The sequence below is a fragment of the Bidens hawaiensis genome, unplaced genomic scaffold (genome assembly GCF_021521415.1).
Source record: "Bidens hawaiensis isolate Kalapana, Puna unplaced genomic scaffold, B.hawaiensis_p1.1 tig00008542_1, whole genome shotgun sequence".
NCBI lineage: Eukaryota > Viridiplantae > Streptophyta > Magnoliopsida > Asterales > Asteraceae > Bidens > Bidens hawaiensis.
Window position 1 is genome coordinate 261,977 of NW_027491613.1, and position 72,089 is coordinate 334,065.

General features: G+C 36.1%; 4 protein-coding genes across 4 annotated transcripts; 2 read left to right on the forward strand and 2 right to left on the reverse strand.

The window, feature by feature from the left end:
• Positions 1 to 11,695: 11,695 nt before the first annotated feature.
• LOC143529421 (putative beta-glucosidase 41) lies at positions 11,696 to 16,193 on the forward strand. Its single transcript, XM_077025225.1, has 13 exons — positions 11,696 to 12,037; positions 12,093 to 12,159; positions 12,252 to 12,310; positions 12,997 to 13,072; positions 13,168 to 13,239; positions 13,363 to 13,450; positions 13,527 to 13,782; positions 14,443 to 14,558; positions 14,654 to 14,877; positions 14,986 to 15,017; positions 15,102 to 15,204; positions 15,820 to 15,928; positions 15,998 to 16,193. Exons 1-13 carry the CDS (start codon positions 11,876 to 11,878, stop codon positions 16,191 to 16,193), a joined length of 1,560 nt encoding a protein of 519 aa, XP_076881340.1. The 5' UTR covers positions 11,696 to 11,875.
• A 207-nt stretch (positions 16,194 to 16,400) lies between these two features.
• Positions 16,401 to 32,586, reverse strand: LOC143529445 (uncharacterized). The gene is made up of 4 exons (XM_077025235.1): positions 32,109 to 32,586; positions 19,441 to 19,582; positions 16,932 to 17,025; positions 16,401 to 16,850 (listed from the first exon to the last, which is right to left on the reverse strand). Exons 1-4 carry the CDS (start codon positions 32,453 to 32,455, stop codon positions 16,522 to 16,524), a joined length of 912 nt encoding a protein of 303 aa, XP_076881350.1. The 5' UTR covers positions 32,456 to 32,586; the 3' UTR covers positions 16,401 to 16,521.
• A 23,530-nt stretch (positions 32,587 to 56,116) lies between these two features.
• Positions 56,117 to 57,418, reverse strand: LOC143529422 (uncharacterized). The gene is made up of 2 exons (XM_077025226.1): positions 56,713 to 57,418; positions 56,117 to 56,266 (listed from the first exon to the last, which is right to left on the reverse strand). The coding sequence occupies exons 1-2, from the start codon at positions 57,206 to 57,208 to the stop codon at positions 56,208 to 56,210; spliced, it is 555 nt and encodes a 184-aa protein (XP_076881341.1). The 5' UTR covers positions 57,209 to 57,418; the 3' UTR covers positions 56,117 to 56,207.
• A 4,787-nt stretch (positions 57,419 to 62,205) lies between these two features.
• On the forward strand, positions 62,206 to 63,474 carry LOC143529431 (uncharacterized). Its single transcript, XM_077025229.1, has one exon. It carries the CDS (start codon positions 62,206 to 62,208, stop codon positions 63,472 to 63,474), a length of 1,269 nt encoding a protein of 422 aa, XP_076881344.1.
• Positions 63,475 to 72,089: the final 8,615 nt, after the last annotated feature.

The following is a 72,089-nucleotide window of genomic DNA, read 5'->3' on the forward strand; positions in this document are numbered from 1 at the left end:
AAAGGGTCTTCCGAGGTAAGCTGATGGAGATGCGACTCTAAGTCAGTAGTGGGCTTCCGCTTCTTTGATTTTTTCGAAGGGGTAACCTTAGCAGGTTGAGCCTTGCATTTGCCAGCTGCCTTGGAAGCATCTGCATCAGCAGCTTGATGCCCACCCTCAGCGATGACATCATCCGGCGCAGGACGCTTACCCTCCGCAGTAGTATCAACATTGTCCTGATCCGCCGCCTGGCTGGACGAGGTTCTCTGGCGTGTCAAACCTGCATTTGAGTCCACAACATTAGTAGCATCAACTGGAAATCTTCCTTCGCAAAGTGACAACTCTTCGCTGGACGAAAAGAGTACGATCACTCCGCTGGAAGTAATAGCAGTCATAGGTTGGAGTCGTAGAATGCCCTCACCTTTCTGAATGGACTCTTAAACATAATCCTTACCTTTGGCATACATCGCCTTGGAAACTACTGGTTCCGGGCGGAATGCGGTGGGAAATAAGAAGTTGGCACTAGTGAGTTCCAAAAAGGGCACATCCCTCGGATCAATTGGGCGACGCACCATCATTCCCCCTCATGATCCAACAGAGTATCGAAGGTGAAACCCTCACCTGTACATATAATGATAAAAGTCAGAGATCAGACATTTAATTAAAGGAAGAGTAGGAGTACAATCAGACTTACTCTTGTTGGTCCTCTCGTAATAAGGCTCCAACGAAGGAAATGGCCACAGGCGGCTCATCTTCTCACTTACCATCGCCCCCTCATGAATAGGGCGTATGGGAGTTGGCGTGGTGGTCAAAATCATAAAGCACGACAGACCCTCATGAGCAGCAGCCGGAACCACTGGCATGGTCTCTTACGCCTTGCGATAAGTCATGGCGAATGGTATTACATCTTCCCTGATCCAGAAAAACTTTGGCTTCCAGCCATGAAGGCTACGGATCCACTCCATACCTATACCATTCCTCACAACGGAAGCAAAACTGTACCACCCGTCGCGGAAGGTCATCTTATAGAACACGGAAAACATGCCGACAGATGGCTCGAAGTCGCGAGCTTGACAACACAATTCGAAATGTCGAATTCCCAACATCCCAAAAGGATGGATCTGAGATGTGTGAATCCCGTAGGTTGTCAAGATCGATTGAACGAACTTTGTCACCGGAATCCGGAAGTTCCCAGTCGTAAAATGGTACACGTACACAGCCATCTTTTTCGGAGGTGGACTAGCGGCAACGGAACCACTCGCCGGACGCCAGACCGTAGACATTAACGAAGTCTTCATAATCTTTCTTCTTGAGGTTCACAACAACGTCGTGAATAGCAGGAGTACCTTTCTTATCTCCGGCCATCAGATTAATACGTTTGATCAAAAAGAATAAGGAAAGAAATCTCAGAAATTCAAGACTTGAATGTTTGAGAGATGGAAAATTCAAGAGTGATAAAAGTACAATGGAAATCACAAGTGATCTATTTATACTGATCGCAATTAATGCGACTGATGGAGTGCCAGAGGAGAGAGAAACCGTGGATCGCCAAATGACTGACACGTCAGGCGGGAGATTAGAAATTGCGAACAGGCTGTCAAGGGCATCATACACGTCTTGTCAGTTGCTCCTAAGAAGTTTCTCTCTCCACCAGGTCACCATGATTATCCAACTTTCAAAAATTTTCAATTTTCAAAAATATCTTCAAAAGACATTATCACACTCACAAGTATAAAGTTCACAAAAGAATTTCTCAAAAGATTTCTTTCCATTATATCAAAAGACGATTACAATATGAGGAAAGAATACTTACAAAGGTTTAAAAACATAGCCTATTCTATCCTACGGATTTGGGGCTACAACATCTTCCGGAGGAGTTGGCGGAGTGTCCTCAGAGGAGGCGTCCTCAAGTTCATCATTCAGATACTCCTTTAGTTGTTGCACAACATTGCTGGCCGCAGCAAATTCCAGAAGCTTATTTTGTAACATAAACACAAGGTTATCATGGACCTTAATCCGCATACTATACTCCTGCTTGATGTCAAGGCCATGAGCGGATGACTTTCCAGAGAAACATTCGTCTGAGCATAAGTCATCCCTTCATTAAAACCCTTCATTCATCCAAGCTGAGTTGAAGCAGTCATCAAGTCAGCAAAGCTGTCAATAAGCTCCAGACTACTCTTAATATGGCGGATGACCTGGTAACACATAAACATAAATTAATTAGAATCAAGACACATATGATGGACAACAAACGAGGAAAAGCTTACAGAATCAAGTCCTCGAGTGAGGAACCATTGACAGTCCTGCTCCGCGTGCTCGACTAGCATCCGGAGTTCCTGAGCTTCCGCAATCGCCCGTTGTCTTTCATTTAAGGCCGAGGTGACACGGGCATCCACTTCCTCACGAGCTTGCAGGAGGGAGTCATAAGCAGTTTGAATCTCAGCAGCGCTCTTGTCTTTAAGCTCAATCTGCTTCCTTTGCAACTTCAGCTCCACCTCAAGCTCTTGGATTCGAGTGCTTTGAAGGGTCACTTGATTTTCCAAAGCCGAGTTTGCCTCTTGAGCCCGTGCCAAATCATCCTTCTCCTTTTGCACTTTAGCATGGGCAGCCTCAAGAAGGGAGTTCTTCTTTTCACAGGCCTCCTTCCATTGGCGAGCAGCAGTAGCATTTCGGTCCAGCTCACTCTTGAGGGAGGCCTCCGCGTACGCTTGCTTCCACCTGGCTGTTTTAGCTACCAAGTGGTGATCTTCAGCTTCTTTCCTCGCAACTTCAAGAGCTCGGGAGGCTTCACCCAGTTTCCCACCCATGGTACGCTATTCACGTAAAATTTCCTGGCTACAGGCTAAACTGTTAGCCAAGGAAAAAAGATAGGTCCGCATGAAGGTCGTGGCGGGAACGGTCACGCTGGTGCGCCATTTCAACAGGCAGCACGCAATGCTTGACAAAACTCATACAGGTCCCGGGATCAGAAAATCGGGACCCATTAATAATATCCCATGGCGGGACAAATAGGTCAAAACTGTCCCCCAGATTAGCATCTCCATAATAACGTGAACCTGAAGTCTCAAGACGAACAGGATTGGAGGATGATTGCTGAGGAGGAAGACGAGGCGGAGACTCGTCGATCCGGAAACCCTCCGCGTTAGCGGCAGGGCCACTCCCCTGAGAACCAGTAGCAGTCCCAGTCTCAAAAAGGTAGTCAAAAGGACTTTCAGTCCCAGACTGGACGACTGGTTCATCCGCAGTAACCTCAGTTGGAGGGGTAGGTGGCCTATCTTCCGTTGTTTTCTCCGGAGGAGGAGACGACAGTTTATCAGATTTGGGAGTCGGTGTGGGTAGTCTCTCAGATATATCATCCCCAAAGATCGATGGATCTACAAAAAAGAAAAAGCTATACATAGTTAACACTTCAAAATAATAAGACACAGAAAGAAAAATGCATACCTTCTACTGTATACATACGTTCCGCAAGACTATATTGAGGCTTCTTAGGACGTTGGGTTTTCTTTCTTTTCTTCGATGACCCCTCTCCAGCGTCCGCAGTTTTTGCACCCGCGTCACCCGCTTGAAAGGACGAAAAGGCTCTCTTCTTCTCCAACTCTATCAATAAAAGAGACAGAGGAAAATTAAGGGGCATTGTCATCAGAATTCCTCTCCTCTTGAGAGGCAGAAAACTCAGAGGCATCGTCATCATCATCGCTTGATGATAGAATGGCGATATCCCATCAGAAGTAATGGCATTAAGCGGAGGAGGGTTTAGAACATACGCACCTGTTTGAAAGGTGGCGTCCGAAATAACAGGTTCAGCCCGCACCTTCGTTGGAAAAAGAAATCGAGATTTGGTCTTCTCAAGGATGGGTCGGTCCCCCGCATCACGAATGCTCTTACGGACACAACCCCTATCCTCAAAGAGGGCGTTAAGCATAGAACTCCGACCTGAAAAGATAGAAAATCAATCATAAAAAGATTCAAGGAAGAGAAAAGGCAATAAAGACAACTTACGTTCATTCGGATCAACGAAAATAGGCTCCATAAATTCCGATGGCCACAAGTGGCTCATGCCTGCCCACACTAGGGCCTCCTCAGGCAACGCCCGCATTGGTGTTGGCTCCACAATTAGAGCGCAATACCAATCACGGCCCTCGTGAGCGTCCGTGACAACGTCCGGAAGAGCGCTATTAACCGGATGACGGACCATGGCAACATGTACCACGTCTTCGGAGATCCAGAAAAACTTATTACGCCAGTTGGCGTGCCCCTTCTCGACTTTGTAGCCAAGACTCCTATTGGAAAAGCCTTGGCATGTAAACCAACCGTCACGGTTGGCAAGACGATAGAAAACCGGGAATCGGTCAATATATGGTACCAGGTCACGTGCTATACATACGAATTCATAGTGACGAATTCGCATTACAGCACGCGGATGCAATTGGGATAAATGGATTCCATAAGCAGTTAACACCTTCATGAAAAATCTCGTTATGGGAAAACGAAAATTCCCATAAACGAAATAATCAGAATAGACAGCCATTTTGCCAGGCGGTGGCAGGCTGGCTATAGAACCCGGAGAAGGAAATTCCGGTTCTCATTCCGGTGGAATGCCGTAAGTCTCCAACAACTTCTCGTATTCAGAACGGTCCCATGAAATTTCTATCTTATCAACTTCGGTTTGAACGTTCGACATTATAATAAGCTTTGATCGGTATTGTATCAAAGAGAAAAAAAAAAAGAAGATAATCAAGAATCAAAGGCGATAAAAATTTCGATTAGAAGATATCTCTCACTATTTATACCCATCGCAATTAATGCGATGGGATATGAACAGTGGAGAGAGAAAGTCATCGCCTAATCAACAATCGCCACGTCACGCGGGAAATTCGAAAAAGAGGAAAAGTTGCACAGTCGGGTACAGTGACAACCGTTAAAAACGTTCCATCACCTGTTCACGCGCCTGCGAGTGGTCAACTTGTCCCTTTTTTCATGATTATCTACACCAACAGAGGATATTTTCTACCAAACCTTAAAATTCAAAAACCCCCAAAAATACATTAAGTCCAAATTTCACCTGCATAAGGACTTCACGCGAAAGAAACACTGGACTGGGGGGACTTATAGAGGTAGGGTACCAAAAAGACCCAAATACCCTTAAGGATCACCCGCAGGTCATAGAGAAACCTCTCATACACCACCCGCGGGACATATGGATCATCCGCATAACTCGATAGAAGAGGAACGTCCTCACACCACACGCGGAAGCATCCAGTCATCCGCGAGATAGGACATCTGTCCACTAAAATGACCAGAAGGCAATGCCAACTGGACAGCTGTCACAAACTAACTATCCTCTAGAAGAGTATCCACGATTGTTACTTCACGAATACGTGACTCACCAGCCAATGAGCAAAGGACACTTGGCCAGGTTGTTATAACCGTGCACATGGCCAGGATATGATTTGTCCTATCATCAGACGACGCGTGTCCAAGTTGTTATACCCATGCACATGGGACGTATAGCTCAACCTATCACAAAGGGACACGTGTCCAAGCGGTTACCAAGATCTTCTAGAAGAGGACAGCTGGCCCAATCACCTTCCTACATCCTTCAGCTATAAATACCTTGTCAACCTGCATGAGGTATTCATTTCATTCACAGTCACTCGAACTTACATATACTCTGACTACACTTAGTCTGTGGAGTTTTCAGTACTTTCACCTTTACGAACGTTACTAATTCTCACGCCGGAGGGTGATTACAGGAAGACACCCCTCCTTGTCCTTCCTGTAACGAGACTCACGGTGTCTGTTTTCCAGGTTCCGGTCATTGGACTTCGGGAAGTTGTGCTCATACTGTGTTAATAGTTATCGTATTTTACCCTGTGGACTCATTGGATCCAGGACCCATACCCGGGGATTGGATCCGTGTTTCTTCAGTATTCTTTAAAAATTTCAGTGCAATAAAGAATAGATAGAGATTAGCTTAGTTGTCTTAGCCGGCTAATCCTATTTAGTACCCCTTTGACCAAGCTAGAAATAAAGAATCTAGAAACTTATAGGCGAAAAATAGACTTGGTGAAATAGGCGAGACGGTGGCATGTCAGGATAGAACGGGTACTTGCCAGCATTGTATGCCAACTTAAGAAAAAGGTCATTCTGTCTCAGGTTAGTCTGGGTACGGGTCAGGAAGGATTGGAATGAGTTTAAATCCCACTAATCGGCTATTAACGTTTATTCTTTTATTAACACGCGCAACACCATGTTAGTATTTGTGTAACCTGACATCGACACATAAACAGTGCCCGTATGCGGTAACCCGACATCGAAGCCGTAAAAATAACGTTGGTACACACACAATCCGGCGTCGGTACGCGCAATCAGTACTGGATGGTGCTTTCGATGCCCCGTTACATGCATACTAAACGGGCTTACCATATGGTCCGGAGGTTCGCCCTAATGTAACGTTACACGGACTGGCACCGGTTATGCATACAGTTTCAAGTTGCTTGGTTCTCTTTTGTCTCACAACAAAAAAAATTAAGAGGATTGATGAAGAAAAGACAACTCGTATGTTTCCAATCGCTTGCCCATTCTCTTTTATCTTTTCAATTATCCTGACCCGCTCTCTTTTATCTGTTGGCTCATGCGGGCCCGCACATAGTTTTTTTTCACATATGCCCATTTTAACCCTTTGACAATATTAAATGACTCATAACAACCCGTAACAATTTACAAAATAGTCCAAACTAGTATTTAGTACCTCGCACGTTGCGTCAGGTAGGTGACAAAGAATTAAAACCGTAAATGTATCCCGAAATATTCGACAATCGTATAAGAAAAACTAATCGACACTAATCAAAACAAAGACGAAGAGGAAAATATGTAACAAACCTATAACAACATCGTAAGTCCCAAGACGAATCTTTAACAATATGATATCAATACGAACACGATGTTTAGGCAGAATCTAAACACCGTAATAATTCAAGAATAACAAAAATATGAATAATACGAAGAGCACTAGGTAACTTCAATGCACACAATTATATTGATTAACCTTCTATTACATAAGTTGATAATAAGATTGCTCTCTAAAATCGAGTCCCTTCCCTTTTAACAGGTCATTTACTATGACTGCTAACCCTAACAATGAACTACACATTACAATTAAGGGTGTTCAAAGTCGGATATCCGGAGTTTCGGATATCAAAACTTCGAAAATTCGGAGCTTTCGGATAGTGGATTTCACTATCCGAAACCGAATCCAAAATTTCAGATATCCAAAGTTTGGATACCCGAAATTTAGGAAATTCGATCGTATAGTGAATCAGATATTCGAAATATTTGAAAAAATAACAATTATAAAAAAATTTAAAGAACTGCTTTTAAAAATATATCGGTTATTCTAAATATCCAAAAGGTATCCGAAAAACTATCTGAAAATTATCCCAAATATCCGAAAAATTATCCGAAATATCTAAAAAATATCCGAAATATAAGGAAATTATCCAAAATATCCGAAAAGTTATCCGAAATATCTAAAGATTATCCGAAATTTATAGAGAATATTTAGTATTTAATAGTTAAAAATAATAATTTTGATAGTTCGGATATTCGAACTATCCAAAAATTTTCAAAATCACTATCCGAATCCGAATCCGAATCCGAATCCAAATCCAAATCCGAATCCAAAAATTCGGATATCCGAATCTTGGATATCGAAATTTTCGGATAATTCGGATTCGGATGTTCAGATATTGCAGATACGGATTTGGATGCCGATTTTTTGAACACCACTTATTACAATAGAACTCGCTCGTCAATCGAACTCGCTCGCCGCTCGCTCGGAAACTGCTTGCCCGCTTTTTCGCTCGATTATAAACAAGACGCTCTGCTCGCTTAAGTTTGTAAACGAGCCAAGCAACGAGCAAGGGTTCGCTCGGTTTGGTTCGACTCGAATATTTTTAGTTTTTTTTATTATATGTATAGGGTGGGGTTATAATAAGAAGTGGAGTGTGTCTAAGAAGCGTAAAAAGTAATCTGATGCGTTAGATATGTTGATATGACGGTGGATATGGAAAGTGTGTTTATTGTACGGTGTGTTTTATTTTAGTTGTGGTGTGTTTATTGTGAGGTGTGTTTTATTTTAGTTGTGGTGTGTATATTGTGCGATGTGTGAAAACACACTTTCTACACTTTTTAGAAAAATTTACTTCTTATTATAACCCCCCCTCTCTCTCTCTCTCTCTCTATATATATATATATATATATATATATATATATATATATATATTGGATGAGTATCATTACAGAACTGTTAAATTATTTAAGTACTTGAAGGAACCCTTAAAAACTAACATTTTTTATAAAAAAAATTTATATGTTAATGTTATTTGATTGTAGCTTTATCATTTTATATATATATATATATATATATATATATATATATATAATTACAATTTTGAAAATTAATTTTTATACACATCTATGTTTTGTTTTACACCTATGTAAATTTGTTAGTACATAAATTTTACACATATGTAAACTTATGATTGATATATGTAATCAAAATTTTTTATATAAAATATGATAAAACTACTCTTACATAATGTTAATATATAAAAAGAATTACAAAAATGTTTGATTGTTTAGAGTTCCTAAGAGTTCTTAACTTTTTTAGAGTTCTTAAATGATACTAACCCTATATATATATATATAGGGTAGGGTTAATGTAAAAAATAATATTTTTGTGAGAATAATAAGAATAGATCTAGACCCTTGGATCTATGATCTGGTAGTTGAGATTGGTAGTTTCTAAATAATTGTATTGTTTCATATTTAAATTGTATAGTGTCATATTTAGATGGTTTGTTTTATTTTAAAGTTCTTCTCACACTTTTCACAAGACACTTGTTTTTTATTTGAACTCTTTTCTATATATATATATATATATATATATATATATAACACTTAGAATTATATATGTACACAGAAAATTAATTTTATAAGTAATATTAAAATATTGAATTATATGTAACTTAATTATATTTACTTGAAATATCAAAAAATAAAATAATAAATAGCAGTGAGCAATGTCGTAGCTTACAAACCCTAAAGACTAACTTTCACAATATGACATATGTGCCACGAATCCACAGCTACGCCGTCACAACGCTAACCTGTATCAATTCAAACCAGCACCATCATCATACCGTCAACCTCTCTATCTGTATCGTCACAATCCATGCCACGGCTCCACTCCTCTCTATCCACGCCATACGCTGCTGAATTGGAGAATCATAATCGCTTGCTAATGGCTAATCACATGCTTCTCTGCATCCTAAAGTTTAGTTGTCTCGTATACTTCATTCCAATCTGAGCGAAACGAGCCGAGCCGAGCCGCTCGATCGGTTTAAATTCGAGCCGAGTTCGAGCAACGTTTTCCCGCTCGTTTACTTAAATTCAAACCGATCCGAGCCGCTCAATTTCAATTCCAGCCGAGTTCGAGCATACACTTGCTCGGTTCGGCTTGGTTCGTTAACAGCCCTATATATATGGTCCAAGTTTACTAGTTTTTTCCCCAACCCAATAAGAAAATTTTTTTTAGGAAACATGTATTAAAAAAATTGTATATTGAGAAATAAGATTGATCTCCAATTTAAATTAAAAAAAAATTAATCAATTTATAATATATATAAACGAAAACATAAAAATCCTACGTGTCGCGATGTGGTCGCTCCCTTTTTTTTGAGTCATTAGATTTGCTTGATTTTTAAATGGATGTTTCTCATGCATTTGAACCGAATTCACGGGTATGAGTCTCAAAAAACCCAGATATTTGTTAAACGGGTTATAACATCTCATTAAATTAAAAATTATTCTCACCAAATTATTGATGTGAAAATCCTATAAAATAGAATATACTAAAAATTTTTATATGTTTTTTGAAAAAAAAGTATTATTTATAATTAAGAAACAATTTTATATTAAAAATAATAAGCGGGTCTTGGGTCTTACTAAACCTAGATAACTTTCAAACCAGGTTATAAAATCTTATTTATTTGTGAAACCTTTTTATCATCAAACTCTAAGTATATTATAAATTTCATTACAATAAATAAAATTAAACGTAAAAAAGTATATAAATATTAAAAACGAGTAATGTAAAGCAACTTTCGTAATACAGGAATAAAAACTAGTTATGTGTATTTTTGGTACTTTTTTCTCTAAAGTACATTATTTTCATTTAAGTTCTCAATTTAAATATGAAAGTACAACAGTATCTTCATGATAAGGCCATGTGTAATGGGCGCCGGATTGGGGCGAAAAGGGGCAAGAACACACCACCCCCCCCCCCCCCCCGGCGATATTTGGGCGAAAAGGGGTGGGGGGCGGGGTTTATTTTTCACCGAGATGTGAAGAAAATAATAATATTTTATATCACACATGGTTTTAAACATGTTGGGGGAAAGGGACGGGGTGTTATTCTCGCCAGAAAATCGTGGCAGTCACCGGAAAAACATGTGAGATTCGCCGGAAAAACATGCTGGGGAAGGGGAAGGGGACGGGTTGGGTTGGGAGATTATATATTATATATTATTATTATTATTATTTACATTTTATACCCTAGACTTTTTAAATATTTATAACTTTTTATATGCATTTTGTTGTGGTGTGTTTTTTTTAGTTTTATGTATTTTATTTATTTATTTTTTAATTTTAATACATTTATTTATAATTATTTAAATAAATTGGTTTTTATTTGGTTAGTTTAATTATAAAAAGAAAATAATAAAAAAACACACTGTGGGCCAACTTGTAGCCCCTACACCATTACACTCCAAAAACAAATTTTCACTTTATGCTGACTGCAGTGGCGGACCCAGGATTTTTTGTCAATGGGGTCCCAATTTTTCCGGTTTACAAAATTTTTGGGCCGGTCGTTAATCGGGTCGGGTCGAGAGGAGGAACATAATAAAACACGAAAATATGGTGTCATCGGAAACGAGTAAGTAGAAAGAATATAGATTAGAAACTAGATAGAACATACACTTTTAATTCATTTTTATTCATACCCGAAAAACATAAGCGTAAGCTATATATATATGGTCTTACATGAATAACCAAGACATGAAAAACTAACTCTTACACAAATAAATGATTAATTATAATATACATACACAAGATAAATAATTGAAGTATATGTAAAACTCATGTTGTCATTATATATGTTGCATGGTGATAATGGTTATATGGGATAAACTAAAGTGATAATGGTTATATGGGATAAACTAAAGAAAAAACACAAATACCCTAACTAAATAACTAATATTGACTAGAATATTAAAAACAACAAAAACTGGGTATGGTGAGGCTTGAACCTGCAACCTCTCAAAGAAAAAACAAGGGACTTTCCACTAGACTAGTTCAACCTTTATAGTATGGGTTCCAAGTATTAATTTTTATGGGGTCCTTACAAAATTTAATATATCGTCTCTAAGTAATTTAAAAAAAAAATTGGTGTCCCGGGACCCCGATGGGAACTATGTGGGTCCGCCCCTGACTGACTAAGCGTCACGTGTCACAATTCGCCTCTAATTATAGCCCCTCCACTACACATAGCCTAAGGTTAGAACTTGGAAGTCTCCTTGTTTTTTAAGATTAATAATAGTACACTTTCAGTTATTTATCATCATTCCTTATCGTACGCGTCACCTCCACGCACCATCACATCCTCCTTTTATACTCTCGCATTATTTTAACATTTTAATATTTTATTTATTTTATTATTTCAATATTTAATCTCATTTATTCTACATGACCTTGATAAATAAATTTCCGTCCAACCAACTAATACTACCCATTCACCGCCAAAACATTCTTCAAACTATACACACCCATGAAACCCATTATTATTATTATTATTATTATTATTATTATTATTATTATTATTATTCTCACTTTGTTCATCACAATATCTTTGTTCATAACATCAGAATCCACTAGCCGAACCGACTTCCCGGACGGGTTCACATTCGGAACTGCTTCATCTGCTTACCAGGTTTTTTTTTAAGGCATTTGATCATTAGTTTATTAGTTTTGTTTGTTAATGATAGTTTGAAGGAGCAGTTGATGAAGGGAATAAGGGAAATAGTATTTGGGATACTTTTTCAAGGTTACCTGGTAATTAATAATTAATGATTAATCTAAGTTTGTTTTTTGACTAATTCTAATGTTTATTGAGATAGGATTGTAATTGATGATTGTTTGAATAGGGAGGATATTGGACTTTAGCAATGCGGATCAGGCTGTCGATCAATATCATCGCTTCAAGGTTCGGTTTTGCTTGAATTGTGTGAAAAGTGGAAACTTAATGTTCAAGATTGAGATTAGATTCCTTACTTTGTTATGTATGCAAGCAACCAAATTTGATGGGAAATTGAAATAGTTGTGATAATGGTAAACTACAAAAAGTGTATGTATGACATTTTTTCCGCCCTATCATACGGTTCGTATGATAGTCTGAAAAAGGTTATACGAACTGGAAGACTTTTGTCAGTGTCACATTAGTCAAATTTTTAAATAAAAAAAGTGATACTAACGTAGGACTTTTTTTTTCGTCCTATCATACGGTTCGTACGTCTATAAAAGCGGGGCCTATCACCCTTTTTGCCCTAAAGTATGAGTTGCATGATAGGGTGAAAAAGGTCATGACTTTTATCGGTCAAAAAAGTCATACGGGCTGTGTGATTTTGGTCCTCATACACTTGTAGGACCTACGTCTAACAAAACACCATTTGATCGCTTTTCGCCCTAAAATATGGTCATATTATAGGGAGAAAAAAAATATGGCTTTTTTCGGTAGTCACATCAGTCATTTCTATGGCAGTCAAGAAATCGCATGTATGTCTATCAATGCAGCGTGTATGGCCATAATGGCCATATGACACGTCGCCGATATCTGCTATCATTGGTATATGAATAGCGACCGCCATTAAAAGTTATATTTATTATGATCAGACGGATATCGAATTGATGAAGGATCTGGGAATGGATGCTTACAGATTCTCAATATCTTGGTCAAGAATATTTCCAAGTAAAGTGATTATTAATCACCTTAAAACTTATGGTATAATGTCCATATCTTTGAAACTTGCATATGAACTAAAATGTGATATTTGATTCTAACAGACGGAACAGGCGAACCAAATCCACAAGGGATCGAATACTACAACAACCTCATTGATTCCTTACTGGAAAAAGGTCAAATCTTGCTTAAATATTAACCATATGACATACAAATACGTACGCGAATACAGCTTCTAATGCAGGTTAATGTATGTATGTATGTATGTATGTATGTATGTATGTATGTATGTATATCAGGAATTGAGCCTTACGCAACTTTGTATCATTGGGATCTTCCACAAACACTTGAAGATGAATATGATGGATGGTTGGACACTCAAGTAATGTAAGTAAATCAAATATTTTATTTACAACCGGTTCTGTAATGATCGTGTTTACAAGATATGTTTATATTTTTGTAGTGAGGATTTTATGCATTACGCTTTTACATGTTTTGAGGCGTTTGGAGATAGAGTGAAAAACTGGATCACATTCAATGAGCCTCACGGATTTGCAATTCAAGGATATGATTATGGAATTCAAGCACCGGGACGATGCTCTTTTCTCTTCCATTTGTTATGTAAAAAGGGTAAATCGTCTGATGAACCGTATATTGTGGCTCACAATATTCTCTTGTCTCATGCTGCTGTTTATCATGGATACCAAAAACATTTCAAGGTATTTCTTCAGCTCTTCCGGTTCTAACAATCTTGAAAAAATTCAATATTGGTGCCAGCTTTGGCCCGTTTACTTAAGAAAACAAAGTAATTTTGGGTTAATCTTTGTGTAAAATATAAGTTAACTAAAAATGAGACAGGTTAAAAAACAAATTTCAACCCAGCCCGACCCATTTTAGTCAACTCGCTAAAAAGTGATCTTTTGATTTGAACTCATTTGACCCTTTACCTGGTCGACCTGACTAGTGACCCCGCCCATTTTTATTCAACTCGCTAAAAAGTGATATTTTGTCTTGAGTTTTGACCCCCCTCATACGGCCCATTTTAGTCAACTCACTAAAAAATTATCTTTTGACTTGACTCGTTTGACCCTTTGTCCAGCCTGACTCGACCCATTTTAGTCAACTCATAAAAGCGCCCATTTGACTAGAACTCGTTTGACCCTTTACCTGGACCGACCCGTTTTAGCCAACTCTCTAAAAAAGTGATCTTTTGACTTGAACTCGTTTGACCCTTTAGCCGACTTGACCCGACCCATTTAAGTTATTCATAAAAGGTACCCACATTTTTCCATATTTGTTAACGGTATGTCGATATTTTATGAAGCCCAAAATCTTTTTGAGCATTTATGAAATTCCTAATTAATTTATACATTCTTTAGGAACATCAAGGAGGTATAATTGGGATATCATTAGACATAAAATGGTATGAACCGTTCTCCGACTCTGATGAAGATCAAGAAGCTGCAACTCGCGCAATGGATTTCGAGCTCGGCTGGTAATATTATTAATAATATTTCAAACACAGTAGAAATGTTACTTTCAGGGTAAAAATACCAATTTGACCGTGTAACGCAGATTAAAGTGAATCAGGTTTCTTGATCCACTTTTACTTGGAAACTATCCTCTTTCTATGCAAACAAACGTAGGCGAACGCCTACCCGAAATCACTCCTGAGGTTTCAAAGTTCATCATGGGCACCTTGGACTTTGTTGGTGTCAATCGTTACACCTCATTATACGCTAAAAATGACAAAACGCGTATCAGAAAGTTTATACTGCGAGACGCGTCCACAGATGCTGCTGTCATTACATCAAGTAAAATTTCATAACCAACTCATAAAAAGTAAAAATTAATAATAATAATAATAATAATAATAATGGTATTTTTGGTACTAATTTAATTGTTTTCTTTGTGTAATGTAGCTTCTAGAAATGGAGAATCCATTGGTGAAACTGTAAGTCAGCAGACTTAAGTAAATTATAGAATCTTGATGAAGAATTTATGCAGAAAACTGATTAAAATTTAATATTATTTGCAGTCGGCTTCGAGTTGGTTACACATAGTGCCATGGGGATTAAGAAAGTTGGTTGTGTACATCAAAGAAAAATATGGGAACCCGCCTGTGATCATCACTGAAAATGGTAACTTTGACTTCATTGACTTGTAAAAAGGTCAAAGTCAGGTCATATTTTATCTCTAACGGGTCAAATGAGTAAACCAAAAAGAAAGCTGGTCACATTAGATTATATATGATCTTTAACCGGTCAAATGCATACACTAAAATGAAAGCGGGTCAAATCAGATTATATTTTAACTTTAACGGGTCAAATGTGTTAACTAAAAGGAAAATGGGTCAAACGTGTAAACGAAAAAGAAAACAGGTCATATGTGTAAACTAAAAGGAAAACGGGTCAAATCGTATTATATTTTATCCTTAACCTGTCAAATGTGTAGACTAAAAAGAAAACGGGTCAAATGTGTAAACTAAAAGAAAACGGGTCAAAGTGTATACTAAAAAGAAAACAGGTCAAATGTGTAAACTAAAGGAAAACGGGTCAAAAGTGCATTCTTTTTAGTTTACACATTTGACCCGTTTTAAAAAGAAAACGGGTCAAATGTGTAAACTAAAATAAAATGGGTCGAATCATATTATAATTTATTTTAACGTGTCAAATGTGTAAACTAAAAAGAATGCAAGGAACTAAAAGAAAAACGGATCAAATGTGTAAACTAAAAGGAAAACTGGTCAAATGCAGGTATGGATGACCCGAACAAAGCCCGTATAGAATTAGAGGAAGCACTTCAAGATGAAAAGAGGATAAACTTCCACAGGGACTATTTATCAAACCTATCAGCTGCCATTAGGTAGTCAAAGCATTAAATTTCATTTAATTAAAATAAATAAGTTATGTAACATGTGAATTATTATTGCAGGGAAGACGGGTGTGACGTGCGAGGCTATTTCGTGTGGTCGTTACTTGATAACTGGGAATGGAACTACGGGTATACAGTTCAGTTTGGACTTTATTACGTCGACTACAAGAATAACTTGACAAGGATCCCAAAGTCTTCGGTCAACTGGTTTAAAGATGTTCTGAAAACTGAGGGTTATTTAAATATAGCTGTATAGATAATCTCACAATTTGCAATGTATATGTTGTATGATATCTTTATAGAACATGCTTAAAGAAAAAACTATGTTTGCAGAGGAGCAACATAGAAATGTACATGAAGAACATAACTGTACTTTGTTTTATTTTATTTATTTGTAAATTTGAAAAGAATTGGCATATTTATGTATAGATGTTAAAATGATAGCAAACAGAAAAACTGGAAAAGAAACAAACATAAAACATACCAACATAAAACCAAAAGTTATTCAACTGTCATTACAAGATTCAACCAAATTGAACACAAACAGTCATACGTTTATTCGCTCCATTAGCATAATCGACAAATTAAGAGCGTTTAAGAACCACCACACTGATAACCATGATCGCAAGGCCCATAAGGCTGGCCCCGATCACGGTTTGTTCCATGTTTATCCCAGCCGTCCCATCCGGATTCACAGAAACCCCGTCTTTCGGTGACCCCCCAAAAAACGACTGAAACGTGTCAGCCAAACTGTTCATCATATCAACAACCGTAACACTTATCTTCTGCATAATCTCCTCCACATACTCCATAAACCCTTTTCCAGATTCAGCTTTAGATTCACCCGTTGCTTCTGTCTTCTCATCATCCGTCGCATCAGATTCATCTGAATCCATTTCTGCGAATGCAACATCTGCAACCACATGATTACTGTAATCGCTCGTTTTGATGAAACGTAACAAATAAAAGGTTAAAAGCTTGGACAGTGGCTAACCATTTTTGTGGGTCTGCAGAAAGTTAACGAGGTCCGCGTTTTGAAGAACGGCATTCCACACGTTTGGATCAGAAGCAATCGATGCAACAACAGTCTTGTAAAACCAAAACATTAGATGTTAAGTAGAAAAAACAACAAAAAGCGGGTTGATTTTTTATTCGTAGCAAAATGTGTATTTTCTTGCATGGATCGGTTTAGGTCGATTTTGAGCTCAAAGTGAACCAAAAACTGAAAATTCAGTTTCCGGGTTTTTAAAAACAATTCGCTTTCGTTTTTTCAGTTTTCAGTTCTTATAATGATTCTGTTTTCATTTTTTCGGTTTCGTCATCTAGGCTTGAAAATTTTATGCGTAAATAAAAAGGCCCATAATAATGTATTTAGCCCTAAAAGCTTTGTGCCTTAATTTTTTTGTTAATTAAAAATTAATCAAATATTTACACGACTGGAACTAAAATGTTTGAGCTACACCATTTATTAAAATCTTATAAACTACTAAGACCATGTGTACTGGCCGCGTTATGGCCGAGTTATGGCTCCAAAACGCGGGGGGAACACCGCCCCCCCCCCCCCCACCCCTGCGTTATGTTGAAGTGAATTTTGGGCGCGTTGTATCTAAAACGCGAGAATGGCACGCGAATCAAAAAATGTTACCGTTGGGGTTAATGGAGCCGTTGGATTTTAAAAAAAAAGTTAATTATATTTATACTATATAAACAAACCAAACTCATATTTTTTAACACATTCCTTCCAATCTACCAATTTACACAAATATTTATATCTTTTACACTAATATTTCTACCATCATGTTTCCAAACAACAACCAAAATATTCTCGGTTTCGGTCAATATGCCCGTCAAGCCAACCAAAATCCACAACCGAACCAATCTACCGCGCCGACGCCAACCGTACCCGTCCCGCAAATGTATGACACGCAAATGGCCGCGTACTTTGCACTTCTACAAAACTCTATGCCAAATGCGGTGCCCGGTTTCCAAAACCCATCGACAAACATTTTTGCGGGTTCGGGTTCCCAACCCGCCCCGGAGACCCAACCCGAGGTCGAGTTCGTGCCGGAGACACAACTCGAGGGCAGTTCGAGCCAACGCGGACGTTCGAAAAAACACGCAAAGAAGCCCGCCGGCGAACCTCGGGTTAAAAAGACGGTGATATCGTGGAGTATCGACAAGTGCGTACTATGTGCTCGTGCTTGGTGCCAAATATCGGAAGATGCCAAATGCGGTAGGTTTTTAAAATGTATATATATATTTTTTTAAATTTCTTATAACAAACATTAAACTTGTAATGTTTTTATTTTTTTAGCGAACTATCAAAAAACGGGGGTATTTTGGCACAAAATTATAGAGAGGTTTCACAACCTTGGCGGGAACTCGCGTCGAGAAAAAGATTCGTTACTGTCGAAATGGGGCGACATAAACACCAAATGCATGGCTTTCCATACGGTTTTCTCTCGGATGAATCGAACTAGGAGTAGCGGTGTCTCGGACGCGGAAGTCATGGATAACGCGTTGGTTGAGTTTCAACATAAGGTCGGCGGGACCTTCAACTACTTTGGCATTTGGAAAGACCTCTTGAGGTTTCACCCAAAATGGGGCTTGGTGATGGATGCCGAAGCCGAAGCCGAAGGCGAAGGTGGTCCGCGTAAAAGTCTAAAACATCATCTTCGGTTGATCCAGACACGCCCCGTTCCGACGCTCGAAACTTCAACTTAAGCGATAATGACCCCGTGAATACTACCGACATGCCTCGGCCGGGGGGTAGAAGAACCAAAGGCAAAGGGAAGGGGAAAGGGGCCGGCTCGTCGTTGGCAACGGGTTCGAATCCCGAATTGGAAAGCCAATTCCAATTAATGAACTCTCGACTCCAAGATTTACACCAAGTTGGAACCCAACGACTTCAAGTAAATTTGGACGCCGTCGACCTACTTCGAATGAATGAGATGGACAAAGACATCGAGATTTTATCAAACGAGCTATCCGAAGACGACCCGATAGTCCAATCTTTAAAAGCCACTCGACGAGCGAAAATTTTAGAAAAATATAAATGAGTTTTAGTTTTATTGTGTTAATTTATTTGGAAGTTTAATGTAATTTTTAATTTTATGTTAATTTATTTAAATGAATTATTATTTAAAAAAAACAAATAAAATTATAATGACTGGGCGCCACGTGGCGCATAACCCCTGAATGTGAAGAGTTATGACTACAGCCTGTTTTTGTACAAAACCATAACTCTGACTGGGCGCCACGTGGCGCATAACCCCTGGATGTGGAGCTTTACGACTACACATGGTCTAAAATTCAATTTCTTGTTTTTGTGTTTGGTTAATAGCAAAACTAAAACCAAACAAAAAATTGTTTTTTTTTAATCTCGGTTTTCTAAAAACTAAAAACAAAATCCGAAGATTAGTTATCCAAAAGATTTCGGTTTTTTCAGTTTAGGTACGGTTATTCCACTTAGGTTCGAACCTTTAGTTATTAAGCAAGCATACCTGAGCTTTAGGGTTTTCGTTAAGAAGCCTAAAAGCTTGAATTGCATTCTTTGATGGCAATGGAGCCACCAATGTTTCACTAACAAGACAAGGTTTAGTCACATATTCCGATTCTGACGTGGCACTTGGATGCAGATAAGTTCTGAACAAAAAACAGAACAAAAAAACATGATATTATACCACATGAATCAAGTTATAGAACATTAGTTAACTTATAAAACATAACACTCAGATATGTTAAAAGACTTCAGTTAACTGAAGAGAGCTCATTCCAATCCTTGGGCGTATGTGAAGACTTTTGGGCTCACTCTATTACTCCAGCTGAAAGGAGGTTTCAAGAGGACCGCGCTCGCGTGGATTTGCTTAATGACCACCTTTTTGCTGGGTCTGCGTTTTTTGCTGCCTCCCAAGAGCTTCGCAATGATTATATAAAGGTACGTGATGCCCTTGCGGAGGCCAAGCAAGAGGCTAAGATTTCTGCTTGGAATCTTTCTGATGCCCGAGAGAAAGCTGAGAAACTCCAAGCAGAACTTAGCGAGAACCGGGCAAGTTCCAACGCTGCTTTTGTGAAGCGCGGGCTTGAGCTGCAAGCTGCGCGGAAGAAACTGCAAGTGGCAGAGGCAGATGCAGCCAAGTACGCGCGTCGAGCGCGTGACCTGGAGTTGGCAGTGGAGGCGCATGACCAAACTATTGCGCAGGTTAATACTGAAAAATCTTTATTGGAGAGTGAGGTTGCGCACCTGAAGAAAGAGCTCGATGCTGAGCGAGCGGAAAAGAATGAAGCCTTGGCGGCAGCAGCGTCTGACAAAGAAGAGCTAAAACAAGCCAAGGAAACTGTTAAGCTGTTAAACTCTCAAATCCCTGCTCTTGAGACGTCTGTTTCTTCCCTCGCGCAGGACCGTCAATGGCTGATTTCACAGGGTGTGACTCGTTGCGCTTATGCCATGAAATACTCAGACGAGTTTCAGACCCTTGTGATGGACTGTAATGCGGCGTCGCGCTTGGTGGGTCGGGCTGAGGGGTTTAAGGATGGTTATGAATATGGCATGCTAAAGAAGAATCCATCCGACTACCCTTATCAGCTCGACACTGTCTGTGCTGACATGGCTGAGGTGGGGGAGAAGTACTTGAATACTCCAATTCCCATCCTTGAGCAGGTATTTTAACCTTAATGAGTTTACTTGACTTATTTTCATAATCTTTTGTACTTATACTGTTCCTTGTGACTTGCAGATAGCCGCGCTTGCTGACCAGCCCGATCTTGGCGCTTTAAAGAAATTACTTGATGAATGTGAAGGGACTGGTGGCAATGATGATGGCGCGGGCAACGCTACCTCTGCCAGCGGCTCTGGCGTGGCCAAAGGACCTACTCCTGACGCTATCATGACAGAAGACGACTATATTCAAGACGAACAGCTTGATTATGGTAAGTTTGGAGATGACGAGGAGCGGGCTGCGCCAGATGCTGAGGGAGGAAATAATGATGAGGAAGATGAAGAGGCTGATATTAACATAGAGACTTGAAAAGCCCTTCTTGTTTTTTTTTTTTTTTTTTTTTTTTGTGTTTGTAGTTTTTACCTCATCATTTGTAAATTTGTAAACTTCTATGTTTCGGAATGAAATTTTGTTTTTTCCCTTATTCGCATCTTGCGCATTCCCAATTCATCTCTTTATATTGCATGTGTGTGCTTGTTGAATATAAGGTATGCTTACACATTGAAACTTGAACAAGGTTGTAAGGAAATTATTTTTACTTAATCCTTAACAGTTGTCATATTTCAAGTTATTTTGCGATATTCTGAATATGCTGACACGTGCCTTGGCATTTCATTATTCCTCTTTTGCGCGACGTTATCGTGCATTTATTATAGGGAATTATGAATGAGTTTTTTAGCCTTTACGTGTCAGTATGTGTTACTCTGCCTATATCCATTATAATCCCATGCGCGGCCCCGACCTAAGACCTTAACAACTATGCTTTGGCATGTGCTTTGCCTTAGTTGTGCTTAGGTATTTTTATGGTCCAGCTGCGCAATACGTAGGATGGATGCTATGAGTAATTTGAGCTAAAGCTCATATTATTGGGCTAAGGCCCTGACGTTTTAGAGTTAAAACTCGTTAACGCGTCTGAGCTTGAAGCTCGCGCATGTATGTTTTACTTCATTTTATTTTTAGTTTGATGTCAATACAATGTTGTCATATTGCTCAAAATTAATAAAGGGAAGTGTGAAACATGTATGCAAAAGGTAATAAAACGCATATAGAGCGTATCATTATTCATAATGGCTTAAAAAGCCTTGATTACAAACTTGACAACTTTTACATGAAACATTTTCTAAGTTGTGCTGCGTTCCATGTGCGCGGGATCTTCTTTCCATTTAAATCTTTTAAAGCGTATGCGCCTTTTCCCAATTCTTCCGAGACTTGATAAGGTCCCTCCCAGTTGGGAGACATCTTTCCCGGGGGTATTGCGCGACTAGCTTCATTGTTCCGAAGGACAAAATCATTCTTCTTGAAGTGGCATTCTTTCACGCGCTGATTGTAGTATTTTTCTAGCTTTTTCTTATATTTGGCTTCACTGATGATAGCCGCCTCTCTGCGTCCCTCAAGTAAATTGAGATCCAACCTCCTTTCTTGCTCGTTATCCGTCTTACTCATCATGAGCACTCTATAGGATGGGAATCCAATCTCTGCTGGAATCATAGCCTCTGTTCCATAGGTTAGGCTGAACGGGGACTCGCCATTGCTGGTTTTGCTTAATGTCATGTGCGCCCACAGGACATTAGGTAACTCCTCGACCCATGCATGGGACTCTCCCTCCAACCTTTTCTTCAGCCCATTCAGCAAGCTTTGGTTCGCGCGTTCCACTTGGCCATTCCCTTGAGGATGGTATACTGAAGTGAAGACCTGATTGATGTGCAATTCCTTGAACCAACTGGATATCTTCCTGTCAGTGAATTGTTTGCCGTTGTCGCTCACGATTTCCATGGGCAGGCCAAAACGGCATACGATGTGGCTCCAAATAAATTGCTTCATTGCCTCGGCTGTGATTTTTGCCAGTGGCTTGGCTTCAACCCATTTTGTGAAATAGTCTACTGCCACTACCAAAAACTTTACTCGCCCTGGCGCTTGTGGTAAGGGACCCACAATATCGATTGCCCACTTGTGGAAAGGCCATGCAGAGGTCACCGGAATCAATTTGTTCTTTGGCCGCATGGTATTTGGCGCATAGATCTGACACGCTTTGCATTTTTGGATCTCTTTTAACGCGTCCAAGTACATGCCTGGCCAATAGTAACCTGCGTTCATTGCCTTGGTGATCACCATGCGCGGGCCAGCATGTATTCCACAGATTCCTTCGTGTATCTCTCTGATCACGTAGCTTGCTTCCTCAGCGTCTAGGCATTTCATGAGTGGTCCAATATAAGAGCGTCGATATAACGTACCATCGATCATTTCGTAGTTCTGCGACTTGTGTCTTATCTTCCTCGCCTGTGCGCGATCGTCTGGTACCTTTCCCTCCTTCAAGAATTCCATTATTGGAGTTATCCATGATGAAGGTGTTGTATGAATTACAAGAACAGACTTCGCTCCCCCTGACGGGCTGCTCATTACTTCCACCCTGACATCTTTGCCAAAATGATCGAAGCTGGTTGATGCCATCTTGCTTAGCGCGTCGGCAGACTTATTTTCACTGCGCGGAATGTGTATGATTCTGAAAAAGTCAAATTGTTCGGTGAGTTTCTTCGCCTTCTCTAGATACAGAGGCATGGTGTTCTCCTTGGCATCATAAAGGCCATTGACTTGTGCTGCTACCAGGTATGAATCTACATGAGCCTCTATCTTTTTAACTCCGAACTTGTGCGCGATGCGCAAACCAGCCAGCAGGGCTTCATACTCAGCTTCATTGTTGGTGCTCTTGAAATCCAACCTGATTGCGTAAGTATACTCATGATTTTCTGGATCCACCAGTTTGAGGCCTGCGCCGGACCCTTCGTTGTTTGAAGCTCCATCAGTGAATAATCTCCAAACGTTTTCTTCATTATTGGCTTGCGGAGGGTCTACTTCGCGCTGAGCCTCTTCGACTTTTCCTTCAGGGATTTCTGCGATGAAATCGGCTAAGACTTGTCCCTTGATTGCTGGACGAGGCTTATAGGTGATCGTGTGCTCCCCTAATTCCAGCGCCCATTTTGTCAGCCTTCCTGAGAGCGCGGGACGTCGCAAGACTTGCTGGATGTTGTAATCAGTCAGGACTTCAATAGGATGACCATTGAAATATCTGTGAAGCTTGCGCGACGCATGCGTTAGTGATAAAACTAACTTCTCTATGATGGTGTAGCGCGTCTCAGGATCTGTCAGCACCCGACTTACATAATAAATTGGTGTTTGGATTCCCTTGCGATCCACCAATAATACTGCGCCAATGGCGCGCTCTCCTGCTGACAGGTACAACGTTAAAGTTTCACCAGGTAGTGGAGCTGTGAGCGCAGGCAGATTTATCAGACATTCTTTTATCTCACTGAAAGCTTGCTCGGCCTCAGGCGTCCACTTGAATTGGCTTTTCTTTAAGCAATTTCACAATGTGTTAATGAATGGGGTAGATTTGCTTGCATGGTTTGCTAGGAACCTGTTAATTGATACCAATCTACCATTCAACTTTTGAACTTCCTTCATGGTGGATGGTGAGGGCATGCCGAGGATAGCCTCCACCTTCTCTGGGTTCACCTTGAAACCATCCTTGGTGACCATTACGCCGAGAAATTTCCCTTCTTCCACGCCGAATGTTCATTTGCTCGGGTTGAGCTTCATGTTTACTTCCTTTAGGCGCCAAGAGGTTTCTTCGATGTCTTTGAGCATTTGTTTTTCCTCCCTGCTTTTAATCACCAAATCATCCACGTAGACTTCTAAGTTTTTTCCAATCTGCTCGTTGAAAATTGCATCCATGAGTCTTTGGTAAGTGGCTCCTGCATTCTTCAAACCAAAGGGCATTTTTGTGTAACAGAAAACACCCTTGTCAGTTCTGAAAGCAGTCTTGTCTTCATCCTGTGGTGCCATTTGAATTTGGTGATAGCCCTTATAGGCATCCAGGAAACATTTGAGCTTAAATGGCACCACAGAGTCCACCTTCATGTCAATGTTTGGGAGGGGATAACAATCTTTTGGACACGCCTTGTTGAGGTCCTTGAAATCAATGCACATTCTCCATGACCCATTGCTCTTCTTTACCATCACAGGATTGGCTACCCATGTTTGATATCGTATTGGGCGAATGATATTCGCGCGCAGTAGATCTTCTACTTGCTCATTCATGGCCTTTGTCTTCTCGTCTCCCATGACTCTTTTCTTTTGAGCAATTGGCTCCACGGACTTGAATGTGTTGAGAGAGTGCTGCGCCAGGTCTCGCGGAACCCCAGTCATATCAGAATGTTGCCACGCGAAGACTGACATATACGTTGTGAGCAATCTTTTCATTCTCACTCTTGTGTCATCTGATATCGTAGCTCCGATTGTGATTGTTTGTTCTGGGAATTTTGGGTTGAGAATCCATTCCTCTGGCGCGTTGTTTGCCACTGGAAGTTTCATTCTCCCCTCTCGAGGTATACTTATTACTGCGCATAAGTGATCTCGGTACACAAATGTTACTCCTGTTGGTGTTGGGAACCCCAACGCGCCATGCGCTGGGGACGGTATGGCGTTGAATTGGGCAATCGTTCCTCTACCCAAGATCATACTATGGCATGAAGTGGTGGGCAAAACCAGGAAGTTGACAATTTCAGCTCGCTTGTGCTTCTCATCCCCCATAGTTTGTTCGAATTGTATCTGACCTAGGGGGTGAATAATTTCGTTTGAGACACCCGAGATTGGTGTACTCACGAATTCAAGCCTTGCTTGGTCTGCTGGATCCAACTTCCTGAAACATTGCTCATACATGATGTCTGACTCACTACCGGTGTCCACCAGGACTCTTGACACCTCATAATGAGCGATGTGTGCAGTGATGACTAGAGGGCTGCTGATAGACGGGCCTCCTCTGATTCTTGGAAAGATTACTTGTTGCTCGCGCCAATCCCCTTGGATTTGCGCGCTTCTCTTCCTCGATCCTTGCCCTTGCCTTCTTCCTTCAGCTACACAGATTCTTTTGAATTTTTTATAGGCTGAGGCTCTGTCTGGTTGTTCATTCTCTGGTCTTGGATTTTTTACCAGGTGAGCCAACTTGCCTGATTTCACATCTTTTTCGATCGCATCCTTCAAATGATGGCATGCATCAGTGTTGTGCCCTGTGGATTTGTGAAACTCACAATATTTGCCACTGTTCGGTGGTCCCTTATGGAGTAATGGCCTGGGGTTTTTAAACTGGACATTCTCTGTGCTTAACACTTGCGAAGGCGTTTTGGTGATGGGAGTCCATATTCTTGGTAGAGGTCTGTTAGGCTCTCTGTCGCCTTCCTTCTTGTCACCTTCTCCGCGATTAAGAATGTCTTTTTGGGGTTGGGGTGAACTTTGTTGCGCTTGCTTTTCTGCAGGAGAATAATTGGTTTGTTGCAACCTGGACCATACGGAGTTTTGTTTGCGCCTCTTTTCATTGTTGCGTGGTGCTTCTGTTTGATGCCCTTTATCTCTTGCTCTGTCTTGAGCAATTTGTTTTTCATTTCGCGCGAAGACTCGCGATGCTTCCATAAGCTTAGCCTAAGTGGTTGGCATGCCTTCTCTGCTCACGAGAGCTCTGCGGAGTTGATCACTGCGTGCACCTTGTATAAAGGCCACGCGCAAGAGTCGTTCAGTGATGCCTCCAATTGCAAGAGATTCCTGATTGAAACGAGTTATGTAGTCTTCAATGGTTTCATCATTCCTGCGTACGCAGTGCATGATGTCATCAGGGTCGCGCGTGTGTCTGCGCTGCTGTACATAGTGAGCCTGGAACTTTTCCAATAGCTCTTCGAACCCATCGATTTGTCCTGTCGGCAAGCTTTCGAACCAGACACGCGCTGCACCCGTGAGGCAGCGAGCAAACATGTGACACCATGTTGGCATTGTCCAGCTTTCTAAGTTTCAAGTGTTATAAAAACCTTGTAAGAAATCATCTGGATCTGTTGTACCATCGTACTTGCCTAAACCACTTGGCATCTTGGTTTTGTGTTGAATGGAAGCCTTCGCAATGCGCTCAGCGAATTTTGAATGTTTTACCAAGATGGCTGGCCTATATGGTGTGGTTACGTCCACTTGCCCTTTCGCTTGTGGGTTGTATGGTGTGTATAAATCCATATCAGCTTTGGCTCCAGGTGCTATGTGCATGTGTGCGCGAAGCTGTGATCCTCCTGCATGAGTATCTCGCGTCTTCTTCATGCTGTGCACCTCTTCCTCATCACTAATATCAGCTTGTTCGGTGTGAACAGAATGACCGTCTTCCAGCGCGCGCGTCTTTTTTGTTGTTCCCTGAATGGTTTGTTTATCAAATGCGAGCCTTTGTGTTAAATCGGCTAACTTTTTGTGTTTTACCAACTCATTGTATTTGTCCATTAAACACCGTTGTTCGTTTATGAGCCATTCTTTAGGGTTATTGGTTTCAACTTCCGGGCCCATTGGTCCTTTTTGTTTTGTACCAGTCAGATTTTGGAACGTGAGATCGTCTGGGGGAGTTTCAGTTTGAGTATGAGGTGTTGTGTTGAAGGTATGGTTACTGGTGGTGCGCGCAGTGTCACGCGGCGCCCTCAGAACCTGATGTCCCTCATTAACATCCTCAAGCTCATTATCCTCCAGAACTTGATCGTTGTTTCGAACACCGGAAACCATGGTGAAGATTTTCAGATAGAAAATTGATGAAATACTGGTTTTGTTGCCGTTGTAACAGGTGATAGCGCCAATGAAGAAGCGTGTATCGACTTACTTGTATACGATCAACGTTCCTCGGGTACGAGTGTGCTATATCACCGATGGTTTTCCGAGATACGAGTTCTTCCACCTACAAAACGAATAGCACCGTGAGCTTACCCCTCAGAAAGGGACAGAGGGGTCCTCTTTGGGGTAACCCTCCGGTGTGAGAATCATATATTGTAGGAGAGGATAATCAGGATGTGAAAATGAGTAAAGGACTTAGAATATATTTTCTTCTGCTTTCCACTGTTGAAGTGGTGTGGTATTTATAGTATTAGGGTTTCCAATGATTGGGCTCAGACCCAATTAGGGCCTTTTTGGCCTCCTCCTATTGCTTCGCGCCACGTGTAATTAGGACACCTGGTGCTTTTTCATTGATTATTCTCTGACCAAGGTATTTCACCTGACCCATGTGCCATCACGTGGTGGCACATGGACTTTGCTGAGTTGTCCACCCTTCATTGGCAGCTGTCAACATCAGCACATTCTTTATTTCTTAAAAGATACATTCTGGAAGGTTGCCTGATGAGTACAATCATGGTTGTCCTTATCCTGATTTGGATTAGACTATTGTCTCATTTGTTGTGTGTCGCTTACGCGCGGCCTTTATGCGCCTATCCCGGGGATGCGCAATGTCTTCTCTTTATTCTCACACTAAATGTGTGTTTTGTGTGCATATGTGATATGCGCCACGCGCAGATGTTTCATGCGCTTGCGCATAGGTTTTGGCTTTGTGGGTTGACCCGCCCCGCTTGCGCTTGCGCTTGCGCATATGTGATATGCGCCACGCGCAGATGTTTCCTGATTTCAAGCCTCTTGTCTATATCTTGTGGGTTGACCCGCCCCGCTCGATGTTAAGGCGGGTGCATACCCCTTCAATACACATGAATCAAGAACTATTATTATAAAAAAACAAGTTTTTCATCAACAAAGATTCAAGATCAACATAATCAAATTCCATATATTTAACAGAACATTATTCAAAATTCACACACAAATCAACCAAGATATAACTATTGTTCCAAAAATGAAGTCTTTCTTTTAATCAACCAAGATTCAAGATTAGCTTAATCACATTCCATATAACTAATAGAATTTTTTTTCAAAATATGCATATAAACCAAGAACTATTATTATAAAAATCAAGAAGTTAATCAACCAAGATTCAAAATATTCCATACAATTGACCAAAAAAATTTCAAAATATACACATGAATCAAGAACTAATGTTAAAAAAATCAAGTCTTTTTAAGAACCCAACAACCAAAATCAACTTAATCAAATTCCATGCAACTAACACTGTATGAACAAATCATTAAAAGTCAATAAAAAATCATATAAACAATTTGTGGTCCATTTAAAAACCCACAAAATCTAATAATCATGTTAAGACTTCAGTTAACTAACATATATCCAAAATACACACATGAATCAAGAACTATTATTATAAAAATCAAGACTTTTTTTTAATCAAACCAGTAACCAAAATCACCTTAATCAAATTCCATATAATCAACACTCATCATATGAACAAATCACTTAAAAGTCAAAAAAAATTATAAAAACAATTTGTGGGCCATTAAAAATCACAAAATCTAAATTAAACAAACCAATAACAGAAAAAACAGAACATAAAAACATGTTATTATACACATGAAACAAGTTAAAGAATATTAGTTAACTTATAAAACAGAACATTCAGATTATGATCATGTTAAACACTTTAGTTAACTCACATATATTCAAAATATACACATATATATCAATAACTATTATCATAAAAATCAAGTCTTTTTTGTAACCCAAGAACCAAAATCAACTTAATCAAATACCATATATTCAATTAACTCATCATATGAACAAACCACTTAAAAGCCAAAAAAAATTATAAAAACAATTTGTGGGCAATTAAAAATCCAAAAAACTAAATTAAACAAAACAAAAACAGAAAAAACAGAACATAAAAACATGTTATTATACATGAAATAACTTATAAAACAGATTATAAAACAGAACATTCGGATTATGAACATGTTAAACACTTTAGCTAACTCAAAAATATACACATATATCAATATCTATGATCATAAAAATCAAGTTTTTTTATTAACCCATGAACCAAATTCAACTTAATCATAACACTCATATGAACAAATCACTCAAAAGTCAATAAAAAAATTATAAAAACAATTTGTGGGCCATTAAAAACCCCAAATTCTAAATTAAACAAAATGAAAACAGGAAAAAAAAAACAGAACATAAAAACATGATAATACACATGAAACAAGTTAAAAACATTAGTTAACTTATAAAACAGAACATTCAGATTATGAACATGACACTTTAGCTAACTCACAAACTATATATCAATAACTATTATCATAAAAATCAAGTCTTTTTATTAACCCATGAACCAAAATCAACTTAATCAAATTCCATACAACTAACAGTGTATGAACAAATCATTAAAAGTCAATAAAAAATCATATAAACAATTTGTGGTCCATTAAAAAAACCACAGCATCTAATAATCATGTTAAGACTTCAGTTAACAAACATATATCCAAAATTCACACATGAATCAAGAACTATTATTATAAAAATCAAGACTTTTTTTAATCAAACCAATAACCAAAATCAACTTAATCAAATTCCATATAATCAACACACTCATCATATGAACAAATCACTTAAAAAAAATTATAAAAACAATTTGTGGGCCATTAAAAATCACAAAATCTAAATTAAACAAACCGAAAACAGAACATTCAGATTATGATCATGCTAAACACTTAACTCACAAATATATATTCAAAATATACACATATCAGTAACTATTATCATAAAAATCAAGTCTTTTTTGTAACCCAAGAACCGAAATCAACTTAATCAAATACCATATATTCAACACTCATCATATGAACAAATCACTTAAAAGTCAAAAAAAATATATAAAAACAATTTGTCGGCCATTAAAAAACCCAAAAACTAAATTAAACAAACCGAAAACAGAAAAAAATGATCATAAAAACATGTTATTATACACATGAAACAAGTTAAAAACATTAGTTAACTTATAAAACAGATTATAAAACAGAACATTCGGATTATAAACATGTTAAACACTTTAGCCAACTCAAAAAATATATATCAATAACTATTATCATAAAAATTAAGTCTTTTTATTAACCCATGAACCAAAATCCACTTAATCATGCAACTAACACTCTATGAACAAATCATTAAAAGTCAACAAAAAATCATATAAACAATTTGTGGTCCATTTAAAAAATCTAATAATCATACTAAGACTTCAGTTAACTAACATATATCCAAAATACACACATGAATCAAGTACTATTATTATAAAAATCAAGACTTTTTTTAATCAAACCAATAACCAAAATCACCTTAATCAAATTCCATAGTATCAACACTCATCATATGAACAAATCACTTTAAAAAAATTTATAAAAACAATTTGTGGGCCATTAAAAATCACAAAATCTAAATTAAACAAACCAAAAACAGAAAAAACAGAACATTTGTAACCCAAGAACCAAAATCAACTTAATCAAATACCATATATTCAACACTCATCATATGAACAAATCACTTAAAAGTAAAAAAAAAAATTATAAAAACAATTTGTGGGCCATTAAAAATCCCAAAATCTAAATTAAACAAAATGAAAACAGAACATAAAAACATGATTATACACATGAAACAAGTGAAAAACATTAGTTAACTTAAAAAACAGATTATAAAACAGAACATTCAGATTATGAACATGTTAAAACACTTTAGCAAACTCAAAAAATATATATCAATAACTATGATCATAATAATCAAGTCTTTTAATTAACCCATAAACCAAAATCAACTTAATCATAACACTCGTAAGAACAAATCACTCGGTCAATAAAAAAATATATAAAAACAATTTGTGGGCCATTAAAAATCCCAAAATCTAAATTAAACAAAATGAAAACAAAACATAAAAACATGATTATACACATGAAACAAGTTAAAAACATTAGTTAACTTATAAAACAGAACATTCAGATTATGAACATGTTAAACACTTTAGCTAACTCAAAAAATATATATCAATAACTATTATCATAAAAATCAAGTCTTTTTACTAACCCATGAACCAAAATCAACTTAATCATAACACTCATATAACAAATCACTCAAAAGTCAATAAAAAAATTTATAAAACATGAAACAAGTTAAAAACATTAGTTAACTTATAAAACAGTTTATAAAAACAGAACATTTTGGATTATGAACATGTTAAAACACTTTAGCCAACTCACAAATATATTCAAAATATACACATATATCAATAACTATAATCATAAAAATCAAATCTTTTTATTAACCCATAAACCAAAATCAACTTAATCATCACACTCATATGAACAAATCACTCAAAAGTCAAAAAAAAAATTATAAAAACAATTTGTGAGCCATTAAAAATCCCAAAATCTAAATTAAACAAAATGAAAACAGGAAAAAAAACAGAACATAAAACATGCTATACATATATTTTTTTTTTAAACATGAAACAACTTAAAAACATTAGTTAACTTATAAAACAGAACATTCAGATTATGAACATGTTAAAACACTTTAGCTAATTCAAAAAATATATATCAATAACTATCATCATAAAAATCAAGTCTTTTTATTAACCCATGAACCAAAATCAATTTAATCATAACACTCATATGAACAAATCACTCAAAAGTCAATAAAAAAAATTAAAAAAACACAGTAACACAGCTCACTTCTCAAGAGCATAATTAAGATCAGAAGTAGCCTGTCTAGCTTCCTGAACACTGGGCACACCACCGAAGACAAGGCGAGGCATGGGCTCACCGCCTTCCATAAACAACTCATCTTCCTCCACACTCGCAAACTCCCACTCATCCTCACACACCTTCTCCACCACCGGACTCGTATTCCCACCATTCACACTCAGTTTCAAATCATCAGAATTATTCGATGATACAACCGACGCCACCGATCGCCTGGCCGCCGACACAACCGGGTTTTCACCGCCGCGGACGGTCGTGTTAAACACGTTTATTCCGGCCACCTTTGCCGCGGCTCTCATCGCAACTCCACCACCCATAATAATAATAATAATATTATTATTATTATTACGACGTTTGTGATGGGGTGATTGTGATGGATTATTTCTTGGTTATGAAGGTAAGGATGGATAATAAATAAAATGAATTGAATGGAATGAATAACTTATAACCGACTTGTGATCCGATTGCCCGATTTAAATTGATTCATTTCCCAAAAATATCTGTTACTTGAAGATTTGAAAAATATAGATAAGTTTTGAGGTGATCGGAAGGTTGTTATAGAATATAGAGTTGGTTATTTTCATTTTCTTTTTATGTTTAGGGTAAAGTTTAAATATAAAAAAAATTCTTAAAAATGAATTAAAAAAAATCGTAATCCTAAATATAAATAAAAAACGAAAAAAATTAAAAAACTAAAATGTTTCCGATATCATTCCCGTTTAAAAAAATTGACGAAAAGAAACAAAAAAACAATAGATTGCAAAATATAACTTCATTTCGAATAAAATATAGCACAATGTTGAGTAATATAACACATATAAAGAAAAAAAGACACAATGTAAAAGAAAAAAGACAAAATCAATTACGAAAATAAACAAACACAATGATAAACAAAAAATGCACGGCGACTTGTTCACTTATCATTGTGTTTTTTTTATGAGAACGAAAAAGACGGTGGAAAAATTTTGTGTTTTTGTTTTTTCGTTTTTTTATTCACTTTTTTGTATGACTACAAATCATCCTCATCTTTTTCATTTTTATTCTCTATTTTAGAATAATTTAACCCTTATGTTTATCCTAGATATATATTAATAATTAATAAATTAATGTATTATTTTCATAAATATTAATAAGGGTGAAAATATGTTCCGTGATTTTCATTTCCTAATTCTCATTTCTCAACAATAGATATACAAATATGTTAACATAAATTATACCTATCATTTTAGCATGGCAAAGATCCTATACAATATTTTATATATTCTAATAGGATGGCATAATTGCATAAACCAGATAGTGCTCGAAATGGAAAATATATGAGAAAATATGGAACGTAATCTAGGTCTAATATATAATATATAGTGAAAAATATTTTTAAGGTTCAAATCCTAGTATACTATTAAAACAAATTAGTTTGACTCCACATTCCTTTTTTTTATTGGAAGATTATATTTCCTTCCAAAATTATCTTGCACTTCTCTATTTTTCTTACCATTAAAATAAATCAAAATTAAATTATATTTCTAATAATTAAAATAGTTAATGTATTCATTTAAGTCAATAATAATACCGGTTTCCAAGTTTCAATTCTTTCATCTTCATTACACCCTTTCCTTCATACTCAACCATACCTAATCAACAAAATCCTCCATACAATCAGCTATTATTTTATGTCAATCGGACAATGATGATTAGATCCGACATATTCAATTGACACCGTCGTTCGTCTAAATAAGGGCAATCGACGATAAACGGAATACTCAATTACATCCCGGAAACGATTTTCGTCAATCGATGAGTAGATCCATGTCGATTGTTAATCAGATCTTCACTTCGATGGTTGTTTTACCGTCAATCGATTTTTTTCTGGTTAGTATTTTATATTGTTAGGATAGTATGTTTAATTATCCTAGGTTAGTATTTTATATTGTTAGGATAGCATGTTTAATTCTTAATCTTAATTGTTAATGTTAATTGATATTTTTAATTGATAATTCCTATGTTTCCTATGGTTAATAGTTAATGTATAATTCATTCCAGATTTCAATTACATTATATGTTAAATGTTAAATTTTTAATTTTTAATGTGTCATTGATTCCAATTTTCAATTATGGTATTTGTTAAATTTTTAATGTGTAATTGATTACAAATTACAATTATAGTATTTTGATTTTTATTGATTCATATCATTAATAATACGTAACAACTTTTCAAAATCGGAATTTGAATTCGTAGTCAACTTAATATCTAATTTTGTAAACATTAATTATAATATAATTGAATTTATATCAATTTGAATTCGCAGTCAACTTAATGTCTAATTTTGTAAACATTAATTATAATATAATTGAATTTATATCATTTATGACTTATGAGTTATTATGATTTTGTTAAAAATAAATCCCTAATTACATTATGCAAATTTACTATATTTATTAATCGGTTATTATACAAATCCCTAATATATTCTTTAATTTTACTATATTTATGTGTAGCAAAATAAGTTTATATCAATATCAATTACGTTTTTTGAAATCCCTGATTGTATTCCCTAAATTAACTGTATTTAGACATTTCCTTTTTTTTAACAATTCAAACTTTCTAACAAATACTGTTTATCTATATATACTATAACTAGAATAAAGAGATTCACACACTTCTCACTTACTTACTCTTCTATTCATATTTGTATCATTGTCAACGTTTTTCATTTTCTTTCATACGGATAAATATTTTTTTTAACTCATCTAAAAGTTAATTAATGAATCTTGAATCTTTGCTTGAATTTTTTATTTGTTACACAGCAACATGGAAGCATCAAACATTACCATGTTCAACGGTTTGGATGTTTCGAACAACGATTGTGTACTGAAGGTTCGTATACTCAGACTATGGCGTTTGAAGGACAACAATGAACCAGGAGAGGACTGGTCCATATAAATGATTTTATATCTTTCTCCCTCTATATATATATATATATATATATATATATATATATATATCTTTCTTTCTCTCTCTCTCTCTTGCGGTTTAGCCATTTTTGCCGACTTTCTTTTCCATATTTTCCGGTAATGTATTTATTCTATGCTAATGGTCGATTCTTATGTATTATTCGCTATTGTCATTGTCATTTCATTTTCTCTGCACTTTGTTGTTTGTATTGTTTTTAATTCTAATATGATTTTCCTATAATCTGTTTAGATTCTACATCAAACTCCAAGATTCAAATTACATGTTGAAGTTTCTATAACTACTCTATCTTTCATAAAATGAATGGTTTATTTAGGTTGTGATTAAAATTTCTCTAATTGCATCTATCCACCATTGGTAATTCTAACTAGACCAAAATGTATGTATTTATTTTTAATTTAGCCGGAATAGTATATTATGTAACATTAATTTAATTTTAATCATTTCAGGTTATAGCGACCTAACTTATAAAATAGCTAATTGTCTGGAAGGAGTATTTGATGGAAAACTGGTTTTCTTTTTGCACAACAATGGATATTAAGTTACGATTATTTATGTATTTATGTAGGTTACACAGTTAATGTAAATTAAATCATTTTTATATTATCAATTTTTATTTTGGCTGTTAACACGTGTGAATCTTATCTTGAAACTTCTATCAATTGTTATAAATTTTTGGGAGTATTTCTAAATAACCTATTTGATTATAAATTTTGTAATTATATCTACATTATTTAGTCAAGATTTCTCAAGCTGTATAGGTAACAGATTTGTGAGTTAATATGTGGAGTTGGTGACTGGATTACTATCGCGTTATTATTCATATTTTGTTTTTAGGTATTAAAGATTTTTATTATATTGTAGTTATTTTTTTGAATGAGCAACAAGTTATATTGCAGCTTTTAAACTTTCAGTCAATTATTCAAAGTATTACCATAATTATATAGTTATTTATGGGTATAGAGATGTATAATTAATATAATTATGATAACATTTAATATTTGATTTGACTTACAATAATGATTTCCTTTATTATATCAATATCAATATTTGAATACTTATCTTTTAATACGTTCATAAATGTCTTATATAATATTATTGTTACAGGATTTTAATACTTTCAAAAAAATTAAAATTAATTAAATCATTAAGTGATTTTAAGATTTCTCAAATTTTGACATATATATATATATATATATTTTATTTTTTACTTTAAAGTTGAATTTTTCTTTTTATGGTAATGATGTCACCAAGTGGATTCTTAAACATTCAATTGACTTTCTTTATATTATTTTTGTGATTGTATTTAAATGTGATAGGCTAAAATAAAAAGAGTTTAAGGATCATAACAATGCTTGCATTCTTATTTGATCATTTTCAAAGAAAGTTTAGTGAGGTTCAGTAAATGAAATATTATAATTATTAGCAATGACTTACTACACATTCCATTTTTGGATATATTTCAAAAACATAACATTTATATAAAATTATTTAGTTCATATAAGTAAAAAATTCACAATATATTTCAATATATTAGCATATATTTATAATTGACATTTTTTATATAATTTTCTCCCGTGTAGTACACGGGTCACTAACCCATAACCTACTAAACATAAATTTTTGAATGTTGTTTTTAATGTTACAAAGTTTTTGGTGATGTAACATATGAATTAAATAGATTTTACATGTTATTCTTAATGTATTTTTTTGGTTCATGGTTTAAGTTATAAAGATGATTGAATTTGTAATTTTATTCTTATAAATACCTTATAATTCATATATAATTATATTTTTTTTAGAAATACAACTTTTTACAATTCATTATAGTGTATAACATAATATATATTTTCCACCTGTGTGGTAAACGGTTCTTTGATTTACTAACCCGTGTTGAACATTTCTCTTTTTATTTTAAGATAATTTTTTTACAACAAAATCTTAGTCTTTGTAAAATTATATTTTAAATCCGTGACAATATTTTTTTCGAAAATATCATTTTTATGCACACAAAATGTAATATAATAATATCGGTATGAATTTTTATTTCTATAATAAATCACACCAAATTTTGGTTTGACACTTTGAATTAATAGTGGATAAATATATCAAAAACTTATTAAAAAATCATAAATAAAAATTATTGTATAAAATAACTGAATTTACGTATTGTATATCATAATTGTCACGACTCAAGGTGGATATTTAAAACATCATTTATTATTTTCAATATTTTTTATGAACAATCTATTATTTTTAACACATAATCATTTTCTTACGTAACGACCTAGAATCAAGTTCGGAAATGTTAGATAAAGAAATAAAGAATTACTTGAAGATAATGTTGGATTCTCGAAATCTTTTGGTTCAAGGATACCGCATGATAATCGATTGTTTTAAAAACGATCTCGGTATGGATTTAAAGTTGTGCATTATTGGAACAAGGCAAAAAGATGCACGGACTTACAACCTGCCAAAAATTTCTAAAGTTGCAGCGTTAATCGTTGGTGATATTGATGACACAATAGATTAGCGCGATATAATTGTAACGACTTAAAGCAGATCTCTAGCAAGAGTTGGAATATATATGAGAGACACCTTTTCTACTTACGGTCAACAATATGTTGTTTTATCAATAGTGAAAAGTAGATATTGTATTAAAATACATATTTTGGAAAAGTAATGTAAAGTTACAAACAAGACAACAAATATGGTTTATAAGGAAATATTTAGCAGTTTATGAATTTGTAATTTTTAAAGTTTTATATTATGTTTCCAAACAATGTTTTATGAATATTCTTTTTTAGTAAGTTTTTGTTTTAAGTACTTTGTTTACCTAGGAATATGAATTGCAATTATATCAAATAATTCTCCCAATAAACATATGAAACAAGCTTTTATCATCTTAAATTTGTCTTTAGTTGACAATTTCTATATTCCACCCGTGTCGTACACGGGTCAATAACCTAGTATAGATATGATATTAAGGTCATAAAAATGAGAATGATTTGTAGTCACATAAAAAAACCCTTAAAAATATTTAAAAATAAATAAATAAATCATAACTCAAAATATAATAAAAAAACAAAAAATACCAAAACACAAAAATGTTTCCACCGTCTTTCATTCTCATTTAAAAACAAAAAAAAACACAATTGTTAGTGAAAAAAGTTTTTATGTATTTTTGTTTATCATTGTGTTTTGTGTTTATTTTTGTCATTGATTGTGTTTTTTTTTCTTGACATTGTGTCTTTTTTTTTATATTGTGTTATATAACTCAACATTGTGTTATATTTTATTCGTCATTATATATTTTGCGATCTATTGTGTTTATTTTAGTTATAATTGTGTCTTTTGTTTATTTTTGTCATTGTGTCTTTGATCTCACCATTGTGTCTTTTCGTCAATTTTTTTATTTTTTTATTGAACGAGAATGATGGCGGAAACATTTTAATTTTTTTTTATTTTTTTTTGGATTTTATTTATATTTTGAGTTATGATTTTTTTATTATTTTTTTAAATTTATTTTTAAGGGGATAATATATTTTTAACGTTTGTCTTTTCCAAGTTTTTAAGTAACAATGCAGGTTTCAATAAGAGGTTCAATGTCTAAGAGGTTGGCCACCTCTTCCTCACGAGTAAAGTACATCGCTATTTTCCTTGGCCTAGCCCACGATTGGGTATGACCCCCAATGGTCATACCCTCCAAGGTTTAAAGGTTTTCACCTTTCTTATAAATTAGAGTTTCTACACTCTCGTCTGGAGCGCACGCTATCCAACGTATAGTCCGGGGCAGCGAGACCAGTACACGCTTAGTGGCTGACAATTTCGTTGTCTTTGGCTATATGGAGGATCCTACGATTTATGGTAGACGTACCATACCACCGATTTATAACGTTTTCGCGTTATCTCAAGACAAAGGTTTCTAACATTTTCATGTTAGCTAAGGTTTTGGCGTTTTCACGTCACTCACGTTTGGGCTAAATCCCGGTTTGGGCGAGTCCCCAGTTGACATCCGTATCCTAGGGTCAGTCCCCAGTGTTTGGGCTTGTCCCCAGTTTAACACCAGTTTGGGCTTGTCCCCAGTTCACAGGCTTGTCCCCATATTACACGGGCTTGTCCCCAGTTCACGGGCTTGTCCCCAAATTACACGGGCTTGTCCTCAGTTGCACGGGCTTGTCCCCAGTTTATTTTATGAGCTTGTCCCCGGTTTATTGGGTTTAATCCCAGATAATAACATAAGTTATTTGCATCAGGTATCATAAATTAGATTCTGAGGATCACCGAATGATCAATACTTATGGATTCAAAATCCTTTAATTCAGTTTTATAAGGATTGCAAAAGGATCAATACTTATGGTAACTTAGGTCTAACCAGACCTTACGGTATGATTTCTGTTTATCGGTTTACACAAATTTGATTTCAGTTTATATCTTTATAGATATAAGGATTTATTATTCTCAATCTATTTTTATAAGGATTTAAGATCCTGGTTTATTTTTGCAAGGATATTTTATCCTAAAAACTTTTTACTAAAGAATATTTCTCAAAACTTTCAACAAGTCTAAAGCTATATCAGACAAACTTTCAAAATAACAGACAATCAACAGATAGTTAAAAGATACTATTTATTAAACTTACTTGCAATTACCAAAAATCTTAACCCGGATTTCACCATTCAAAAAATGGACTATCCACCCGGGTTAAACAGGTGTTACTAGTTGTTCATGATTTGCAGGGAGAAGGATATACAGCCGGAAGGGAAGTTCCCAAGGAAACTCCATTGAAGTATGACAATTATATCCAACTTGTCAAATCTCATATGTTTTTGCAGGAAGTTTGAATTCAAAGGCAAAATGACAGCTGTGATCTTATCACAACCGCCATTTTGGGGGCAATTGTTAGTGCACAGAAATTTGACACTGTGGATACGTTATCCTGACATATGTCTGGATCAGTTATTCTTAGCATGTATTCCAGATCGTATCAGGATTAAGGATCCTCAGTACTTATTACTAATTAACGGTTGTTCTCATGTGTAGTCTTATATTTAGCAGGTATAACGGTTAAAAGACTCAGTCTATCCACTAATTTGCAGTCAAGAAGATATTGACGTGTCTGGATCAATTATCCTTCTTAAGAGTTCCAGAGCTATGTCAGGATCATGGATCCTCGGTATTTGGTGCTGTTAACGGTTGTTTCTTATATGAAGGCTGATATTTATCAAGTGTAACGGCTGCAAGACCTGGTCTACCCCCTATTTTGCAGCCTGAGTGATGGAGCACGTGGTCAAAGTGGCAGTTACGGTTATATTGAAGGCAATGGCGGATTTTTAGGGATTATTAGTTAATAGTCTTTATTATTCATAACTCCATTGATTTATTATTTTTAATGTATAAATAGAGGCTATGATCAGTTAGGAAAACACACAACAACACACTCTGCTCACTACGAATTCAGCAGCATACACACACACACACAGAGCTTTCGTTGTAATACTGATCATAATCTCCAACCTTGTATCCTCATTTTTGATATTAATAAAGTGGTGATCGACGAGTTGTCATCACCGGGGTTTTTGTGCCGGCGATCCGAATCAGATCAAGGGCTTTTTCCCGTTACAAATCCGTGTGTTTGTGTTTGCAATCGATACATACTTGTTTTCATCATCATAACACTAATCCTCACTAAACGAATTTGGATACATTATCCTTAGCAGATTTTTTTCCAAAACAATTCTGTATAGGAAATCACTTGCAGGTCCATACTTAAGGTGCATCAAGGATCCTGAAATTCAAGAAGTGCTCAAAGACTTTCAAGAAGGTGATTGTGGTAATCATACTGGAGGTAGATCTCTGTTTTCCAGAATTCTGAGAACATGATACTTCTGGCCAACAATGAAGAGAGATGCCATAAAATACTCAAAGAATTTTGATGCTTGTCAAAGGCATGCGAACATCCTACATCAACCAGCAGAGCCTATGTATCCTATATCCTCATCATGGCATTTCATGAAGTGGGGCATGGATATCGTGGGTAAACTACCTAAGGCACTAGGAGGAAAAGTATTCATGCTTGCAATGACTGATTACTTTTCAAAGTGGATAGAAGCAGAAGCTTTTGTTCAAGTTCGCGAAAAAGAGGTGATATCTTTCATTAAAAGAAATATTATTACTAGATTTGGCATTCCTTCAGAAATTATTTGTGACAATGGTTCACAGTTTATCGGGAAAAGAACCACTAACTTTTGCGACAGCTGGGGCATCAAAATGATTACATCTACTCCAGTGCATCCTCAAGCAAATGGCCAAGCAGAGTTAAGCAACAAGATCATTATCAACAACCTGAAAAAGAAACTAGGATCCAAGAAAGGAAAGTGGGCTGAAGAGCTACCTTATGTTCTTTGGGCTGACAGGACAACACCCAAGAATGCAACGGGCCAAACACCCTTCTCATTAGTGTTTGGGTCAGAAACAGTTATCCCTACAGAAATGGTGGTTCTAACAGCCAGAACAAGCATCCGTGATCCTGAGGTCAATGAAGAAATCCTTCTTGAAGACTTAGATACTACTGAGGAACTCAGAGACTTAGCCAAGATCAGAATGGCAGCTTATCAACAAAGAGTAGCTGGGGCATACAACAAGAATATCAGAAGCAGAAGGTTTCAAGAAGGAGGCTTAGTTTAGAGGAAAGCCTTTCAAAAAACAACCAATCCGGCTGATGGGAAGTTAGCACCCAAATGGGAAGGTCCTTATCTGATCGAGTCGGAAGTAGGAAATGGGGCATATCATTTGCTCACTATGGAAGGCAACAGATTACCAAGAGAGTGGAATGCTATCCACCTCAAGAAATACTTTTTCTGATCAGGATCAAGTATCCTCTGAGGATCAAGTATCCTTAAAGGATCAAGGATCATAAAATCCGTAATATCTATCTAATCATTTATTCATTTTTATTTTTGCTTATTTAAGGATAACATATTCTTAACACTTGTATTTTCCAAGTTTTAAGTAACAATGCAGGATGTTAGTAAGATATTCAATGATCAAGAGGTTGGCCACCTCTCCTTTATATTTAAGGTACTTTACTATTTTCCTTGGCCTAGCCCACGATTGGGTATGACCCCCGATGGTCATACCCCCTAAGGTTTAAAGGTTTTCACCTTTCTTATAAATTAGAGTTTTTACACTCTCGTCTGGAGCGCACGCTATCCAACGTATAGTCCGGGGCAGCGGGACCATCACACGCTTAGTGGCTGACAATTTCGTTGTTTTCGGCTATATGGAGGATCCTACGATTTATGGTAGACGTACCATACCACCGGTTTATAACGTTTTCACGTTATCTAAAGACAAAGGTTTCTAACATTTTCATGTTAGCTAAGGTTTTGGCGTTTTCACGTCACTCACGTCTGGGCTAAATCCCGGTTTGGGCGAGTCCCCAGTTGACATCCGTATCTTTGGGCCAGTCCCCAGTTTGGGCCAGTCCCCAGTATTTGGGCTTGTCCCCAGTTTTTGGGCTTGTCCCCAGTTTTGGGCTTGTCCCCAGTTCACGGGCTTGTCCCCAGTTTATTATTTGGGCTTGTCCTCAGCATAACGGGTTTAACCCCAATTAATATTATAAGTTCTTTGCAACAGATATTCTAAGTACAATAACAAGAATCAAGACTTATAGATTCAAAATCCTTAGCTTATTTCTACAAGGATCACCGAAGGTTCTATAGCTATGATAACTCAGGTCTAGTTAGACCCTATGATATGATTTCTATTTGCTCATTTACAATTGTTTAACTAAGACTTTTATAAATATTTTTGGTTTAAAGATTTCGAATCCTTGAATTTTTTCTAAGGATATTCTATCCTAAAGATTTTCTTTTAAAGATCCTCTATCCTAAAATGTTTGCTCAAGATTGTTTCTTAAAATTTTTAATAAAGCTAAGACCATAATAGACAAACTTTCAAAATAATAAATAACAAGCAAGTAATCAAAAGTTTTAGATTATTATTAATATAAGTCACCTGGACTTATCAAAAATACTTAACCCGGATTTCACCATTCTAAAGATAGACCATCCACCCGGGTTAAGCAGGTGTTACTAATTGTTCTTAAGGTGCAGGAAAATAAAAGTCAGAGGCACCAAAGGTTTCATCCCCACAAACAGAGGATCCATCCACCTTCAGAACCCCTGAGAATTGTCTTGAGGATCAGTGATCCTTAAATCCTAATTACTATTGTCTATTACAAACCATAAACCATTATCCATGAAAACATCAACATAAAAAAATGGGCTCGGGCCTTGTCTTCAATATCCTTCATCGCCCATTCAAGCTGCATCTTCACCATCCGCAGCACCTGCTCCTTCACCGGCTTCAGCCACATCCTTGGCTCCGCTTGTACCAGCTTCATTCTCCCCAGCCATCTCCATATCCTCCTCGCCACCAAGAGCCGCTAGAGTAGTCTTCCACTTTTGCACATTCTAGGTTGCCCTATCGAAAGCAGGATCACCGGCCTCCATCGCCATATTAATCCTTGCTTGCAGCACCGACCTGGCTGCCCACATCTTCGCCTCTTCTGTCGCTTGCTTGACTTTCTCTTGGCGCTGAGCATCCGCTGTGGATACTTGATCCTCTAGCTGCCTCTTGAGTTGAGCTAAGGCTTTATCCTTGTTGACCACCGCACTTCCCAACCCGGACATCTTGTCACTCATCTGGCCCACAATTTTTTCATAATGCTCTTTGAAAGCATTCATAGCCTGTAACCAACCACAAAGCAAGGATTATAAGGATATTGGATCCTTAAATTCAACATAGCAGGATACAGGATACTTACAGTGAGAACCGTGTCATAGTGGGTTTCGGGATCAGAAGACCTCTTCCTCTTGGAAGCATCTTACTTGGCTCTGGTAGTGGTGGTCTTAGGCTCGAAGCTAGTTTCTGCCTTCAAAGCTTCTTTTTTGACGTCTTGGGGAGTGATAATGCTGTCGATGTCTTCCAATGAGAACTTGCTAGCAGAATTCTGAGACCTCTTGGCGCCTACAAAGAATGAATTAACAGATAAGTATTCCTTCTAATTTTATATACATTTAAAATTATTATACTAAAACTTACTTGACATATCGGAATATGAGGAAATCTCACAAAAAGCTTCGATAAATCGGGCTTGAAAAGTTCTAACTTCGGTATCCAGTGCAAGGAACCGCTTTGTTTTCTCTTTTGTACCAGGTAACTTAGCCAATGAAGCAAAATTCTCAACTGCAATCAAAAAGAGGACGCAAAGTTAGGTTAATCATCAAAGATAAAATCGTTACTAAGGATCCAGGATCCTACCCTTTCTGACCCACTTTGAAGGAAAGTCAGTCCCGCCGGGTATGGAATCACGTTTCACGAAGAAGAATTGATTTCTCCAAAAGATATCATTCAAGGTAACCTTTAGAAGCGGATGAGGTTGTCGAGGCTTGGATTTGAAAAGGAATTGGGCTGGACCATGGGTAGTGAGAGTATACAGATAGGATAACTCTGGAAGGCCGAAATCAATTTTTTCATCCTCAATATTTCTTTCGATGGTTCCCAACACTCTCCAAAGCATCGGCATAGCCTGGATGTAGGATATGCCTGTGGAATCGAAGAGACTTTGTGTGAAAGAAGGGAAATGATAACTATAGCCAATAAGGAATGGACAAGCCGGAAAACACATCCAAGCCTGTGAATACACGTCACAGCGGGCACCGGAGTCGTACGGTCGGAACACGGTTTTTGGCGGAAACAAAGAACGAAACTCATCGACTTCGGGATCCGCGAGTTTGCAGATTTCGATAAATGGGTTGGCTATTAGGTTTTGTGGTTGCATCTCCGACAACCCAGAGTCATCGGAAGATTGGTCGGACGGCTTAGAGGGAGGTGAAGAAGACGAAGCAACTGACATTACTATCAAGTAAAGAAAATAAGAGAGAAAAGAAAGGATACCTGATGGTCGCCTGGATATGTGGTTATAAGAAAGATATAGGGACGTCATATATAGGCGGTTATGATTAATATCAAGGGCTGGATGGTAAATATTTCTGGCAACTATCTAATCACTCGGTTTTCGCAGAAGATTCGAATTTCAAAATGCCAGCTGTAAGGCATAAACACCCGCCATTTTAGGGGCAATTGTTAGGACTGATATTTTCTATGCTGAGGATAATGTTATCCTTGAAGATATGTCTGGATCAATTATCCTCTTGAAGAGTTCCAGAGCCATGTCGAAGATCAAGGATCCTCAGAGGTTTATATTATTAACAATTGTTTTCACGTGTGCAGGTTATTATTCAACAAGAGCAACGAATCTATGACTGAGTCTACCTTAATATTCGCTACTGGAAAGCTCTCAGCACGTGGTCAAACGAACGTTAGGGGAGTTGTGGAAGAGTGGCGGATAGATAGGAGTTATTGTTATGTGTAATTTCCTTTATAAACATCGAGATAATGATCGATTAGGAATCACTTGTATACACACACACACTTAGAGCGGAACTTACAATTCTCTCTATACACTAGCATTCCATTGTAACATCGATCACAATCTCCAAACACTTGTAACCTTTTTTTATTAATAAATTGGTGATCGACAAGTTGTCATCACCCGAGGTTTTTTTTCTTTTGATCTAAACAAGATCAAAGGGTTTTTCCTCGCAACAAATCGCTGTGTTGATCTCAATTTTGTTCTTATATTCATTGTTATCAATTTAGAACTAAACCTCACATAACAGATTTGGATACATTATCCTTAGCTGATTTTTATCCAAAACAAATATAAAAAGAGACTAACTAATAGTCTTGTTTTTATGCCACCACTCCACTAAATCTCCTACACATCTTTGACTACATGCTAGACCACTTGGATGGCGAAATATTAGCTTAGACCACGTCTCCAGTCGTTATACATGCCAATATATTATTATACAAAGAGAACAATCGTTAGTTAGTAATAAGTACACTGAGGATCCTTGATCATGACAGGATCTGGAACACATGCTAAGGATAACTGATCCAGAACATATGCCAGAATAACGTATCCACAGTGTCAAATTTCCATGCCCTAACAGTTCATTCCTAATTTATAAGGTGATTCCTTAATTATTTTCTATATATAAATACACTATTATTTCAAAACTCGGGTGGTTCCGAGGAACCACCCATTTATACCGTAGATTCGCCCCTACTAATAACAAGACATGAGTTTTAGGTGTATATCTTAAAATTGAGTCAGGATTAAGGTTAAAGTTAAGGTTAAGCTTAGATGATGTCGAGCTTACCTAACATTAGCTTCTACATCATCATACCTATAATTTATTTGAAAAACACATTTAATTCTAAAATTCAAACACATCTCATTTCCCATATATATATCCCCTATTCAATTAAGCAATATTAATTTACTATGATATAGCCGTGTAATACATAAGTGGTTAAAAAATACAATAAAAAGTTAAATTTAATAATATATATAATAACATACATTATGCATTCATAATATATAAATAATGATAAATACAATATAATATCTAAAAACCTCATTTAGTGCAATAATATTTAAAAACCTCATTTAGTATATTTAAAGTAATATTTGTAACGTTGTTAGTAATTTTATAAATGATTATAGTATTAGTTGGCATCCTAGTTGACTAATTTGCATCGTTAACACCCAAAAACTAGAACTGGTTCTATACCTGAAACCGGGTTTTTCAAATACCCGATCTACACCCGAAAAATACCTTGAAAAATACCCCAAAACGTGTAGCCCCTTAAAAACCCCAATCTATACCCAAAAAGAAACCCCCTAAAATAAGGTTTTTTCAATACATGAAAATAGGGTATTCAAATACCCGGTTTTAGAATATCTGGTTTATACCCAACCCGAACACAGTACATAGGGTATGGTTTTAGAGACAAAACTTGAACCCAAACTCGACCTAGATATGACCAATACCTTGTCATAGCCGAATCTGGTTTCATACCCAAAACCACATATTAAAGAACCAGACTTATTTTCGTTGGGCCTAAAGCCCATGTTTATTAAAATCCGCCAATTCCAAGCAAAACTCCTCACACTCATCAAGCAAACACATTACAAAATCTCAATTATTTTAACCTAAACCTCTCATTTCATTCACAGGTACATCTCAATTACTATCTTCATACGCATGTGCTTTTGCACCTCTATGTAATTGCACTCAATTTTGTTGTTTAAGATTCCACAATGTAGTATAATTAGTGTGTTGTTTATTGAGATTGTGACAGAAGTTATGAGCTGAATGCTCATACATTACCTTATAATTATGTTGTACATTTTGTATACAAGTAAAAGCATTAGGAGACCCTTAAGTGTTTTAGAACAAAGTAGCTTGCTAAACATAAATACACTGAATCATTTTGCCATTCAGATAATGGAATCATGTACCGAGGATAACAATGCATATGAGTTACTATGGAAAGAATGTAACAACGTACGAGTTGTCGGTCCCTTGGGATATATATAACATCATTTTCGGTGTTGATGGATCATGTGAAGAGGGCATCTGGTGTAATGGATGATGTTGTTGTAACTCTAACTTACAAGTCGGATCTCACCTTTGTAGATTTTGGACCACCTCGTAGAGGCTATTTAGCGCAAAGACGATTACCTTCTCACCTTGCTAGAGAATGTGGCAACGCGACCCCAACCTCTTGAGTTATATGTTGTCAAATCTTAGTTTGAATTATTATGTTTATGTTTTATGTTAATATACGTTGGTCACGGTTCGTCAGACGCTTTTTCTTATTTTGTTGAATTGTTGGTGTCGTGTTTTCTACTAGGATTATCTGATTATCAATATCGTATATGGCTCGGTCTCGGTTATGAATTTGATGGTATGTTGCCATGTTTTGTTAATTGATTGGCAATGTAAAATTTGGTGTGTTTTGATTGTTGTTTTCTTTATGTTAGCTTAAAATTTAGGTTGTTTTGGTATTTGTGTTTGGATGATGTTTGGGGCTTCTTTCTGCATTCGGTTTCTTTGTCGTTTACGCATTATTCTTATTTATGTTTTCTAATTTTGGGTATGCTGCTGCGCGTTAGCCATAAGTTTTTAGAGATAAATCTTTTCTGGTCTATTTTGTTGCGTTTATGTTACGGTTTGTTTGTGATTTATTAGCAACTAGAATTATGTTGTGAAGGTCATTGTTGGAAAATTAAGTGTTAAAAGGGATGGAAATGGGGCTGATATTTGGACATACAGGTCTGAAAATATGCTTTTACAGGGCTGGAATTTTAGGTTTTAGCTGCAGAATAAACATAAATAGTTTTACTAGCATCGTCACTTCAATAATATTGTTGAGTGTTTATATTGGTTAACTGTTAATTCCGTGTGTTGTGTAAGTTGGATTGTAAATATGTTTTTTTTCGGTTTGTTTATGCGCTCTAAAACGTTTCACTGTATTAAGTACGTATCTGTTATGCTTGAGATTCTTTGCTATTGGAATTTTTGCTGTTTAAAGTAACTAACAAGACTGTTATTTCCTTACGTTTATGTTTTGTATTTTGTTTACCATAGTCGATCAATAGGTTAGATGTACCTGATATGTTGGTGGTTTAACATTCGAAAGAAGTGACGGTAATCATTTAATAGGTTATATGTTAGTTTAATGTGTTTATTGTTTTTCTGTTTAACCAAGTATATGACCATTTTAGTAAGTATAATTTATTGCTGCTGTTCTTGTTCTTTTTCTCTTTGACCAACTATGTATAGGTATTGTAAGTTGTATCATACTGGCAGTGGTAAATTTGACTGTTATATTACTATCATCAGTAGCTTTTAACATACTGCCCTTATATATTATTATGCCCAAAGTACCCCAAAGGCTATGTGTTGTGGTTTAACTAGCAAGGGTGTGTTAAAGCGTCGCGTCACTGTCACGTAGGCAGAGAGGCATTAACGAACCCACCTCTAAGTAGTGTGTTGTGGGCTAACTACACATTAAATACCCCCCCCCCCCTGTTCTCCTAAAATAACCTTTGGATGCAATTTGCACTATGTAATTCAATTTGTCTAAAAGATTTTTACAAATTCTTAAAGTTCTTGTCAATGCACCAAGTTTTGACTGATATCGACCAATTTTGCCTGGTATTGACCCAATTTTGACCGATTTTTAGAGGTGAGACTAAACCAGGTTAGAACCGCGAGACCTTAACCGACCAGACTCTGTTAGTTATAACAGGGTTGGTTTGCGGGTTACGAGAACACTATTAATTAGGTCCGGGTTGGATATTGACTTGTTTACTTACCCCTGACGATTTTAACTTTTTACCCCTTGACTGATTTTGACCCTTAGATCAAATTATTTTTTGACAGATTAAAAACTCCCACCCATGTTACTTCTTCAAAACTTTGAAGGACCATTAGTCCTTTTCAGCTCAAACATGATTGCCTAAAACTAAAAGCCTAAAATTGCGGAGAACATTTACTAATTCGTTATTTATCATGCAAAAAAAACAATGTAAAAGATATATAATCTTATAAAAGCATTATTTAATGATTAATATAAAAATAATCTGGGGATTATAAGAAGAATATGTCGTTTCTCACAAACTAGCAAGATATATCAATAATGAAGTCTTTTTATTTTATTTGTATTTTAGTGCTAATTTCGGTTGAACTTGTAAACGGTTGGGTCACACCGAACCGGATTAAAGAAACTCACTTTAGTAACGTAGGATGATAGATGATTTGCGATTATTCACAGGATATATATTCATGTTCATTAACTTCATGTAGGCGTCACATAACTCACTTTATCACTTTTAACTCTTTCTCATCTAAAGAAAATGGTTTAACCTCATTTAACCCCTTCAATTTATTTTAAAAACAATTCTTAAAATTAGTGTATGAGTGTATAGGATTTTGAAGCCCGTCAACATTTTAATTAACCATATGTTTGGCAAAACTATCTGGTAAATGTAGCTGGAAGCTGCTAGCTGGTGGCTAGAAGCTGTAGCTTGTAGCTTTTTAGAAATATTTAAATGTTTGGCAGAGTAGCTAGAGCTTTTAATAAAACTAGCTGGGTGCTCGCGCGATGCATTGTTCTAATCCGAAACCTATTCTGACTTAGCCCCTTCGACTCAAAACCGTACCGACATGAACCGAACTTACTTAGCCCTTTTTGCATCGACTCGTTCCGACCCTAATTTGGTCTTACACATGACCAGGAGTTGCCTGACTCGACTTGTTGATCCTAACCAATATTCACATAATATGTTAATTTTTAAAAGTTAAAGAAGTATAACAATATGATACTCATATTACTGAGAAAAAAATGCTCGTTTTTATGATGCAATTTTTAAAAAAATATATTAACGTGTGATAAAGTTGTGGTTTTTAAAAAGTAATGGGGTAGTTGGTTTTGAATATGGGTTAAATATATAATTATTATATGAATTAACAAAAGATTACGAAAGTTCAAGTACCAAAATTGTAAAATTTAAAATACTAAAAGCTTGTATCTTTTTCTAAACGCTACTAGTTGGAGCTTTTAAATTCAAGTTTTTTCTCCTATCCTAAAAGTTTCAAGCTACTCTAACCAAACAAGACTTTTCAAAAAATTTAAACTTTTTCTTAAAAGCTTATAGGTTAAAGCTCCTAAAAACTCTTAGCTAAACATACCTCATGTCTTTAACACCCCTTAAAGCATGAAAAAAAAAAGTGTCTCATTCATTAACTTTTATCAAATCGGCTTTAACGTCACAAACTTTAAAGTATACCTCAGGCCTTAGATACAATAGTTATAACTTAGTTCATCACAGATGTACTATATGTAAGTATTTATATTTAATATGTATTTTATATTAATTGCCCGTGAAACGGTAACGATATAATTTATATATTTAAACTTATAATAACTCTACAAGTTATGAATTAAATCTATATATATATATATTGATAAGTTTTATTAACTTTGTATACTTTCACTTTCACATGCACCTACTAAGTAACAAAAAAGTGTGAACCTTTTTAGGCCGTTCAAAAATAAAAATAATCATTATAAATGTGATATTATAATTAACAGTTACATACTTTTTTAAATGTGATATTATAATTAACAGTCAGTTACATACTTTTTTAAATCATCTATCTATCTATAATATATATAAACGAAAACATAAAAATCATACGTGTCGCGATTTGGTCGCTCTCCCTTATTTTAGAGTCACCAGATTTGTTTGATTTTCAAATGAAGGTTTCTCATGCATTTGACCCGAATTCACAGGTATGGGTCTTATCAAACCCATATATTTCTTAAACAGGTTATAACATCTCATTAAATTAAAAACTAATCTTATCAAATATTTGATATAATAATCCTATAAAGTAGGGATCTACTAAAAATTAATATATGATTTGTTTAAAAAAAGATATATATTATTTATAATTACAAAACCAATTTGTAGTAAAAAATAAACAGGTCTTTGATCTCATCAAACCCATATAGCTTTTAAACCAGGTTATAATATCTCATTTATTTGCTAAACAATTTATAATCAAACCATAAGTATATTATTAACTTTCATTAACAAAAAATTCAAAAAATAAATAAATATTAGAAACAAATAATATAAAACAACCCCCGTAATATAAACGAAAACATACAAATCCTACGTGTCGCGATGTGATCGCTCTCCGTTTTTTTGGAGTCATCAGATTTGCTTGATTTTTAAATGAAGACTTTTCATGCATTTGACCAGAATTCATGGGTATGGATCTTACCAAACCTAGATAATCCTTAAACGGGTTATAACATCTCATTAAATTAAAAATTATTCTCACCAAATTATTGATGTGAAAATCCTATAAAATAAGATATACTAAAAATTATTATATGATTTTTTTTTAAAAAAAAATATTATTTATAATTAAGAAACAATTTTATAGTAAAAAATAAGCGGGTCTTGGGTCTTATCAAACCCAGATAACTTTTAAACCGACTTATAACATCTAAGTTATTTGTGAAATCTTTTAATCATCAAACTCTAAGTATATTATAAATTTCATTACAATAAATAAAATTAAACCCAAAAAAATATATAAATATTAAAAACGAATGTAAAACAGCCCCCGTAATACGGGGGATAAAAACTAATTAACTTATAAAATGAAATACTTGTAGAAATCTAAAGGCTTAGGGTGTATAAAAAGTTTATAATTAATGAAAAGTTAATAACTATAGCAATGCTACTAATAAAAGCATAAATAAATATTTTTATTATTGTTTGAAAGACCGAAAATCCGAAATAGAAATTGATAAGAGAGAAATAGAATTAATTTATTATGGCAGTTTATGTTTTATAACAAAACTATAAACAACTATGTATGCTACAGAACGGTAATAAACGTTTTTGAACTACAGTGATATAATCGAAAAGGAACTAGCAAGACGCTAGACCCAAAGAACTTACAATGTTCAAGTAAAACTTAACAACATCCCAACACTCGTAATATTTAAAGTATCACAATCCAAGATAGCATCAAGCAATCTTGGTTTTGTGCTTTAGTCCGGTTTTTTATCCATTAATAGGAGTTTATTTTGTATTTTCTCTCACACTTTTTGTATTTTCTCTATCACTTTGGACGTGTGTGATATTTCATTATTAAATATCATATCATTTTGTGATTTCCATATGAACTAGAGTCGGCAAGATGATTGTATGAATCTCATTCAGGGACGAAGATTAGTACGGGCCATGGGGTCCTTGCCCCGCCCCCGTTTTATGTATTGGGTCCGTCCTTTTTTGCATTTTAGTTCAAGCTTGCCACTTATTTCATTTATAATATACCGAAGGAATCAAGGGATAATGGAGTTGTTCTAAAAATATTAAATGTAATATGTACGTTAAAGCATATGTCAAAATGTGACGGCAATAAATGGACCGGTCAAGGAATCCCATGAAGTTTTTCCGGACAAGGAGAGAGTCAAATGTGAAATAAATTATTACTAATAATATAAATTATGTATACATGTCATTTTGCTAGAAAAGTAGTGAAAAATGTTTTTCATTAACTATTAGGTTTGAATCTCGTGTGTTATACGGATGAATATATGACAAAATGTGAAAACAAAGTTGTTTATAAAACAAAAATGCATTGTGTTTTTGGTGGTGATTTGTTGTAAATAAGATGTAATAATAAAAATATAGTTGAGAAAGGGACATATAAATAAGTTAAGACTTAAGATATAGAAATTTGAAGGTAAAGATATGAAACTATAGTATAAATATGTTTGGGGCATGGACTTGATTATAAATTTATTCATATTCAAAATTCATGACAAAATATATCCTTAATTTATTTTCATTTTGAGTTTTTCTTAAACATATTATCTAAACTTAAACAGTTAAATAATCGTAAAACAATTTTAAAGTTTACATAATACTTCCTATGCGGAATATTTTATGGAAACCTCATAAATATAGTTATAATATCATTTATGGCTGATACTCACAAAAACTTTACTGCTATGTTATTTGATAAAGAGTCCGAAGCTGTGATCCCAAAAACTCAAAGCTTGAAGCTGAAGATACTGAAATTTCAAGTAGTGAAAGTAGTTTGTTCAAGTATTGAAGAAGGTTTTCAAGCTCTAAATATGACTGAAACCGAAACACCGAAGACAACTTTTGACATATATATACTGACACATTTATATAGAGTAATAGTCCCATCTCATCCTTTTTTTTTTCATTATTTAGTATTGTTCTGGAACAGGCACCGGTCATAAACAATTCGTGGTTCGACACCCTACTTATACTAACTAATTAACGGTGAATATGACACAATTCTCTTTATCATTGACCAATTATTCAACACCGATCAATTAGGAATGATATTTTTGTCTTTTTACAACAACTTATTAAATAAAAACAGATAAAGTTAAGAGTTTTGGCTTTAATCGAATATGAAACTAATGGATTGAAAAAACTAAATAAAAAAATATATAAAAATTACCAAACTGAAAAGGTTGTATTTTACCAACAAAAACTAAAAGCAGTTTTTACTCTATAAAAACTCATCACGTTGGGCTAGAGCACTGTCCATGTCCATGTCCATGTCCATGTCCATGTCCATGTCCATGTCCATGTCCATGTTACTATCTTACTATTTTAATACTTTCTTTTGAACGACCAACAAAATATATTATTAATAACACCACCAAAACATGCCCAGAATGATACTAGCCTCGAGAAGTTACATACACCAAATCATCCGTTACCCTCGTTACAACCAGACACCTAACTAAGTCATCACCCAATTCTTATCACAACAAATCAAAATTGAAATCGTACCACCCTTCCCATGTAAAATCATCCTGTTTCGCCTGATACAATTTCCCTAAACACACTTCAATTGGGTCAGCTTCCTTTCAAAGATTCCTTCATTCCCCACTTTCCGAATACAATAAGGAGTCGTTAAGTATAGCATGGAACATATTAGCTACACCATGTGGAAACACCACAGACCTATGCAAATCCAATAAATCCCGGATAAAAAAGGCAAAGATATATGGAATCTTGCACCAACCTGCAACATTTTACCAGATCGCTTGTGCAAATCTACATGAGACCAAGATATGCCCCGTGATTTTTTCCACATCTCGACAAATTGGACAAAGAATTGAATCTACTATCACGTTTCGCCTTGCCAAGGTTACATGAGATGTTATTTGTTCCTTTTTTGCCCTCAACGCAAGAATCCATACCTTCTTAGGGACGTAACTATTCTAGTCCATTTAATGATCACCCATCGGCATTTGACTCGCTTCCAACATGTCTTTGAGACTTTTTACTGAGAAACCAGACCCACCATCCAGATCCCAAGATATTGTCCAACCACGGGTTCAATATAACAACTAGGCAAGTAAGTAACAGGCTCCTAAGCTCCTCAACTTCTTCTCTCGTGTACGGGGATCTTGTCCAATCCCATTGGCCACATAGTTCACCCAAATGCATCAATAATCTATCCAACACCCTACACCACTTGTTTGATTCAAACCTGAACAAACGCATAAATCTCTTCTGGAACGATGTCTCCCCAGACCAAATATCAACCCAAAAGAATGTGTTGTTAGTCGTTATCCCTTACTTCCACTTTCATATCCTTCTCAAGATCAACCCCCAAAGCTTCCACTTCACTGAGAAATTTAACAATATATTTTCAGGGACCCAACATCGAGACCTTGGCAGGATTACTAGACGACGACCTATCCGAATGGTGGATGGCCCATACAATATTCCGCCAAGACCCTTTTTCGCTCTTAAATCTTCACCACTATTTGGCCAACATTGTGAGATTTGCATCACTTAACGAACCGAACCCCCCCCCCCCCCCCTCCCCCTCCCATTTTTTTATCTGTGCTACTGCCTTTTGCCATGCCATCCTCTTATCCTCCCCAAAAGAATACTCATCCATCATGTGGTTAATATAACCCAATTTATAATTATTTATTGAGAGAGAGAAAAAAAAACACTTCATACTTTCTTTCAATTAAAACATTATAAAAAGTTGGCAAAGTTACAAAAATCTATTTGAAAGGTACTGCTTAACCATTATATTAAAGTTTGATTAAACATTGCTTTCCGGAGGTTCCAAGTTTTGTTCTCACTCGAACCACTTAACCAAATTTATTAACATTTTAACACAATATAGTATTATTAATCGTAATAACTAATAATAATAATTGCATTTTGAACTTTGAACCAGTGGATGAAGTCACAAAACCAGTGCATAAAAGTTGCATGTCCCCACATTATGATTCAAAAGACACCCGTGAAGGCTCTGTGTCCCAATCAAATTCTTGCTGGCATCAATCACCAACAGGCAACAGATTAATTTATAATTATTTATTACTAATCATTAATTGATTAAACTCAAAAACAACAAAATTAGTGCCGATTAGAGATGAAGATTCCAAAATACAACCTACTTCAAGAACAACAATTTCTGGAAAACAAAACAAAACCTAGATTAATTAATTAGAGCATCAAAATTAAACAAAAAAAATTAAATCATCATTAAATTTGTTGACCAAATCTGCTCCTACATTTGAGCATCAAACCCGATTTCCTTCCTTGATTTCTTCTTCAAATTCAACACATCTGCATCCGAATCATTCATCGGAAACCAAAATTAAAACTAAGATCGATGTTGTGATCAAATACAAACAGCTCTTAAGGTGCAAATCATACAAATAGTTAAAGTTATTAAGTTAAAACTAGAATAATTATTATTACGCACCCTATAGATTTTGGAGCTAGAATAATTATTATTACATTACTTAATTTTGTCTGAGCTTAATAATAATTACCTACTATTAAACTAATTACTCCAATTATCAGTATCGGATTTATTTGTATCGGATCCCATTCCTAGAACGCGTCAATTGTCGCGAATTCCAGTACGAGTTTGATCATAATCTAGCAATATTAATTCACTACGATTGTTATTCGTCATAACCGGTTAATCAATTTTATTCGAATCACATTTTACAAAATCAACAAACATATATAATTACCAAAATTCAATCAAAATACAACAGATCTACCTTCATATTTACAATCAGGAGGATCTTCAAACAACGACAACGAAAGCTGCTTATGCGCGAGTCCGATATCGAATAAAATGAGTCCAGATTTCGGATCATTCACAATAATATCCTTCACAGGCAACCAAAGAAACAATTCCTCCTGTGATAAACCCTCAACGCCAGTAAGACTTCCATACGTAAGATTAGCTCGTATCGTACTCTCGTAAAATGCCATAGTATCAAACTTTGTTAAACAAGGACCACGTAAGAACACTTCAAGAAGACCCGTGTTGTAAAGTGTGAATGATTCAACTTCTTTTGGAAATAAACCAGCCGGTAAGCCTTTGCTTTTGAGGAGGTTGTGGATTGAGGATTCAGTTATTTGTACGCTTCTCACGGTAACGGAGAATTGGAGGAGAGTGAAGAGTAGAGTGAGGATTAGGGTTGCCATTGGTGATCGGAGAGAGATTGAATAAAAGGGTTTAGTTTGAGACTTTAAGGTGAGTTGGAACATGGGTTTTAAAGACAAGTGTAGGGTTTGACCAAATTGTCCTTGGTGTGCATGTCACGTGACAGTTAGGTTTTATGGTTGGAGAACAAAGATTTGCTTTGAGGACGGCAAATAGTTTGCAAAAGAGGGCTTAAGAAGTAGTACATGTTATTAAGGAGCATAAAATAGTAAAAACACAATGCTATGAGTTAAACTTGATTATTGTTCGGTTTGGTTTCGTGATTTGGTTATTTTTAATATTTTGGATTGTAGAATTTGTTTTGAAGATTGTTCAGTATTTGATATGGTTGTACAGTTCTTAATAATCACAATAATATAATAGAATCAAGTAACATGTCATACATGGTTTTAAAAGTAAGTTTTCTCACGTGTAATCGTTTCTTTTTGTTTAAGGTTGTTTATCTATTAAATAAAGTTAATATGTTAGTTATAGAAGTTTTGGATCAACCCAACCCATGATAAACTTTACTTGTTTGTCCAATTTGCGTAACAAGTTATGGTATTTTCAGTTTTATTTCACTGTCGGTTTTGCTTTATTTAAAAAGAATAAAATTATATATTACTAACCGCTTCCTAAAAGACATAGATTTAAATCGTAATCCCATAACTTGCAACACATCACATAACTTATTTTACTTATTCATTATAATACCTATCAATTTATAATCATAAAGATAGTTTATATAGTGTGATGATAATACGTAGTTGTAAAGCTTAAAGAAAACTTATACAGTAATACATACATTTATAGAATGAAATCCAAAAGCAAAAAAATGAGAAAGAAATATGTGTATGAAAAGAAGGGTTTTACATGTAAATGTTCTGAGACTAGCCGAGTCAACCCGTAAAAATGTATGGGAGTAAAAGATGGAGAACCAAATGATTGCATGTTAATTATTGATAATAATATATGGTGTTTTACATAATTAAATATGGTTAGCATGCCAAAAGAGGGGTAACATGTTTATGTCCCCATGCAATTTCTATTTCAACTACCTTTAACTATTTTTAGAAGAAAAGGCTCGTATATTTCCAAGGGTTCATTAAAATAAAAAGGGACACAACTGGAAAAAAAAAATATAAAGGATTTGTGGTCTAAAAACATTTTATAAAAAATTAATTAAAAAAATTATAACTCAAAATATAAACAGAAAACGAAAATGTAAAAAAAAAAAAACTAAAATGTTTTCTCCGTCCAAAACACACACAATGACGATAAAAGTTCACTGTGTCTTTTTATTTATCATTTTATTTTTTGTTTATTTTCATCATTAATTGTACTTTTTTTCTTAAGCATTGTGTCTTATTTCTTCAATATGGTGTTATATTTTACGATTAATTGTGTTTTTTTTATCTTTGTGTTTTATGTTTACTTTCGTCATTATGTATTTTTTTTCTTGCACACCGTAACTTTTTTTTTGGAATATTGGTTTTAAATAATCTATTAGATTTAGATTTAAATAATAGGGTCAAGTTATTCTACAAAGGGTAACAAAAATGAGAAGTGTGAGAAACCATAAATAATTGACATGTGTCAAGTGGGGACAAAAAGAAAAAGGGTATAGAGGTAATTGTACACATTTTCACTCTCTACATGCAAGGCACATGTAATACACCTATCATTTTAGAATGTTTATAATTTTTTCGTATGATATTTTTTTTTAAAAAAATTTCATCATAATAACAAGCGTTTTTTTATCTTTAATATGAGTATGATTTTTGTTATATAAAATATTAAACAAAAATCACGACATTGTGTCTTTTTTCGTCATTGTGTCTTTTCGCACACCATTGTGTCTTTTCGCTTATCATTGTTTTTTTCGCACACCATTGTGTCTTTTCGCACACCATCGTGTCTTTTCGCTTATCATTGTGTCTTTTTTCGTCATTGTGTTTTTTTCGCACACCATTGTGTCTTTTCGCTTATAATTGTGTCTTTTTTCGTCATTGTGTCTTTTCGCACACCATTGTGTCCATTGTGTCTTTTCGCACACCATTGTGTCTTTTCGCTTATCATTGTGTCTTTTTTCGCCATTGTGTCTTTTCGCACACCATTGTGTCTTTCCGCACACCATTGTGTCTTTTCGTTTATCATTGTGTCTTTTTTCGTCATTGTGTTTTTTCGCACACCATTGTGTCTTTTCGTTTATCATTGTGTCTTTTTTCGTCGTTGTGATTTTTCGCACACCATTGTGTCTTTTCGCTTATCATTGTGTCTTTTTTCGTCATTGTGTCTTTTCACACACCATTGTGTCTTTTCGCTTATCATTGTATCTTTTTCGCCATTGTGTCTTTTCGCAAACAATTGTGTCTTTCTGCACACCATTGTGTCTTTTCGTTTATCATTGTGTCTTTTTTCGTTATTGTGTTTTTTCGCACACCATTGTGTCTTTTCGCTTATCATTGTGTCTTTTTTCGTCATTGTGTCCTTTCGCATACCGTTGTGTCTTTTCGCACACCATTGTGTCTTTTCGCTTATCATTGTGTCTTTTTTCGTCATTGTGTCTTTTCGCGCACCATTGTGTCTTTAACTTGAAACGAAAAACACAATGGTGAATACGTATAACCCAATGACCTAAAACGTAAAAAACAATGATGAATACGTATAACACAATGACCTAAAACGTAAGACACAATGGTGACTACGTTGAAACGTAAAACACAATGGAAACAACATTTTACACAATGACATAATGAACAACAAAAAAACACAATTAAAAAACCTATTATTTTTTTTTTGTTTTTATATAACAATATGATACTCATATTAAAGATAAAAAAACGCTTATTATTATGGTGAATTTTTTTTTTAAAATAATGTCGTATGAAAAAGTTATGGACATTTTAAAATGATGGGGGAATTGACATGTGCCTTACATGTGGAGAGAGAAAGTCAACAAATGTGTGTTATTACCTTCATGCCCTTTCCATCAATTTTTATTTATTAAATTAATCTCAGTCATTCAAATACAAGATCAATGGACTGGATTCCTTCTCACATTTCTCATTTTTGTTGTCCATTGTATTTTAACTTTACCCTTAAATAATAATGAAAATGGAAGAAGGTGGAAGAAAGAATATGAAGATTATATTAGATTTAAATAATAATTTAATTTAAGAAAGTGTGGTCCACTTGAATCCTAATTAAAAATATAGTCGGAGTAGACGGAATATTCAAAGACTTAGTCGGTCGAGACAGAATACCAAAAATCCTATCGGTCGAGACGATATTAAACTTTTAAAACTTACCAGATAAGAAACATGAGAATATGAACTTGGAAGATGAAATTCGTTCAAAATGCGTCTAGGAAGACGAAATTCATAAAGCTCTTTTCTCAAGAAAAATATAATTTGAACGGACCAGATAAGAAACATAAAAAAATCGTCTGGAGAGATTGCTTTTTACAAAATGATTTAAGTTAGAAATATGGACGAAAACCCCAAAATTTTTAAAAATCTCGTCGGAAATGTCGGAACCTTTCCAAGTGTCATGTTTTATTTGGTTGTAAAATCCCGTCGGTTATATTAACAAGGTGTCGGCTCAGTACATATTTCATGGGTTATTTTGAGAATCTTGTTTCTTTTTGGATCATTTTTTTTCTCTTTCTTATTTGGATCATTTTGAGAATTTTCATTTTAAAATTACTTATATATATATATATTTTTATCAAAATCATACTTTGGTTTATTACGTAAGCATTATTACATAAGCATGTTAATCAAATTATAAAAGAGAATATAAACCTACCAATCAATTTCTCAAATTATTTTTCTTACTTCTACTTCAAATGTATAGATGTGCTAAATTTTCATTTTCGCCTTTAAATTTTATAGGATGTTTGATATGAGTCCACAATCTTTAGGGTGGATAGCTTGAAGGTCCTTTTATCACGTGGTTTATGAACCAATGGACATTAGGTCAGCACTGTTGAACCCGCATTTTCTGCATTTCATTTGATGACATTGGTTTCACAAAAAAATACATACAAACAAAGGAATCCTCAAAGCATGCATCTTGTTTAGGTCAAGTAGAATTTTGTTACAAGAAAAAAACGAATCAGTTTACTGAACAGATCGACGGTACAGGGCAGAGGATAATTGTGTTGTTTATTCATATTAACATTGAGAAATTCATCTCTATACAAACCAAAATAATAGAGAGATATATTAAGTGATGGGGACAGATCTTAATCTCCAATCTACCCTCAAACTTGAGAGTGTAAATTAGTAACACCCAACTTGCCAACCAAGAAATTCAATTGTGGCTCTCCCAACTCTTTCGTGAAGGCATCAGCGATTTGCAATTTTGGATCTATGTGAAACGGATTAAGGACTTTACTTTCAACCCTTTCGCGAATAAAATAACAATACATTTCCACGTGCTTGGTTCTTTCATGAAAAACTGGATTGTTAGCGATTTGCCAACTAGTTATCATAAAATAAAGTAGTGGGTCCCTTCCTAGGAATCTCCAAATCCCCAATAAGCCAACGCATCTATAGGACTTCACTGACTATAGATGTCGTTGAATAATATTCAGCCTCAACCGATTAGCAGGAAACAACAAATTGTTTTTTTTTGTCTTCTATGAGATAGGAGACCCTTTAAGAGGAGCGTGTATCCTGTCCAGGATCGTCTCGTGTATGGAAAACCGAGCATGTCTACGTCGTAATAAGTTGTGAGAGTGGAACCACCATCACAGGATAAAAAGGATTCCTTGTCCCGAAGTAGCTTTTCTTGGGAATCCGCCTAGTTCTTCAATGAGAGGTAGACATGTTTTGAGAGACTCACTCATCAGGCTGGCAAGGTCACTCTCTCTTGGTCACAGGAGTTCTACATCCTCCTCGACCTCGCACAATTTTTCGGTTGACTCCATCGGAGTTGAAGTTTCAAGCACAATTCGAGTGGGAAATGCGGTCGGCTTTAATTTTAACGGTAAAGAGGACTCAATTAAAGCCTCGTTAATTGAAGAAGGTGGTTCGAGTGGTTTTAGATGAATATTATGTCCATAAATTGTAGAGGGGCGGGCACCAGGGGCATTAATAAATTAAAATGGATTCGGGGTTTAAGGAGAACAAATAACATAAATTTGCTTTGTGGTCAGGAATCTCAGTTGGTAAATCCTCTTGATATTCCTCTTGGGAATCTATGGGGGAACACGCCTTTCGAATCGTCTGTTGTTGGGTCGAGTGGGAGATCAGGCGGTCTGTTTTGCATCTGGGATCCATCATTTTTCACTCTTTTACACGAGGTTAAACACCCAAACTTCATTCTTCTCTCTGGCACATGGGCGGGTCTTGATGAGGTTCGTTTTAATTTCGTAAATGTATATGCTTCTATTAATGCTTATGATAGGAGAAATCTTTGGGATGAGCTTATTAACTTGAAATCGGTTTATCCCGGTTGGTGGGTTTTCTTGGGAGATTTTAATGAGACGCGTGTTAAGGAGGATAGATTACCGGTTTCGGGTTGTGATTCGGATATGGCGCCTTTCAATAATTTCATATTGATGGCCGGGCTTTTTGAATATAACATGGGTGGTAGGAGATTTACTTGGATGAGCGATGATGGTTGTCATCTTAGTAAGATAGATCGCTTCTTGGTTTGTAAAAATTTTCTCAATAAGTGGCCGTCTGGGTTGGTAACGGCACTACCGAGAATTTATCCAGACCACTGTCCATTGGTGTTCTCCGCTAATCAGGCTCGTCTAAGTCCCGTTCCCTTTAAAATTTTCAACTCTTGGTTGACCTGTGATAGTCTTGCGGAAGTGGTCATTGCTTCCCGGTCGATTGGCAGACCTTGCTCTTCCAAAGAACTAAATCTCATGAGGAAGCTTAAAAAACTAAAAGAGGATATAAAAGCTTGGAGATTGGGGATTATTAGTGATGAGGAAGAAGCTTTAAAAAAGTTGACTGAAACCATAAATGACATTGAGATAAGAGCAGAGGTCTCGGGTATCTCTGATGTTGACAAGGTGGTTAGGGATGATTCGAAAATTAAAGTTTTGGAAATAAACTTGAGAAAGAATTTAGATCTTCGTCAAAAAACAAAAGTTCGGTGGGACGTTGAGGGAGATGAAAACTCTAAGTTTTTCCATGGTTTTATTAATGGGAATATTAAAAGGTCTAGGATCAATGGTATCTCTAGTAATGGGTGTTGGGAAACTGATCCGGGCGTGGTTAAAGACAGGTTTTTCAAATTCTTTGCTGAGAAATTTGATGATCATACCTTAGAAAAACCTAAATTGCGCAACGGTTTTTTCAAGAAGTAGTCGGAAGAGAATAGTGTATGGCTGGAAAGGCCTTTTTCTATGGCAGAATTAAAAGAAGCTATTTGGTCTTGCGGAAGTGATAAATCTCCGGGACCCGACGGCTTTACTTTCAAGTTCTTAAGGTTTTCTGGGACGTGGTGTGTAACGAGTTTTTTGAGTTTGTTAAAGATTTTGAGCAGAATGGTTACTTGGATTATGGGTGTAATTCAGCATTTATTTCTCTTATCCCGAAAAAGACGGACCCGATATCTTTTTCAGATTACCGCCCGATTTGTTTGATAGGTTGCATGTCTAAGGTTATCTCCAAGTTGCTCGCCTTAAGGCTTAAAAACGTGATTGCTTCAATTGTTGGTGATGAACAATCTGCCTATATCAAAGATAGGAATATCCTTGATGGTCATTTGATTGTTAACGAAGTTATTTTTTGGATTAATGATGCAAATAAAAATGCATGTTGTTCAAAGTCGATTTCGACAAAGCTTTCGACTCGGTCAATTGGTCATATCTTGACTCGATATTGGAGAATTTGGGGTTCGGTTTTAAATGGAGGTTTTGGATTCGTTCAAGTCTAAACTCAGGTCGAGCATCGGTTTTAGTTAACGGTTCACCAACGTTGGAATTCAAATTTAAACGGGGTGTTAAGCAAGTCGACCCGCTTGCTCCTTTCCTTTTCATTATTGCCATGGAGGGTTTAAATGCAACCATGAAATCCACAATCCATCTGAATCTGTTTAAAGGTATTAGACTTCCTAAAAATGGGCCTATCGTCTCGCACGTAATGTACACATATGATGTAATGTTTATCGGTGATTGGAACGTAACTGACATGGCGAATCTTTCTAGGTTGTTAAGGTGTTTTCACATTGCTTCTGGCCTTAAAGTGAACTTTAACAAAAGCAAGTTGTTTGGTGTTGGTGTCCCACACCCGGATGTTTTTTCTTTGGCTAATTTACTTCGGTGTGAAGCTGGTTCTCTTCCAGTGACCTTTCTTGGGTTACTAGTGGGTGCAAACTTGGGTCTATCAAGGCATTGGACCCCTGTCTTAGATCGGGTTAAAAATAAGCTCAATGGTTGGAAGGAAAGTACTCTTTCATTTGGAGGCAGACTAACATTGGTAAAAGCAGTTCTTGGTAGTTTGCCTCTACATTATTGTTTTGGACAAAAATCAGTTAAGGATCAAGTATCCAAATTTGTTATGTGAGGTGAGGTGCTAACTCGATAATGACAAATGTATATGCGTAATGTTGGTGAACACAAAGGTTTGATTATGAGGGAAAAAGCCCTTAACCAAGATAGTCTTACTTCGGTCAAAACTTATCAAGGTAATCTTTGGTAAAATAACTCCGGTCAATGATTATTAAGATAATCTTTGGTCGGACTACTTTAGTCAATGATCAACGAGGTAACCTTTGGTCGATGAGTATATGAATATCGTGGTCTCCGGCACAAAAAACCCCCGGACGGTGAAAACTATCACCGTCGAGTTTATTGATTAACAAAAAGTGATTACAAGTGTTTGTGGAGTATACGATCGAGGTTACAAAGTATGCTAGTGTGTAGAGAGAATACTTGCTTTTGCTCTAGTGTGTGTGTAAGTACATGTGTTTTCCTACCCGATCATACTCAAATATATAAGGAAAAAGTAATTAACAAACTTAACAACTTCATCCTATTAATCCGCTAGTCTTCCATCCTTCACCAACGTGCTCTTTAACCACGTGCTGATAGCCACTCACTAGCGAATAAAGCGGTAGACCAAGTCTAGATACCGTTGTTGTTATTTAAACGTCAATCTTCTAGAGGGTTCGTTCATAATCAGCTATTTTGAATTAGGATCCTAGATCCATGTTCCAGCTATAGGAAGTCCCATGAGGATAATTGATGCAAGTTCGTCTTAAAGTTGATATACCTGTCTAACACATCACCATACTAAACGCAATCATTAGTAAACAAACAATACCGAGGATCGTCGATCCTTTATATCCGGATGTATATTTCAAGGATAAACTATCCATAAGACAGTCAAGGATAAAGGATCCTCAGTATAAAAATCGTGACCTAACAATTGCCCCCAAAATGGCGGGTGAAAGTGGAGCACAGCTGTCATTTTGAAATTCAAAATCCTGTGAAAACTGAATGATGGGACTGTTTTGCCAGAAAATTTACCATTTAGCTCCCAAGGTTAATTATAACCGTCTATATATGCCGCCCTATATCTTGGATTATATACAGCTTCATCCGACGCATCAGGTATTCTTCTAACCTCTGTATCTTATTTTCTTTAATCATGTCCGCCGCTTCTTCTTCTTCTCCGGCCCCTTCTAAACCTTCTGAACAGTCATCCGGGGGTTCCGAACTAGTCGAAATGGAACCCCAAGGTCTGCTTTCTAACCCATCTTCTGAAATTTGTAAGCTCACAGATCCTGAGGTTGACAGTTTTCATACATTATTTCCTCCAGAAACCCTGTTCCGACCCTACGAATCCAGCATTAGATGCGACATTTACTCTAAGGATTGGATATGCTTTCCGGCAACTCCCTTTCTTATTAGCTACAAATACCCCTTTCCACCTTTTACCCAAAGTTTTTTCGATTCTACCGGCATATCTTACATACAAGCCATGCCGATGATTTGGAGGGTTCTTAGCACTATCGAAAGAATCATCAAGGAGGAAAAAATCGATTTTGGCCTTCCGGAGTTGTCATATCTGTATACCCTCACTACCTTCGGTTCTTCCCGTTTTATCTTCAAATCCAAGCCCCGTCAGCCCCATCCGATCTCCAAAGCCACGTTAAATGATTCCGTGTGGAAGAATCAATTTTTCTTTGTTAAACGCGACTCGATACCAGGGGGACTGATCTTCCTTCAACGTGGGCCACGAAGGGTAGGATCCTGGATCCTTAAGGAATAGCAGGATCCTTCATTCTTTAGTTTTAAGACTTATTCTTTTCTGTTGTCTGCAGTTGAGAACTTCGCTTCATTGAGCAAGCTACCTGGAACGGAAGAAAAAGCAAAACAGTTCCTGGAGCTGGATACCGTGGTTAGAACTTTTCAAGCTCGATTCGTTGAAGGTTTTTGTGATATCCCCTCAAGTTCAAGCATGTCAAGTAAGTTAATAATTTTAAAGTAATTAGAATAAAGTAGAATACTTATATGTCGATTTTCCTTCTTTAGGCACCAAGAAATCTGGAAAGTCTGCCCTCAAGTTCTCCCTGGACGATATAGATTGTATGGTGACCTCCCCCACTGCCAAGAAGAAAGCTTCAAAGGCTGGAACCAGTTCTGAACCAAAGACTGCCACAACCAGGGCCAAATCTGCAGCTTCTAAGAGGAAAAGATCCTCCGATCCCAAGACTCATTGCGACATTGTCTGCTCTGTAAGTATATCGTATTTTCATCTTTAATAATTTAGGATCCAGTATTGTCCCAATCTTGATATGAAAATTGTTGGTAGGATGTGATTGCTATGAAGGATTATTATGAGAAGACTATCCTTCAGATGAGCGAAAAGATGGCAGGTTTAGGGAAAGCTGCGGTTGCTAAGGATAAAGCCATGATCCAACTCAAGAAACAATTGGAGGATCAGATATTCTCAGCTGAAGCCCAACGTCAAGAGGCAGTGGAGCAAGCGACAGACGAAGCCAAGGTGTGGGCTGCTAGGTCGATCTTCCAAGTGCGGATCAAGATGGCGATGGAGGCTGGTGATCCCGATTTTGACAATCGGCTAGGGATGTGGAGAAATGGAAGGCTTCTCTTGACGACCTTGGTGGTGAGGATGACGAGGAGATGGTTGAGAACACTGAGGATGGGACCAGTGGCGTTAAAGAGGTGGTTGAAGCTGGCAAGGGGGAAGGTGACGCTGCGATAGAAGATGCAGCTTAAGTGGGCGATGAAGGATATTAAAGACAAGGCCCGAGCCCACTTTTTTGTTTGTGTTGATGTTTTTATGAACAATACTATGGTTTGTAATAAACAATAGAAATTAGGATAAAGGATCTATGATCCTTAAGACAATCGGCAGGGGTGACAAAGGTGGAGGGATCCTCTGTTTGTGGGGATGAAGCCTTTGTTGCCCCTGTTTTTAATTCCTGCACTTTATGAACAATTAGTAACTTTCACTTAACCCGGATGGATGGTCCATCTTTTCGTATGGTGAAGTCCGGATTAGGTAATTTTGGATAAGTCCTCGGGGCTTATCTTAATTAATATATAAATCTTTTGACTATTTACATGTTATTCATCTTCAAATATTTGTTAGATATAACTTTTAGCATTATTAATAGTTTGATAAATATTCTTAAGTAAAAGGTTAGGATAAAAGATCCTTAAAAGTTGTTTAGGATAAAATATCCTTAAGGAAGAAAATATTTAGAAAAGAATATCCTTAAATCATAAATTTTAGGATAAAGTATCCTTAAGATAGACAAATTTTTAGTATCCAAATAACCTTAAGAAAATAGTCTTTCCAATCGGAATATCCGAATTTATTACAATGAATAACAAGTCTAGGTTTAACGATAAAGATCATACTAGAAGGTCCAGATAGACCTAAGTTACCAGAACTATTGAACTCTCAATGTTCCTTACAAGAGTAGTTTTAGGATCCGGGATCCTTAGTTTCTCGATCTTCAGTAATAACTTAGAAAATTCGCTGCAAATAATTCATATTATTAATTGGGATCAAATCCGTTAAGCTGGGGACAAGCCCATAAAATAACCTGGGAACAAGCCCAACATATATTCTGGGGACAAGCCCAATAAACTGGGGACAAGCCTAACAAATATTCTGGGGACAAACCCAATAAACTGGGGACAAGCCCAACAATATTCTAGGGACAAGCCCAATAAACTGGTGTTAACTGGCGACATGGCCCTTGAGAAGAGGTGAAAACCCCTTAAACCTTAGAATTAAACTGGCGAAATGGCCCTGGAGAAGAGGTGAAAACCCCTTAAACCTTAGGAAATGGTACGTCTACCATAATTCGTAAGATCCTCTATATAGCCGGAAACAGCGAAATTGTTAGCCACTAAGCGTGTACTGGTCCCGCTGCCCCGGACTATACATCGGATCGCATGCACAACTGCGATCGTGAAAAAGGTGAAAACCTTTAAACCGTAGGGGATATGACCATCGGGGGTCATACCCAATCGTGGGCAAGGCCAAAAGAAATAGTAAAGTACCTTATATGTAAAGGAGAGGTGGCCAACCTCCTAGACATTGAACTTCTCACTAGAATCTGCATGGTTACTTAAAAACTTAGAAGAGATAAACGTTAAAAGTATATTATCCTTAGAATAACAAGAATACAAAATGAATAAGTAATCAGATAGATATTACCAATTTTAGGATCCTTGATCCTTTTAAGGATAATATATCCTCTCAGGATATTGGATCCTAATTAGAAAAAAATATTTCTTTAGGTGGATAGCATTCCATGCTCTTGGTAGTCTATTGTGTTCCATTGTAAGCAAATGATATGCTCCCTTTCCTGCTTCCGACTCAATCTGATAAGGTCCTTCCTATTTGGGCGCTAGCTTCCCATCAACCGGATTTGTTGTGTTTTGGAAGGCTTTCCTTAACACCAAATCTCCTTCTTGAAATCTTCTGATTCTGATATTTTTGTTGTATGCCCCAGCTACCCTTTGTTGATAAGCTGCCATTCTGATCTTTGCTAGGTCTCTGAGTTCTTCTATAGTATCCAAGTCTTTAATAAGGACATCCTCATTGGTTTGAGGATCACGGATGCTCGTTCTCGCATTAGGAACCACCAATTCTGTGGGAATTACTGCTTCGGATCCAAACACCAGTGAAAAGGGTGTTTGCCCTGTTGCATTCTTTGGAGTTGTCCTGTCTGCCCAAAGAACGTAAGGAAGTTCTTCAGCCCATTTTCCCTTCTTGGATCCTAGCTTCTTCTTTAGATTGTTGATGATGATCTTGTTGCTAGACTCTGCTTGACCATTGGCTTGAGGATGAACCGGAGTGGAAGTAATCATTTTGATGCCCCAACTGTCACAAAAGTTAGTGGTTCTATTCCCGATAAACTGGGAACCATTATCACAAATAATTTCAGCAGGAATAACAAATCTAGTTATTATATTTCATTTAATAAAAGATATTACTTCCCTTTCTCGGACTTGTACAAATGCTTCTGCCTCAATCCATTTGGAGAAGTTGTCAGTCATGGCTAGCATAAAGACTTTTTCACCTGGTGCTTTTGGTAAGTTGCCTACAATATCCATACCCCATTTCATGAAAGGCCATGAGGAGGATTTAGGATATAAAGGCTCCGCTGGCTGATGAAGGATGTTTGCATGTCTTTGACAAGCATCAAATTTCCTTGAATACTCCACTGCATCCTTCTTCATTGTTGGCCAGAAGTATCCGGTTCTAAGTAGTCTAGAAAATAATGCTCTTCAACCTGTGTGATTGCCGCAATCTCCTTCATGAAAATCCTTGAGTACTTCTTTGATCTCAGGATCCTCAATGCATCTCAAATATGGACCTGCAAGAGATTTTCTATATAGTATATCATTTAATAAAATGTACTGTGATACCTTGAGTTTGAAGGATCTGGGATTCTCTGTTGTTAGAATTTCTCCTGTTTGTATGTACTTTTTGATCGGGAGGATCCAGGATCCTTGATTGTCCGAGGATAGTGTATCCCAAAGCATAATCAGCTTATCATTTGTTATTTCCCCAACTTCTTGCTCTCCTATTGCTGGCGAGGGTATGTGGATTATTGGGATTTTCAAATCCTCGGGAATCTTCAGAGATGAGGCTAAGTTTGCCAAGGCGTCTGCCCCAGCGTTTTCTTCCATCGGTACCTGTGTAATACTAAATATTTCGAAGGATTTCGATAACTCCTTCACAACATCTAAATATTTCATTAGTTTCTCACCTTTAACAACATACGAGCCATTAAAGTGGTTAGTTATCAATAAAGAATCTACATAAACTTGAAGATACCTGATCTCCATGCTTTAGGCTAATTGCAAACCTGCGATCAGAGCCTCATACTCTGCTTCATTGTTTGTTGCTTGGAACTCACAAGATATGGATTGGGGTATTATGTCCCCCTGTGGCGATTTCAGTAGGATCCCTAATCCTGTTCCTCTTACGTTGGGTGCTCCATCTGTGAAGAGTATCCAAGGATCCTTGGTCTTTTCCAGTTGTTGGACCTCCAAGTCAGCTTCTTTTTGTAGATCACTAGTGAAATCAGCCACAAAGTCTGCTAATGCTTGAGATTTGATTGCTGTTCTTGGCTCATATTGGATATCAAATGCACTTAATTTCACAGCCCACTTGACCATTCTACCTGATAACTCTGGTTTTCTTAGAACATTCTTCACAGGATAATTAGTTCTCAAAATAATAGGGTGAGTTTCAAAATAATGTCTCAATTTTGTAGAAGCCATAATTAAAGCAAGAATTATTTTTCAAGATGAGAGTACCTGGCTTCTGCATCTAACAGACTCTTACTTACATAATATACGGGGTGTTGTTCACCTTCATGATCCTTAACGAGAACAGCACTTACTGCATTACCTGAAACTGCTAGGTATAAATATAAGGATTCTCCATCTACAGGCTTCATTAAGGATGGTGCTGAGGATAAGTAATCCTTCAACGACTTGAGTGCTGCCTCATGCTTTTCTGTCCATTCAAACTTCTTATTCTTTCTAAGAATATCATAGAAGTTGTTTTGGACAAAAATCACACAAGGATAATGTATCCAAATTCGTAATTGTGAGGTAAGGTGCTAACACGATATTATTGAGTGTGTAATCGTAATCTGGATGAACACAATTATTTGATCACGAGGGAAAAAGCCCTTAACCAAAATAATCTTACTTCGGTCAAAACTTATCAAGGCAATCTTTGGTAAAATAAATTCGGTCAAGGATTAATAAGCTAATCTTTGGTCGAATTACTTTAGTCAATGATCGACAAGGTAACCTTTGGTCGACGAGTATATGATTATCGTGGTCTCCGGCACAAAAAACCCCCGGACGGTGAAAACTATCACCGTCGATTATATTAATAAACAAAAGGTGGTTACAAATGCGGTGGAGTATATGATCGAGATTACAAAGTGTGCTAGTGTAGAGAGAATGCTTGTTTCTGCTCTAGTGTGTGTGTATACAATGTGTTTCCTAACTCATCATAATCTCCATTATATATCAAAAATAATAACTCAATGGAGTTATTAATATTAAAGACTATTAACTAATAATCCCTAAAAATCCGCCATGTCTTCATTATAATCGTAACAGCCACTTTGACCACGTGCTCCATCACTCAGGCTGCGAAAAAGGGGGTAGACCAGGTCTTGGAGCCGTTATACTTGATAAATATCAGCCTTCATATAAGAAACAACCGTTAACAGCACCGAATACCGAGGATCCATGATCCTGACATAGCTCTGGAACTCTTAAGAAGGACAACTGATCCAGACACGTCAATATCTTCCTGACTGCAAGTTAGTGGATAGACTGAGTCTTCTAACCGTTATACCTGCTAAATATAAGACTACACATGAGAACAACCATTAGTAATTAATAAGTATTGTGGATCCTTGATACTGACGGGATCTAGAACACACGCTAAGGATAAC

Bases quoted from the DNA above. Each gene is read 5' to 3' on its own strand.
- LOC143529421 (XM_077025225.1), top strand. From the start codon at position 11,876: ATGAAACCCATTATTATTATTATTATTATTATTATTATTATTATTATT. The intron at 12,038-12,092 runs GTTTTTTTTTAA...TGTTAATGATAG, and splicing joins CTGCTTCATCTGCTTACCAG to TTTGAAGGAGCAGTTGATGA. The intron at 12,160-12,251 runs GTAATTAATAAT...TTGTTTGAATAG, and splicing joins TACTTTTTCAAGGTTACCTG to GGAGGATATTGGACTTTAGC.
- LOC143529445 (XM_077025235.1), bottom strand. From the start codon at position 32,455: ATGGGTGGTGGAGTTGCGATGAGAGCCGCGGCAAAGGTGGCCGGAATA. The intron at 19,583-32,108 runs GTGAGCTGTGTT...TTTTTTGTTCAG, and splicing joins CTTAATTATGCTCTTGAGAA to AACTTATCTGCATCCAAGTG. The intron at 16,851-16,931 runs GTTAGCCACTGT...ATGTGGTTGCAG, and splicing joins TCTGCAGACCCACAAAAATG to ATGTTGCATTCGCAGAAATG.
- LOC143529422 (XM_077025226.1), bottom strand. From the start codon at position 57,208: ATGTTCCAACTCACCTTAAAGTCTCAAACTAAACCCTTTTATTCAATC. The intron at 56,267-56,712 runs GTAGATCTGTTG...ATTCGGATGCAG, and splicing joins TCCTGATTGTAAATATGAAG to ATGTGTTGAATTTGAAGAAG.
- LOC143529431 (XM_077025229.1), top strand. From the start codon at position 62,206: ATGTCCATAAATTGTAGAGGGGCGGGCACCAGGGGCATTAATAAATTA.